At 37.0% G+C, this 72089-nt stretch overlaps 2 protein-coding genes and 1 long non-coding RNA gene across 3 annotated transcripts in view; all 3 read left to right on the forward strand.

The window, feature by feature from the left end:
* Window positions 1–29878: 29878 nt before the first annotated feature.
* Window positions 29879–32036, forward strand: LOC311077859. Its single transcript, XR_014605011.1, has 4 exons — window positions 29879–30004; window positions 30472–30549; window positions 31055–31164; window positions 31920–32036. It is a non-coding gene; the product is annotated as an uncharacterized lncRNA (long non-coding RNA).
* Window positions 32037–44540: 12504 nt separating this feature from the next.
* LOC311077843 (GTPase IMAP family member 9-like) lies at window positions 44541–52830 on the forward strand. The gene is made up of 2 exons (XM_084106485.1): window positions 44541–44588; window positions 51466–52830. The coding sequence occupies exons 1-2, from the start codon at window positions 44572–44574 to the stop codon at window positions 52451–52453; spliced, it is 1005 nt and encodes a 334-aa protein (XP_083962611.1). The 5' UTR covers window positions 44541–44571; the 3' UTR covers window positions 52454–52830.
* An 18290-nt stretch (window positions 52831–71120) lies between these two features.
* The window catches only part of LOC311077964 (uncharacterized protein), a gene marked incomplete at both ends in the record, with an annotated part of 4539 nt that continues 3570 nt past the window's right edge, over window positions 71121–72089 (forward strand). Inside the window, 5 exons of the mRNA XM_084106611.1 lie at window positions 71121–71143; window positions 71300–71356; window positions 71440–71514; window positions 71879–71947; window positions 72034–72089. The exon at window positions 72034–72089 is cut by the window's right edge and continues 293 nt beyond it. Of these exons, the coding sequence (XP_083962737.1) occupies window positions 71121–71143; window positions 71300–71356; window positions 71440–71514; window positions 71879–71947; window positions 72034–72089 (280 nt within the window). The remainder of the gene's footprint in view (window positions 71144–71299; window positions 71357–71439; window positions 71515–71878; window positions 71948–72033) is intronic.

A 72089-nucleotide genomic window follows, 5' to 3' on the forward strand; every position in this document is an offset into this window, starting at 1 on the left:
TCTTATTGGCACATATTTAGAATGTGTTTTATGGCCTTATTTCAGAAACTTTAGTTTTTAGTTTTTTCAATAACCATGCATAAACATTATTCTCTCAAAAATGCAGACATGTACATTCTTGTTGCTCACATTTCATGGTAGCCCAGGTTTGTGCTAAATAATGTGTATTTTTTTTTTGCCATTAACATGTTTATAAGCAACTGAAAAAAGCAAAAATGTCAGGGCATGTCAGAACATCTCAAGGACCCCAAAAACACCTTAGACCCCAGAGGGTTAAATCACCTTTCTTTCCCATTCTGACATTCAGTTTGGAGTTCAGGAGATTGTCTTGACCAGGACCACACCCCTAAATGCATTGAAGCAACTGCCATGTGATTGGTTGATTAGATAATTGCATTAATGAGAAATTGAACAGGTGTTCCTGATAATCCTTTAGGTGAGTGTATATAAGCTGTGTAAAAGGCAGCAGGTTTAATTCATTTAATTAACAAAATATGTTTCCTCGTAATATAGAGAGGAGGGAAAAAATCTACTCCACTGATAGACAAGATGCAGAGGAACATCATGGAAGGATCTCCTGTTATGAATATTATGCTGTTGGGCTCGACTGGATCAGGAAAGAGCGCTTCAGGAAACACCATCATAGGAATTAGAGAAACATTTAAGGAAGATCGACACTGTAGGACTCTCTGATACATCAGTGAAGATTAAAGATGCTCAAACTCAAATAGAGCAGATGCTTACTCTTCTTCATAGTGTTGATGTGTTTCTGCTGGTGACCAGACTGGGTGAGATATCCACAGCGGAGTACCCTAAAGTTGTAAAATGGATCAAGGATAATTTTGGAGCAACATTCTTAAATCACACAATAGTGCTCGTAACTCACGGAGATCAGATAGACGGTCAAATGGAAGATTATCGTTTTCATGCTTTTAACAACAAAAATGAAGATCGATCTCAGGTCACTGAGCTCCTGAAAAAGATTGAGTCACTGAGAAGAAAGAATGCATACAGGAGATACACAGAACAGGATTACGAGCAGACTCAGAAAGCTCTTCCACTCAAGAAACGTACAGCAGGAGTAGTATTTGCATTAGCAATAGCAGTGGGAGCAGTGGGAGGATATGCAGTAGGTGAAGAAGTAACAGCACTAGCAGCAGCAGCAGGAGTATCTATGGGGGAAACTGAATTCAGTGAAATACAAGTATCAATAATAGGAGCAGCAGGAAGTACAGCAGCAAGAGTAACGGCATCTATGATGGGAACTGAATTCACTGCAGTACAAGGAGCAGTAATAGGAGCAGCAATAGGAGTAGCAGCAACAGGAGTAGCAGCAGCAGTGGTAGTTCTGGCATTAGTAGCAGTGGGATCTGGAGTCTATTTTTTGGCAAGAAATTATAGCTCTTAAAGGGGCATTCCACCCATAAGAACATTGTTTTTATTGAAAGTGGGTCATATATGTAGTCGAAATGTCAAATAAATTTTTAATTTGGTGCCTTCGTGACCGAGGAAAGACAAAAAATAACTTCAGGACGCATTTGTATGAAAGACAACAACTCCCACAATGCACCACATTGCACAGCTCCGCAAGCCATTCCCACTAATCCAGAACAGCACACATCTGCCTATAAGAGAAATCACTCTTCCGTCTACAAGGCTTGCTACCACCAGAGCTTGAAATTCATTTCACACAAAATGTCTAGTTAGTTGGCGAACTCATTAGTGCATTACTCCTCGTTTGCATTTCTTTCGAAAAGGTGAATTATTGCATGGTACCTGGATGTTCAGTCAGAACATATGCGGTGCGAAACTAGGATAGTTCTCAACACAAACGTCCGTGTCCTCGTCTGATTCAGAGATTTCGTCCAGGAGAAATTGTCATTGTTGAAATTCTTTGCCGCAGACGGACTCTATCTCTGTGTTCGTAGCGGTTCGTAGTTGCATAGTGAGATCACCGGCGCCACCAGTCCGCCATAACTCGAGCCAGTCCGGGCTCCTCGTCCGCGGCAGGCAGGTCTTCTGCCTCGGCTGCTCTTCGCTATAATGCGGCTTGTAAAGGTAACCACAAACACCTGATTCAAGCATCAGACTTCCAAAATCCTCTTCTTCTATATCATATTGAGCACTCTCCTCCGCTATTGTCATAACTTTACATCTGTCTCCACAGCGCCTGTTAGCTTCAAACAAGATGGAGGATATTGCTTTCAGTTTCAGAGAGTAAAGTCCCACCCACTGATCTGTAATAGGTCTGTAGCGTGAGCGGGTCCCGCCCCCTGGGAAAGATGAGATGAGGAACTAGTGCTTGTAGTCTTAACAGAAATCCCCTCCTCTTACACTTTCTACGACAATGACGCAAAATTACGATTTTTGCGTCATTGTAGGAGGAAGTGTAAGAGGTAAATAACGGATTTCTCCCGTCTCAGGGGAAAATAAGAGAGTGTTGCACAACCATTCAATAGTATGACTGGGTTTCTAACAATGCAAAGCTTAGTGCAAATGGGTGGAGTGTCCCTTTAAGAAAAACATAACTAAAAGACTGTATCATTACAAAACATGTAGCCTATATAATGAATAGAACAAACTCATTTGAAACAAACACATTTACTTCCACATATAGGCAGTCAATGCTTCAAAATAAGTAATTATAATAATACTAATTTTTTCTTGTACTACTAGACTGTAATAGTCTTTTTTTAACATTGTAATATGTATTTACATTTGCTGGTTTACATTTACATGCTGGTGATTCTGTGTTTTTGAGTAATAAATAATTTTTTATTATTTTAAGGTTGTAAACCTGACATCTGTTTCCTTTTGTTGTCCTTATTTTATGTTTTAAATTTTGCTTTTCACATTATTTGCCTTTTGTTATAATAAATGAAAAATAATACTGTTAATCACAAATTTAAATACATTTTTAAATATTTATGTATTTTTTATTAAATTAACAGTAGCACTGTTTGCTAGTTACAGACAGGACTGACGCTGGTTATAATCAGGCTATCAGCGTGTGAATGTGAGGCACAATTTAACATGGACAAACATAAAACATAATAATACTCACCGTTTCACACCAAAATAAACAAACCCATTTTTAACAGCTCGATTAATCTGATAATCTCAAAAAAAAAAAAAAAATCTGATTTGGTTTGCAAATGTACATCGCTGAACTTACAACACATGACAGTTGTACACATTTATACATAGTGAATGTCACACAGTTTGTTATATATTTGAGGAAATTATTCTAATAAAGAATAACCTAGATGATAAAAAAAATGAAAATTATGTCATCATTACTCAAACCTGTATGACTTTATTTTTTCTTCTGTGAAACAATAGGCATTTTCTGAATGTTCAATCTGCTTTTATATAATGCAATTTAACACAGGGGAAATCTTCTTAAATTGTGACAAGATGAGACTGGATATTCTCAGGGTGGTTTGAGAAATAAACTGTAAAACATTGTTAAATTGTTAAATAAAGCAACATGTATGGAATTACTTTTGTGCCAATAATAATGAACGTAACTTTTCAAGAAACTAATGAAAATATAATTTTTTTATTAAATGAAAAAATTGATGACAACTTGATTGCCAAGTTTCCTGAATAACACTTCAGATGTATTTGAGCAGGTTTAACATGTGCTGGAGGGTGGAGCACAGAAACAAACTGAAGAAGAATCCAGTGAGGTCTGATATTCAGCATTTTTGTGTTGCAGCAAAACAATATGTTTGTGAAGTGAATGACATGAGATATGTCACGTGTTTGGCATAAAAATAAATAATAATAAAAAAACAGCAGGAGAAAAGCTAATTATAAAAAGCCAATTCAAACTGCCTAACAAAAGCAAACACTAATCACAATACTGGTGACATCAAACTAGACTTATTTTCAATAAAATATCAAACATCTAAACCTAATTAATTAAAAAAAAAAAAAAAAAAAAAAGTAAAAATACAGTCAAATACTATAATTCTCAATAAAACCTTCTGTAGACGTCTGACAGAAATAAAGTCAGTTTGGTTAGTAATAAGTGAAGCTGGTAATGCTGTTTGTGGAGTTGTTTAATCCTCCTCTGCTGAGATCTTCACAGATTTAATGTCTTCTTTTCTCTTCAGTTGATTTCATCTAAGACTGTGGCTGAAATCAGTTGTAGTTCTTGTGTTTCTCGTTTTTTTCTTTTCTTGTTTAAATGATTCTACTTGTTATCATCAGGTGTCTCCAATAATGGTCAATTCTCACCTAATGTATCACTTAATTATCTCATTAACTTCAACACTGCTTCAGTGTTACTTTTAACACTCTGTAGTGTGGACACATAAGTAGTACTTATGGGACGGCATGTGTCAAAATGATTTACGACTTTGACCTTTGACCTTTTGGCAGGTTGAACTTCCGGTGACCTTTATGATTGACGGGTTGAACTTCCGGAATGCGGTCATGGGATTAACCTATTGACCCTGCTAGCCTATCGATCATGTTGTTTGACAGTTAGTTTTGAACTATGACCTATCTAGGACTAAATCATAATTTTGACGGGTAGTTTTGTCCTATATTAACAGAACAGATGTTTTTTGCCGTTTGTTTGAACTTTGTCCCAGTTATATGTGTGTGTGTGTGTGTGGTTATATGGCTTGTGTCAGAGACCTGCGCCCCCACCGCAGTGAAAGTGAGAAGCGTATGTCACACAAAATAATCTCATCCTTTAAAATAAAAAGCTACTAAAACCAATTATTTTAGAGAGTTGAAAAGTATGTCCATACCATTGACGTCCACAAAAATAATTAACCTAAAGTTGAAAAACATACCTTTAAAAAGCGTTTAAAAAGCTTACTAAAACCAATTATTTTAGATAAAAATTACATAAACAATGTACTCTTTAAAAGTGTATAATCTAAAGCAATTTAACTAAGGTTGAAAATATTCTGTTCTTTTAAAAGCTTACTAAAACCAATAGTTTTAGCTGAATAAAAGTGTATAAAACATTCTATCCTTTATATTCTATCCTTTATATAATTTATATAATATAAATTATATAATCTAAGGTTGAAAAAAAACATTCTATCCTTTAAAAGTATATAATGGAATGCTTACACAGTATATCTTACAAAAAAGAATAAAAATAAAAATCTTCTTACATGTTTGTAAGTCGGACGGTCTCTGACTTCAGTGATCAAGATATCAGGGGGTGAAATTATAATCCTAAAAGTTTAAAAATGTTTTAAAGTTGTAATAATGCTTTTAAAATCAATGAATTATTAAAAGTGGTAAAACAAAAACACTCCTTTCCTGTATGAGCTCACCAGCGTCTATGCACGCCCCCTCTCCGTCTGAGCTCTGACCCCCTCCTTTGCATACTCCTTTGCATCGTGAAATCTCACACTAACAAAAGTTGAAAACATACCTTTAAAAGTGTATAATATAAAATAAAATATCTTGCTAAAGTTGAAAAACATACCGTTCCTTAAAAGTATAATATAAATATCTTATTGATCCAATTATTTTAGTTTTAGATGAATAAAAAATGACTGAGTTAAAATTAACACATCAATGTCCATACCACTGATGCCCACAAAAATAATTAAACTAAAGTTGAAAAACATACCTTTAAAAGTGTATAATATAAAATAAAATAATTTTACTAAGGTTGAAAAATATTCTGTTCTTTTTAAAAGAATATAAAATAAAAAGCTTACTAAAACCAAGTCATTCAGCTGAATAAAATCATCTTACCTTATTTTAGAAAGTTGAAGTATACCATTGATGTCCACAAAAAATGCAATGTATGAATGGATTCAAAATTGTTTTACACAACTGAATTCACATAGTCATTCCTGAATGACCTCACACTGTTTCAAAACATAAGGAGCGCGTGTCTGTGTGTGTGTGTGTGTGTGTGTGTGTCTGTGTGTCTATGCGCGCGTCCTCTTCCTGCGAGCTCTGACCCCCCTCCTTACAGTGTAACTGTCAAGTGAATCTCACACTAACAAAAGCTGAAAAAACATTCTATTCTTTATAATCTACTAAAACCAATTCTTTCAGTTTTATAAAAAATCATCTTACATGTTTATAGAGAGTTGAAGAAGCTCTTAACACATCAATTCCATACGAATGGGTCACAAAAATAATTTAACTAAAGTTGAAAAAAATATTCTGTTCTTTTTAAAAGTATATAATGAAATACTTATAAAATCTACCGAACCAAGTATTTCAGTTTTAGATAAACAAAACTGTCTCAAAACATAGCGCGTCTAATGTATGTGTGTCAAAAAGTAAAGGAGCCGTGCGCGTTTCTGTGTGTGCATGTGTGTGTGTGTGTGTGTGTGTGTGTGTGTGTGTCTGTGCGCGCCCCTTCACATGTGAGCTCTGACCCCTCTCCTTCGCATACCAGAGCACGGTGAAAGTGAGGAAGGGGTTTCCTAATATCACACTAACAAAAGTTGAAAAACATACTGTTCCTTAAAAGTGTATAAATAAAATGGTTATAAAAATATACTGAAACCAATTATTTTAGATGAATAAATAAAATTCATCTTACATGTTTAGAGTTACAACTCTTGAACTTACAAGTTCAAGAAGCTCTTAAAGACATAAATCACAGAGTGGTTCTCTCTCACACCAGCGTCTCTGACTCAGAGGGTTGTATTCAGTGATGGGATGAGACATTTTGAATGCTGTGTTGGGGGTAAATTAATTTCAAAGTTTAAATGATATCTTTTTAAAAAAATATTTGTTTCATAACATATAGATGTCCATACATCCTATGAATGAGACTGCAGTTGTAATAGAAAAGACTTTTTTTTTCCTGACTCTGCTCCTTCGCATTCCTGAGCACAGTGAAAGTGATAATAATGTTTTAAATTTCACAAAAATAATATAAAATAAATACCTTGCTAGAAATCTACTGAAATGCTTGTAAAAAGAATAAAATTCATCTCACATGTTTAGAGAGTTACGATTCTTGAACTTATGTGTTCAAGGAGCTGTTGAGAGCCATAAATCACAGAGTGGTTCTCTCTCACACCAGCGTCTCTGACTCCTAGGGTTTATTCAGCGATCAGAATGAGACATTGTGTTAGGGCTAAATTTATTTCAAAGTTTAAATGTAAATGTAATGTAATGTATAAAAAATGTATAAAAAAGTCTCTCAAACAGAGGCCCTCGCTCGTGTCTATGCTGCATTCTGACATCCCCTCCTTTCATTTCCAGAGGTAACAGTGACACTGTGAAGTGTATCTCACACTAACTAAAGTTAAAAAACATTCTGTTCTTTATAAGTATATAAAAAATATTCTCTCTCTCATCTAAAAGCATAACCTTAAAAAGTTTGCATTAGATATTTTAAAAGATTGATTAAATTAAATCTTTAAAGTTTCAATACATGCTCATCTTCTATTTATCTGTACTTATGTATGATATAAATTATTATTTTTTGCTTAACGGTGACCTAAAGTATAATTGTTATTAAACAATGTCTGTTCAAAAACTGTACTTGGTCGTCTTAAATCTCATTTTTACGAAAAAGATTCAACCAGCATTTTTTGTCCATGTGGGGGTTTCAACTTTTATGGTGGGGCTTTCCATAGCTATCCCGTACATCTAAACAGAACCATCACAGAAAACTACATTTTCAAAATGTAAACAAAAGTTTTAGCTAAATAAAAACACCTTATTTCCAGAGAGGCAAAGTAGTTCTTTATGCAATGATAAAAACGATCCAAAAAAGCAAATAGTTTAAGTTGTCCTATAACAGCCCCAGGCCCTTCAGTGATAAACTACAGTGTGAACTGAAGCTTCAGGATATAGGGCGACAGACCAGATGAGTCTCGGGGGGGGGGGGGGGGGGTCTCTCTGCATTCCAGACTACATCCAAAGTTTACACTAATTTCATTTAAAAGTTTAAATCAAATCTTTAAAATCATATCTTCTTAGAAGATTTATGTATTATTGTTACTAAGCAGCGTCTGTCCAAAAACTTGAGATCTTAGATCTTTTGTCCATACAACATGAAACATGTTGTCAAAGTTTGTCACAATGTTTTTAAGAAATCCTAGGACTTTACATTGCTCTTATTTAGACAAAGTTGTATCATTTGGAAAATCATCACACAATTTGAGAGATGCAATGTGTGATAAGTAAAAATCACCCATCGTATAAGATCATTTTTACTTGTATCTCCCGAACTAGGGTGAAACCCTTTACTGAGAATATACCACCGGCCATCTACTCAAAATATATGTAGAAGTTTCAAATGTTAGCATTTGTTGATGGTGGTCGCATGAACAGACTTTGGGGAGAGCTATATCAGGAAGCTATGCCCTTTGACCTCCTCGATTTTGCAGGCCTTTTTGTTAAAGATTTTAGAAGATTCCCATCTAGCGGTGAAATTCTATTTTGCATTTAAACGAATAGTGCTTTCTAGCAGTTCTCCCATCTACTCGCTTTTTCAACTTTGGTAAATGTGCCAAGAATCTATGACAACGTGTCTTCCGATAGCGCTTCATCGAGTTTAATTGTACATGTTCTACCGTTATGATGTACTTGTTACATGTTCTACCGTACATGTTCTACCGTTCTATATAATGATTTACACAACCGAGCAATAGACCGTACCTTTGACTTACCCGTCGAGAAGAAAGTAGATTCCTAGATAAAAGCTATCCCGATATTTATTTACATACCGATAAATTAAATTTGAAATTAATTAAAACTTCTCCTGTGGCTCGGCTTAACTATGATCCAGCATTATATTGTACCGTGCAGTGCAGCCTTTCAAATGTGGCGGGGGCAGTATCAACGCCTCCCATATGGTCTAGCGGTTAGGATTCCTGGTTTTCATCCAGGCTGTCCAGGCTGCTACTCAATAGTCGAATAATCATCAATAATAATTTTTAGTAATTCATAGTCTTAGAGGCCTACACGAACTGCAGAAACAAGCAGAATGTGTGAAAACTCAGTTTCAGTACCAAATCATTTTCACAAATACAATTATATTGAATTCAGAAAATTTCACTATGGAATACTTTATCTATCATAATTTCAATTTAGTACGTCATCATTTCAACTTTTCATCTCATAATTATGACGCATAGTCATAATTTCAACTTTTTAAGTCATCATTTCGACTTTTTGTCAATTACGCCTTTTTAATGTTTTAAAGTCATAATTTGGTTGTTGACTATAGTAGTGTTGCACCTGCATGCCCACTAACTCGCTTGTGAGAGTCAGAGTGTGTAAAGTAAACTCTCATTAGTGTTAGTAGAGTATTAGTGGACTGGTAGGGTTAGAATAAGTAATATTAGAATAAAATATCTGTTGGTGGGCATCGCGATAAAGAGTTAGCAGATATTAAGCACATATTAAAATTAACATTTTTCAACCGAGCGAGTCTGCGCATGAGAGGCCTTCTTCAACTTTTTAATTCAGAATTACAATGACGCCTTTTTAATGTAATGCTTAAAATGTTTTTTAGTCATAATTTGGTTGTTGACTATAGTAGTGTTGATGATGAAACGTGCTAGTGCTTTTTGTACCTCTCTGGTATTATAGTGTTTTCAAGATGGCGGAACGACACGGAAGCCTCCTTGGACTTACCCGCCCCATGTAAATAACAGATAAGAAATGATCTGATTTTAAGAAAGATCATTTTACACCCATGAGGACATATTTATGAATAAAGATGATGATTTTAGCTAATAAAATACCATTTTTCAATCTACACATGAGAGACCTTCAGAAGTCTGAACTTCAGGGGTAGGCCCGTTGGCGAAAACACTGCATGTGTAAGGTAGTTTTCCAGATTTTCACCCAAAATCAAATACTGTATGACACTTTTCAAAGTTAGAATAACCTGTTGTGTTCTGACACAAGGCCATTAACCGGTTCTTTTTGTTTTATAAATGTACTTTGCTTATTTCTAAATATCAACCTGATAAATATGAATTCACGATTAAACAAGATCATTTTTAAGAAAAAACATTTTTAAGAAAAATACAACTAAACCATGATAATGTTTAGTTTAGATGTGGATGATTAAGTTTCAGGCGTAGTGCAACCAGATTTCTCTAACATCTCACTCACAACGCAAAACGTTGTAAATAAACATTTTCAAACTGTAATTTTATTTTATTGATTATGGTGATTTAAAGTTTTTGTTATTAACTAATACCTTTATCTTTTAACTAACATCTAACCCCAAATAAACAGATAATGGAATGTTCACAATCTACATTGTTAGATATTCTCCTATGTATCTAAGTAGTTGTGCTTAAATCTTTGGCTGTATTTTGTCACACTCTTGTAAAGACTATGGACTAACTTATCAGACACTCACCACACTGATGTTAACATCACCATATATTGTCTTTTCTACCATGATTGGAGCAACTATTGTCCCACCATTCTTCTGGTCAATTGTGAAGGTAAGCTGATTAGGGATCTGAATGAATAGCCGTCCGAATGATGTAGAATTATTATTATTATTATTATTAGTATTATTATGCTGTCGTTGTAGATGGTTGTTAGGCTGTTGGTTTGTCATGTTTCCAGAATGTGTTTGAATGCTCAGCGTCTGAACGTCACCATCTGTTAAAAAAAAAAAAAAATTTAAGAAGATTGAAGATTGAGAAACATATTCACTACTAACAAAGTAAAATTATAAATCTTTTCCTACGTTTGATATTCTTTTTTCTGATTTTTTCACTATGGACTTGATCCTTTTTAATGCTGTTTTCTCTCCATATTTATTCTGTAGTTCCTCTACTGTATCTTCCAACCTCCCTGTTGTTCTTCTCCAGCTGTATTAACCAAAGACAAGCAGTTAGAAGAATCAAATGTATGTACAGCAAAAATAAAGTTAACATAAAATAAACACATTCATACACCAGTTCAAAGTCAATGAACCGGCTGATGCTGCAGGTGTTAGAGCACATGATGGCCGGTGAACAGCAGGTTAAACCAGAGTTAAAACAATAGTCTATGTTAGGACAATAGTATCTGATAATAGCTGATAACGGTCAAAGTGCGAGATAAGGTGCAAGTAGCTAAACTAAACATTTCATATTTGACAAATGTTTTGAGAAATGTTAAACAACTACAAAAATAATCAATTTGTTTCTAATTTCTTTTTTTCTAAATTGTGATTTAATGTGAAAGGAGAAGAAACACATAACATGTGTACATGAATGAATGTGTACAATTTAATAAACGTATTTACCTAACATCCATAGCCTTCGTTAAATTAAGACTAAGTTCCTTTTTTTTTGTGGACAAAGTGAACTTTGGAGCACTTAGCGGGTCAAAAACTCTTTTGGAACTCTTTTTATCAAAAAAATATATGTTGATAATGATTAGTTATGCCAAATGATAGTTTGGCATGCATGGGATTGGTTGTCCATAGTGAGAGAAATACTTTTATTATAGAAATGGCTATTCTTTATTCTATTCTTTAATCCACAAATAAAATAGGTTTTTATGCCTGCTCAAGTACTTCTTGATGAGTTTCTTCTGTATTAAACAGCGAATCTTCTCAGTCAGATCGTCGCAAGATCTCAGGAATCCTCTCACACTGCTCGTGTTCACGCGCTCCATCGCTGCACTTGTGTGTATGACTCGAACGATTCAAACTTCTCTCTGGCGACATGTAGGACTTGTTGGTTATGCAGGAACTAGTTATTTATGGCTTTCCTGAGGCCAACCTCCATACATTCTACACAACAGGGTGGGTGGACCCCAGCCTGATAAATATTTCACGACATTACACGCTCTACTCTAGCTCTACTAGCCTCGGACTGCTGCGCCACTGCAACAAAAGTTGAAAGTCCTGAACCTGACGCAAACTTCTGACCCACAAACTTCTGCGCATTAACGCACAAGGCACGATTGTACCGCAAGGGAGATTCCAGGAACATTGCAGGAGATTCATTAGACTCTTCGAAAAGCTGAAAAAATGGCGACGCAAAACCTAAAGGAGAGCGACTCCCCGTTGAGTTCTGGCGATACGGGGTACAATTATCCTCCGGTGTGTGAGTGTGCCACGGGCAAAGAGTGTCGTTTAAGAGATATGCTGGACTCTATGTTTAAAGATTATTTTAGAGGCCAAATGGTTGGCTTGATGCACAGGATCATCGACGCTGCGCGTGATATGAAAAAAGATTGTGCGCAGGATACCAAACGTGTGACAAATCTCAAAAATGAAATGGATGACGTAAGAGGCTTGATAAAGTCATGGCCTGATGTAACACCCATGTTTTTTAACGGCAAAGAGCCGATCGGCGTAATCCTCAGAAAAGTTCTGGATGTGTTGCGTGAATGTAGTGACGAATTCCAAATCATCGAAATACTCGCTATATGGACTTTTGTAACGGATCTCTGTGTGTCACTGGTGTCAAAAAATGCAAAAACTGACGTTGGTGAATTAGTTGAAAGTCTGGTCAACTATAGCCTGGAGCAAGACATGATAGCCTGCGGATATTTTTTATTCTGGTTAGACCATCTGTAAATGTCTTTCACTCAAATTTCTTCACTACTTCAATGTATGAAAGTATAATGTTGAAATAAATAATTCTGGTTAAAAAATGTCTGAGCTCATAATATTTAGAATATTTCAATATTTGTTTTCTGCATTTTAATTACCATATTCCCGAGGCGGCAATACAGTTGTATCAAATGATACAACTGTTTTGCCCGCCGTGTACAGAAGAAAGGACATTTTGTGGTGTTGTTCTTGTTCTCATTACATTTTTTAATAAGATGATGCGTTCTGCCATGGATGACTAGACACTAGTCCGGCAGAGAGAAGGGCTTGAGTGGACACGCCCTGTGGTCCCATTTTTATGTCTTCACCCTTTTCCCCGCTTCGCAACTGAGAGCTTTCCACCCCTGCGACATCCGTTTCAGGCCAAACGGAGGAGTTTACTTAACCCTCTGAGGTCGGCAAACGCGCCCACGCGTTTTGCTGGATTTTTTTCAGTTCAGTTCAAAAGAAATTAATTTTGCTCTGTTGACTTTGATATTACAAGCAAGTTTCATACATCAATCGATTCTGTTAAATGTGTATTATTTTTGTGTATACTCACAATAAAAACAAACTGTTGTGCTTTTTGCCAAATAAAGAAAAATAAATGTGATGCTAGTTCTGCCTTCTCTCTGTCAGTGAAGACCATTCTGAAACGCGTCCGAAAATGAACAATAACTCAGCGAATACTGAGTCAAACAGGCATACAGACATACAGGCATGAAGCTTGAATTCTCTTCTTTAAAATGAGGTAATTTATATAAAAAACAAATATTCTCATCTTGTGAAATCTGTATTAAAAGAGAGCGATTCCAGTCGAGCTAATTAGACCTCATTCAAATGTAATGTGACTCCGCCCACGGAGAGCGCGTGCTATTCAAACGCAAATTACTGAGGCAAACCTGTGAACGCCCCCCATATCAGCTCGAGAAAACATACGTTTATTCAGATCATTGTAGCCTACATGTTTACACCATCTGGCAGCGCTGTGAGGAATAATAATAACGGAAAATCTACCTCAGAGTGCGGGTATTGCAGGAGAGAGGATCCGAATACTGTAGTAAGTTTTTTTTTTCCTTCTCAAGTTAATCGCGTTTCTGTGAATGAATGAACGGCAGCCGCAGAGATGCGCGCTGTTTATCACAGCTCGCAAAAAGACAGTTTAAATTTAAATTGCATCTCTGTGTGAATGAATGATGATGTTTTAGCAAACTGTATTGCTATACTGAGCTGAGTAAAAATCGACAGAAATATGTTGAAATAAAATGTAGGCTATTTGTATAAGCAACGTATTAAACTGAAAATTAACATTTATATGCCCTAATATTTCATAAAAACAACGTTACAGTCAGGCGTTTCTGTTTGTGAATGAATGTTTTGGTTTTAGCAAACTGTATTGCTATACTGAGTAAAAATCGACTGAAATATGTTGAAATAAAATGTATTTGTATAAGCAACGTATTAAACTGCAAATTAACATTTATATTTCTTATAATAAAAATGAAAGACCTATGTTACAGACATATAAGACATAAAATATCTGCCAACTCAAATAAGCTTTTGTTTGCCAATATTTGCTCATGTTAAATATAGCATGTTTTGTCAAAAATAAAGTAATCAAATAATCAATCAAATCCTTAACTTTGAAATATGTATGATAAAATGTATACTTTAGTTTTTACAAAGAAAGATTACACTTGAATTGTTGTTGTAATTGTAACCTTTTTAATAAAAAAATATATTTACAAGGTAGATGTAAACAAACTATTAAAAGGTAAATATAAGCCTTTTCTTTAAATAATTTTTATTGTGTTTTATTAGTGACAAATTTGGGGAGAGGATAAATATTCCAAAACTGAAAATACAGTATGAGAATTAACTGCACAATTACTAGACATGTTTTCCTTGGATATTATAGGCCAAATTGCAAGCACAATATGTGGAAAAATAAAAAAGAATTGAGATACTTCCAACTGTTGCTCTTGCATTCTTGTGGCTCAGTGACTCACCTGAATGAATGGCTAATTAAGTATGCAGGCCCCATTGTCTCCTAAGGTGTGAACCACTAAATATGCATGATCTGTGACGCCCACTCCGCATATTGCCTTTCCAAACAGAAAGTGCTTTGCAAAATTCAAATCAATGTATTGTGTTATGTGAATGATTAGGCAGGGTGATTTTCACATAATTTTGAAGAAAAAACACTAGGCAATGACATCTATTAGACAAAAGTCTTATTGGCACATATTTAGTATGTGTTTTATGGCCTTATTTCAGAAACTTTAGTTTTTAGTTTTTTCAATAACCACGCATAAACATTATTCTCTCAAAAATGCAGACATGTACATTCTTGTTGCTCACATATTATGGTAGCCCTGTTTGTGCTAAATAGTGTGTAATTTTTTTTTTGCCATTAATATGTTTATAAGCAACTGAAAAAAGCACAAATGTCAGGGCATGTCAGAACATCTCAAGGACCCCAAAAACACCTCAGACCCCAGAGGGTTAAACATGGATATGTCTCACCAGCAACCTCCGGCTTGTCACAATCCTGGCATGCGTCGGGAACAGGAACGCCTTGACACCTTTCAGAATTGGACTCTTGCACCAGTAAGTCCGGCCGAGCTTGCCAAAAGTGGTTTCTACTACCTTGGTCAGGGCGACAGAGTGGCTTGCTTCAGTTGTGGAGGCCAGCTTAGCAACTGGGAACCGGGAGATCGTGCAGTATCAGAGCACCAGAGACATTACCCCAACTGCCCCTTCATTCGAGGTGACCGTGCAGATAATGTACCTTTATCTAGCCTTTTCAATGCATCGGCAATGCAACGGTGTGAAGAAAGGTCGCTCACATTTGTCTACTGGCCCTCAAGAATAACTGTTCGACCAGACCAATTGGCTAAGGCTGGTTTTTACTATGTTGGTCGTAATGATGACGTGAAGTGCTTTTCATGCGATGGTGGACTCAGATGTTGGGAGTCTGGTGATGATCCATGGGTAGAACATGCCAAGTGGTTTCCAAGATGTCAATACCTGCTGCAAGAAAAGGGCCAAGAGTTTGTTCATCAGATTCAAGCAAGATTTCCAAGACTATTTGAGCGGCTATTGACTCATGGAGACAGTGACTCGAGAGAATTTGTGAGAGAACAAGAGAACAATCCTGCTTTGGAGATGGAATTTGAGTGTGGCCTGACGGCCCAGACAAATGAAGCTGCATCCCCGAGTCAAGATCTTTCAGACTTGCCTATGGAGGAACAGTTAAGAAGACTTCAAGAGGAGCGCACATGCAAAGTTTGCATGGATAAGGAAGTAAACATTGTCTTCATCCCCTGTGGTCACCTAGTTGTGTGCAAAGAATGTGCGCCTTCTCTGCGCAAGTGCCCCATATGTAGAGGATTGGTCAAAGACGCCGTCCGTACTTTCCTATCATAAAGTTTTCCTATCATTTGGATTTGCAAATTTACATTTAACTTGATGCATAAAAACAATCCAGTGACAACAGTTTTTGGATTTACAAACATTTAGAAAGTAGTTAGGATGTGCATGCTTTAAGTTAATGTTTTTTAAGAATAATTTTGCGCAGGCTTTAAGTTAATTTGACCAACAAGATGTTATTTGAAAAGTAAGTTAGTTGAAATTAAAATGTGATAACATTACCGAATTCAGGGGTGTTTAATAGATTCAATAGTGATCAAGCACCCGCTGAGTTTTTCTTCAAACAAAAGTAATTTTGTTGTATGCACAGATTTTGAGGGTCGCTTATAGAAAGAGGCGTCCTTGTCTTTAAAAACATAGAACCAGAGATTAAAATATTAAAATATACATTCTAGCGCTATTTATGGTATAATAATATAATATAATAAATGTCTCTCGTATCAAATCAAGATACAATTCAAGCCAATTCATGCGAATACCGTCGTATATGAACAAAGAGAAGACCTAGAGTTCACTAACATTACAGCTAACTGTAGGAAAAGTGTAAAGAAAACGCCATACAATCACAACCGGCAGTACGGTAAGTGTTACGCTAGCGATGTTAAACAATTTCAAAACAGGGTGTTTCAGAAGAAATGCAAACAAAATCTTTTAAACAAAGTCTTGTTCAAAAACGGTACGCTCCTGTGAAAACTATGTGAACTTTGATGAGGCCGAGAACAATAGCGCTTTTATTTAACATTTATTTTCAATAATATTGAAAAACGGTTCAATAACAATGTTCAAAATAAACAAGAATCTGACTCTAATGCGACTGTGCTTGTTTCACATATAACTGTTGATTGTAAGATATAATAGTTAGATGATTTATCTAACCATTGAAATTGACGATAGATTAAATCATTTCGGCATTCTGCCGAATAAAACAATGGTGTCAAAGTGTGGTCGGAATAAAAAAATGAATCAATTCACGTAAAAATACCACGTATCAACCGTAATTCATTAGCTTAACCGTTGTTTAGCGACACACACACACAAAATAAGTGTAATAGTTAGACGAGTTATAGCGTAATAGGTAACAGAAAAACAGCCATACTCATCTTTTACGTCGATGTTTCGTAGGCATAGCAGAAAGATTTAGTCATTTTTTTTAGTCATATTTTTTGTTTTCTTTTTTTTATAAAACAAAAAAGAACCGGTTAAAGGCCTATCGTGTAGAAGGACCTCTAATGTATAGGATACATTCCTAACATGTTTGACCACAGTCTATGTACTTTTTGCAAACTGTACAAAAAGAAACAAGATGTCAATGACAGACATTCAAAAGCTAAAACGGATCACTATAGTGGCTTTCCTGTATTTGTTTTAAATGGCTCATGATGATGAAGAATTAGAATTTACTTTTGTGGAATTTTACCTGCAGGTTTTACCAAAGTCTGGAACTTTGCATCACTACGGTGTGACAAAATACAGCCAAAGATTTAAGCACAACTACTTAGATACATAGGAGAATATCTAACAATGTAGATTGTGAACATTCCATTATCTGTTTATTTGGGGTTAGATGTTAGTTAAAAGATAAAGGTATTAGTTAATAACAAAAACTTTAAATCACCATAATCAATAAAATAAAATTACAGTTTGAAAATGTTTATTTACAACGTTTTGCGTTGTGAGTGAGATGTTAGAGAAATCTGGTTGCACTACGCCTGAAACTTAATCATCCACATCTAAACTAAACATTATCATGGTTTAGTTGTATTTTTCTTAAAAATGTTTTTTCTTAAAAATGATCTTGTTTAATCGTGAATTCATATTTATCAGGTTGATATTTAGAAATAAGCAAAGTACATTTATAAAACAAAAAGAACCGGTTAATGGCCTTGTGTCAGAACACAACAGGTTATTCTAACTTTGAAAAGTGTCATACAGTATTTGATTTTGGGTGAAAATCTGGAAAACTACCTTACACATGCAGTGTTTTCGCCAACGGGCCTACCCCTGAAGTTCAGACTTCTGAAGGTCTCTCATGTGTAGATTGAAAAATGGTATTTTATTAGCTAAAATCATCATCTTTATTCATAAATATGTCCTCATGGGTGTAAAATGATCTTTCTTAAAATCAGATCATTTCTTATCTGTTATTTACATGGGGCGGGTAAGTCCAAGGAGGCTTCCGTGTCGTTCCGCCATCTTGAAAACACTATAATACCAGAGAGGTACAAAAAGCACTAGCACGTTTCATCATCAACACTACTATAGTCAACAACCAAATTATGACTAAAAAACATTTTAAGCATTACATTAAAAAGGCGTCATTGTAATTCTGAATTAAAAAGTTGAAGAAGGCCTCTCATGCGCAGACTCGCTCGGTTGAAAAATGTTAATTTTAATATGTGCTTAATATCTGCTAACTCTTTATCGCGATGCCCACCAACAGATATTTTATTCTAATATTACTTATTCTAACCCTACCAGTCCACTAATACTCTACTAACACTAATGAGAGTTTACTTTACACACTCTGACTCTCACAAGCGAGTTAGTGGGCATGCAGGTGCAACACTACTATAGTCAACAACCAAATTATGACTTTAAAACATTAAAAAGGCGTAATTGACAAAAAGTCGAAATGATGACTTAAAAAGTTGAAATTATGACTATGCGTCATAATTATGAGATGAAAAGTTGAAATGATGACGTACTAAATTGAAATTATGATAGATAAAGTATTCCATAGTGAAATTTTCTGAATTCAATATAATTGTATTTGTGAAAATGATTTGGTACTGAAACTGAGTTTTCACACATTCTGCTTGTTTCTGCAGTTCGTGTAGGCCTCTAAGACTATGAATTACTAAAAATTATTATTGATGATTATTCGACTATTGAGTAGCAGCCTGGACAGCCTGGATGAAAACCAGGAATCCTAACCGCTAGACCATATGGGAGGCGTTGATACTGCCCCCGCCACATTTGAAAGGCTGCACTGCACGGTACAATATAATGCTGGATCATAGTTAAGCCGAGCCACAGGAGAAGTTTTAATTAATTTCAAATTTAATTTATCGGTATGTAAATAAATATCGGGATAGCTTTTATCTAGGAATCTACTTTCTTCTCGACGGGTAAGTCAAAGGTACGGTCTATTGCTCGGTTGTGTAAATCATTATATAGAACGGTAGAACATGTACGGTAGAACATGTAACAAGTACATCATAACGGTAGAACATGTACAATTAAACTCGATGAAGCGCTATCGGAAGACACGTTGTCATAGATTCTTGGCACATTTACCAAAGTTGAAAAAGCGAGTAGATGGGAGAACTGCTAGAAAGCACTATTCGTTTAAATGCAAAATAGAATTTCACCGCTAGATGGGAATCTTCTAAAATCTTTAACAAAAAGGCCTGCAAAATCGAGGAGGTCAAAGGGCATAGCTTCCTGATATAGCTCTCCCCAAAGTCTGTTCATGCGACCACCATCAACAAATGCTAACATTTGAAACTTCTACATATATTTTGAGTAGATGGCCGGTGGTATATTCTCAGTAAAGGGTTTCACCCTAGTTCGGGAGATACAAGTAAAAATGATCTTATACGATGGGTGATTTTTACTTATCACACATTGCATCTCTCAAATTGTGTGATGATTTTCCAAATGATACAACTTTGTCTAAATAAGAGCAATGTAAAGTCCTAGGATTTCTTAAAAACATTGTGACAAACTTTGACAACATGTTTCATGTTGTATGGACAAAAGATCTAAGATCTCAAGTTTTTGGACAGACGCTGCTTAGTAACAATAATACATAAATCTTCTAAGAAGATATGATTTTAAAGATTTGATTTAAACTTTTAAATGAAATTAGTGTAAACTTTGGATGTAGTCTGGAATGCAGAGAGACCCCCCCCCCCCCCCCCCGAGACTCATCTGGTCTGTCGCCCTATATCCTGAAGCTTCAGTTCACACTGTAGTTTATCACTGAAGGGCCTGGGGCTGTTATAGGACAACTTAAACTATTTGCTTTTTTGGATCGTTTTTATCATTGCATAAAGAACTACTTTGCCTCTCTGGAAATAAGGTGTTTTTATTTAGCTAAAACTTTTGTTTACATTTTGAAAATGTAGTTTTCTGTGATGGTTCTGTTTAGATGTACGGGATAGCTATGGAAAGCCCCACCATAAAAGTTGAAACCCCCACATGGACAAAAAATGCTGGTTGAATCTTTTTCGTAAAAATGAGATTTAAGACGACCAAGTACAGTTTTTGAACAGACATTGTTTAATAACAATTATACTTTAGGTCACCGTTAAGCAAAAAATAATAATTTATATCATACATAAGTACAGATAAATAGAAGATGAGCATGTATTGAAACTTTAAAGATTTAATTTAATCAATCTTTTAAAATATCTAATGCAAACTTTTTAAGGTTATGCTTTTAGATGAGAGAGAGAATATTTTTTATATACTTATAAAGAACAGAATGTTTTTTAACTTTAGTTAGTGTGAGATACACTTCACAGTGTCACTGTTACCTCTGGAAATGAAAGGAGGGGATGTCAGAATGCAGCATAGACACGAGCGAGGGCCTCTGTTTGAGAGACTTTTTTATACATTTTTTATACATTACATTACATTTACATTTAAACTTTGAAATAAATTTAGCCCTAACACAATGTCTCATTCTGATCGCTGAATAAACCCTAGGAGTCAGAGACGCTGGTGTGAGAGAGAACCACTCTGTGATTTATGGCTCTCAACAGCTCCTTGAACACATAAGTTCAAGAATCGTAACTCTCTAAACATGTGAGATGAATTTTATTCTTTTTACAAGCATTTCAGTAGATTTCTAGCAAGGTATTTATTTTATATTATTTTTGTGAAATTTAAAACATTATTATCACTTTCACTGTGCTCAGGAATGCGAAGGAGCAGAGTCAGGAAAAAAAAAGTCTTTTCTATTACAACTGCAGTCTCATTCATAGGATGTATGGACATCTATATGTTATGAAACAAATATTTTTTTAAAAAGATATCATTTAAACTTTGAAATTAATTTACCCCCAACACAGCATTCAAAATGTCTCATCCCATCACTGAATACAACCCTCTGAGTCAGAGACGCTGGTGTGAGAGAGAACCACTCTGTGATTTATGTCTTTAAGAGCTTCTTGAACTTGTAAGTTCAAGAGTTGTAACTCTAAACATGTAAGATGAATTTTATTTATTCATCTAAAATAATTGGTTTCAGTATATTTTTATAACCATTTTATTTATACACTTTTAAGGAACAGTATGTTTTTCAACTTTTGTTAGTGTGATATTAGGAAACCCCTTCCTCACTTTCACCGTGCTCTGGTATGCGAAGGAGAGGGGTCAGAGCTCACATGTGAAGGGGCGCGCACAGACACACACACACACACACACACACACACACACACACACACACACACACACACACATGCACACACAGAAACGCGCACGGCTCCTTTACTTTTTGACACACATACATTAGACGCGCTATGTTTTGAGACAGTTTTGTTTATCTAAAACTGAAATACTTGGTTCGGTAGATTTTATAAGTATTTCATTATATACTTTTAAAAAGAACAGAATATTTTTTTCAACTTTAGTTAAATTATTTTTGTGACCCATTCGTATGGAATTGATGTGTTAAGAGCTTCTTCAACTCTCTATAAACATGTAAGATGATTTTTTATAAAACTGAAAGAATTGGTTTTAGTAGATTATAAAGAATAGAATGTTTTTTCAGCTTTTGTTAGTGTGAGATTCACTTGACAGTTACACTGTAAGGAGGGGGGTCAGAGCTCGCAGGAAGAGGACGCGCGCATAGACACACAGACACACACACACACACACACACACACAGACACGCGCTCCTTATGTTTTGAAACAGTGTGAGGTCATTCAGGAATGACTATGTGAATTCAGTTGTGTAAAACAATTTTGAATCCATTCATACATTGCATTTTTTGTGGACATCAATGGTATACTTCAACTTTCTAAAATAAGGTAAGATGATTTTATTCAGCTGAATGACTTGGTTTTAGTAAGCTTTTTATTTTATATTCTTTTAAAAAGAACAGAATATTTTTCAACCTTAGTAAAATTATTTTATTTTATATTATACACTTTTAAAGGTATGTTTTTCAACTTTAGTTTAATTATTTTTGTGGGCATCAGTGGTATGGACATTGATGTGTTAATTTTAACTCAGTCATTTTTTATTCATCTAAAACTAAAATAATTGGATCAATAAGATATTTATATTATACTTTTAAGGAACGGTATGTTTTTCAACTTTAGCAAGATATTTTATTTTATATTATACACTTTTAAAGGTATGTTTTCAACTTTTGTTAGTGTGAGATTTCACGATGCAAAGGAGTATGCAAAGGAGGGGGTCAGAGCTCAGACGGAGAGGGGGCGTGCATAGACGCTGGTGAGCTCATACAGGAAAGGAGTGTTTTTGTTTTACCACTTTTAATAATTCATTGATTTTAAAAGCATTATTACAACTTTAAAACATTTTTAAACTTTTAGGATTATAATTTCACCCCCTGATATCTTGATCACTGAAGTCAGAGACCGTCCGACTTACAAACATGTAAGAAGATTTTTATTTTTATTCTTTTTTGTAAGATATACTGTGTAAGCATTCCATTATATACTTTTAAAGGATAGAATGTTTTTTTTCAACCTTAGATTATATAATTTATATTATATAAATTATATAAAGGATAGAATATAAAGGATAGAATGTTTTATACACTTTTATTCAGCTAAAACTATTGGTTTTAGTAAGCTTTTAAAAGAACAGAATATTTTCAACCTTAGTTAAATTGCTTTAGATTATACACTTTTAAAGAGTACATTGTTTATGTAATTTTTATCTAAAATAATTGGTTTTAGTAAGCTTTTTAAACGCTTTTTAAAGGTATGTTTTTCAACTTTAGGTTAATTATTTTTGTGGACGTCAATGGTATGGACATACTTTTCAACTCTCTAAAATAATTGGTTTTAGTAGCTTTTTATTTTAAAGGATGAGATTATTTTGTGTGACATACGCTTCTCACTTTCACTGCGGTGGGGGCGCAGGTCTCTGACACAAGCCATATAACCACACACACACACACACATATAACTGGGACAAAGTTCAAACAAACGGCAAAAAACATCTGTTCTGTTAATATAGGACAAAACTACCCGTCAAAATTATGATTTAGTCCTAGATAGGTCATAGTTCAAAACTAACTGTCAAACAACATGATCGATAGGCTAGCAGGGTCAATAGGTTAATCCCATGACCGCATTCCGGAAGTTCAACCCGTCAATCATAAAGGTCACCGGAAGTTCAACCTGCCAAAAGGTCAAAGGTCAAAGTCGTAAATCATTTTGACACATGCCGTCCCATAAGTACTACTCACATATGAGGAGTGTTCATTTAACACTGGGGATTTTGCTGTGCAAGCATTTATATGTTGATAGTGTTAAAATGGCCAAAGATTATCCAAATGATCAGATATACACTTAACAAACATTCATTGCAATTTGACAAGTGTGTGTCGGTAGATTCTGGAACACACAAACTTATTTACAATGACCAAATATTGTCTGACAATAAACATTCTGTAAAATTTGACAATGTGCGGTAAAGTAGGTTTTATGTTGGACATTCGTTAGACATTCGATCTTTTCTTCAGCATTAATTGATATGTGATGGCTTAATAGCATGGATGATGCTGTATCTCGTTACAAGGGTTGGTGAATAAATTACAGGTGGTGTGACATCATCAGGTCACATGACCAGGAAGTTATATAGATTTGTATTTTTCAAAAATGCATTAAAAATCATAGACAGTGAAAGAAATGGACACAGCAACCCCATTGGATTCAACGGAGAAAAGTGAAGTCAATTAGAAGCTCTCACTTCCTGATGGCTGAGCGTACTGCGCAGACTCAAACTGAGCTTGACGACGTAGATGTGACGTGAGCAGCCCGTCTGTCTTCTAGTAGCTGTGCCAAGAGAAATCTGAATCATTCCCTTCTGAAACTTGCAGAGACGGAGAGCTTGAGTAGGAGGTGTTCATGATCTAGGAGCAGGAGAAACTTTTGCTAAGTTTTCTGATTAATTATTTTGTCATTTTGCCTCCACGTCCCCCCGATTGCCCGCGAGCTTCTCCTCCTGTCCATGCGGTAATCTCTCTACTGTGCGACAGAGAGTCGCGTGGTTATGACGCAATCGTTAGCCTATTTTTACAAAAACTGCTTCTATGGGGCCATAACATAAGATACAAGGTAATGGAGCCTTTTATACATTTTCGTGTTTCTTTAGAAATAAATAATGGAATAATAAATTCTTTAAACGCCTCAGATGTAAAGTTATTCGCTGTGACGCCAAAATGAATGGGAGTCAATGGGATGCTAACAGCAGGTGGGGGTCTGCTAATCAATGGCGGTGCCCGGGGAAGCTTCAGCTTTTTCTGAAAAATTAGCCCCTTGTTAAAAATAGACGAAATAACATTTTCAAAATCCAAGTTGTGTATGTGTTACAAGGGTTAGTGAATAAATTACAGGTGGTGTGACATCATCAGGTCACATGACCAGGAAGTTATATAGATTGGTATTTTCACTGGTGAATCAACGTTGAAATGCCGGCTGGGCTGCTTAACATCAGGAAGTGAAGTGAACCTTGGTGGAGCTCATATGGATTCTTCACACACGTGAGTAGATGTTAAATCTATAGGGTCTCCAGTCATGTATTAGTGTTCATAATGGTCATAGTTTTATATGACACTTTTATAATTTGTTCAGTTGTGTTTAGTATGTTGACATTGGTGTTGTGTTGGTGATCGGATCGATTAAATGCCCATACACACGTCATACCAAGTGTGCCTAAACACACACACTGTCAAAACTAGCACTGGAAGTTATTTAAATGAGATTAACATCACATCATGAAAAATTGCTACAGTAAAATAATCTTATGAAATGCAAGTGACTGTATTGTGATCTGCCTGTATTGTTGAGAAGTGGGTTAGTGAAGGCGTTAGGAGCTCAAAAATGACAATGCTAGTAAAAAAACATTTGCTTATTTATTTTATTTTTAATAAACTGTGTGTAACAAATGTGTACATGTGTTCAAATATATATATATATATATATATATATATATATATATATATATATATATATATATTTTTTTTTTTTTAAACTATAGGGAGTCCTTAATTAAAGGAACTGTATGTAAGATTGTGGCCAAAACTGGTACTGCAATCACTTTCAAATAGAGTGGTGTATCCCCTCCCCCTCGAGGTTGCCAGATATGCTGCAGCATCCAGCACAAACGTTTGTAGCTGCAGCTGTGGTAACTAGAGCAGAGCTGGCAACCTGGATGCCAAAACACTACTGACTTTGTGATTGGTAGATAGGTGGAGGGTGGAGCATCAGGCCAAAACACAAGATGACAACATCAACATCAGTTGAGGGCTGCAACTTCACTTTTTAAATGAAAATATCCTGGCCGTACTACTCTTGTCAGTGATATAAGTATTTGAAATGAACATGATTTCTTAATGTCTAGTGACATATCAGGGCCATTTTATGATTAATTGAAATACATTTCTTACATACAGCTCCTTTAAACATTACAATAATATTAACAACAGCGCTTGAATTATTGAATTCAGCTGCTATTTATTTTTAGATATAATAATCAACACTAAAAAAAACATGTAAATTGCACATAAGGCATTTTTTATATCTGGTACTAAAAGTTGTTCTGGTATAGCCCTTCATGACAACTGTGAGGGGGGTGAATTTGTTTATCTCATCCGTTTAAATTATATTAAGCCTTAAAGTTCTGCATAATTAGGGGCGTGGCCACTTGAGTGACAGGTGGATTGCCGCTGATGTCACTACTAGCCGTTTGTCTGCTGTCTGTTAGCCGTTACGTCACCTCAGCTAATCCGCCTCTGCCCATTTCCGGTTATCTGGGAGTGATGGCGACGACCGGCTCCGCCCACTTTGGGCTTCAAAAATGCTTTTCAGAAACCTACAGGTGACGTCACGGACACTATGTCCATATTTCTTTACAGTCTATGAATCTGTATGAAAGGTGCATTTCTTTTTGGCAAGCTTTATCTGTGCGCTTGAGCGCGGACTACACACACATTCCTCCATGCCCCCAGTATATATTTAAGCAGCCTAATTAAAGTAATATTAACATGCGATTAGTCGGCTAACTGCTTAAATGAATGACTACTAGTCGACTAGAAAAATTTTCAGTCTTGGCAGCCTTAATCAATACATTTACTTAGTTGACATTATTTAATAAGTAATTAGTTTTTTCCAGCTCTTATACATTAAATTAGTTGAGTTAAAATAATTAGTTGATAAACTAATAAAATGCAGATTAAATTGCTTGTTCCTGTCACCACCACACAAAGCACAGTTTTTATGGTGACAGTCCGTTATAAATATGAAGATTGTTTTGTATCTTCTACTATAAAGATGGGGATTGACATTTTGTTAATTAAAAAATAAGCACTTTAATGTTATAAAAAATGATTTATGTTCTGTTAGATGTGTTTTGAGTACTTTTTGTATAATTATGTCTAGGTAACAAAGATATATTAACAAAAAATATTTTAGAAGGGCCTTATTAATTAATTGTGCCTGGGGCTCGACCTTAATGTTCACCTCTGCATGTACTGTTACACCACTATATATATATATATATATATATATATATATATATATATATATATATATATATATATATATATATATATTATATAAGCTGTGTAAAAGGCAGCAGGTTTAGTTCATTTAATTAACAAAATATGTTTCCTTGTAATATATAGAGAGAGGGAAAAATCTACTCCACTGAAAGACAAGATGCAGAGGAACATCATGGAAGAACCTTCTATTGTGAATATTATGCTGTTGGGCTTGACTGGATCAGGAAAGAGCGCTTCAGGAAACACCATCATAGGTGTTAGAGAAACATTTAAAGAAGATTTGTCTCCTGAGGCTGTGACCAGAATCTGTAAATCAGCACAAACAGACCCAGCCAACACGTTTATGTGGGGCCCATATGGGTTACAAATGGGCAACAGGGGTACAGAGTGGGCATGGGCTCAAAATGGGCTTCTTATCTGGGGCCCATATGGGTTACAAATGGGCTACAGGGGTACAGAGTGGACATGGGCTCAAAATGGGCTTCTTATCTGGGGCCCATATGGCTTACAAATGGGCTACAGGGGTACAGAGTGGACATGGGCTCAAAATGGGCTTCTTATCTGGGGCCCATATGGGTTACAAATGGGCTACAGGGGGACAGAGTGGATATGGGCTCAAAATGGGCATATGGGCTCAATATCTGGGGCCCACTTGGGTCAACTAAGTAGGTCCAACATGGGCAAACCCAGATGGGCTCCCTATGTGAGACCTAGTCAGTTCACTAATGGGAAATGAGTAGGCTACATACCCAGCCAGCACATGACCGACCTTCAACGTTGAAATATGGTTGAAATAATGTCAGTTTGTTGTTGAAAAAGATTAACAAAAACCATTCTAAATCAACGTTGACATTTTTACAAGATCCCCAGCCAACACATGTGGGGCCCAAACGGGCTTCAAATGGGCTGATATCCGGGGCTCACCTGGGCTACCCAACTGGGAACCCAGCTAATTTTGGTTTTGTTGGCCACGGATTCACGCGCAAACATTTACATCACGTTTCCCAATTCACGTTTCCCAGGTCAACGTGGATTCATCCGCAGACACCAGAAGACAATCTGGACAGAGCTTGCACCAGCTAACACACCCATGTGGGGCCCAAACGGGCTGCAAACGGGCTGATATCTGGGGCCCACATGGGCTACCCAACTGGGAACCCAGCTAATTTTGGCCGCGGTTTCCGTGGTAGCCCCACATGTGTTAGCCCAGATGGGTTGATGATGGGCTCTTGATGGGCTCCATATCGGGCCCATGTGGGTAACCTAGGTAGCACCCATTTAGGGCCTACAGGAATCTGCCCAGATGGGTTGATGATGGGCTCTTGATGGGCTCCATATCGGGCCCATGTGGGTAACCTAGGTAGCACCCATTTAGGTTCTACAGGAGTCTGCCCAGATGGGTTGATGATGGGCTCTTGATGGGCTCCATATCGGGCCCATGTGGGTAACCTAGGTAGCACCCATTTAGGGCCTACAGGAGTCTGCCCAGATGGGTTGATGATGGGCTCTTGATGGGCTCCATATCGGGCCCATGTGGGTAACCTAGGTAGCACCCATTTAGGGCCTACAGGAGTCTGCCCAGATGGGTTGATGATGGGCTCTTGATGGGCTCCATATCGGGCCCATGTGGGTAACCTAGGTAGCACCCATTTAGGGCCTACAGGAGTCTGCCCAGATGGGTTGATGATGGGCTCTTGATGGGCTCCATATCGGGCCCATGTGGGTAAACTAGGTAGCACCCATTTAGGGCCTACAGGAATCTGCCCACATGGGTTGATGATGGGACCCAGATAGGTCTTATCTAGGGCTCTTATGGGCCACAACGGGTATATATATGGGCTACCATATTTGTCTGTTTGGGTTACCTTATTTTACAGTAAACCCCTAAATACAATCATTACATGTAATCCACTAAAATATAAAATGTTAAAGGTATTCAATGAACAGAAACCAGTAGTTCACTTTTAAAGTTACTTTATTAAGCAAGTACAAGTATCACAAAACAAGAAAAGAAAAAAGTAAAAGATTTAAAATACTTCTAAATCAGCGTTGACATTTTTACAAGATCTGTACGTTGAAACAACATACAGCAGAAATATCTGCCTTTCAACATTATTGTGACAATTAATTAGCATTTCATAATTTTTTTTGATATAACAGCTCTTCAGTATATGTTAAAATATAATTATCATTATTAACAATAATAGTTGTTATTGGTTGTTTCGCCGTTTTACTTTGAGCATGATTGGTTAATCTGTCTGTCTTCCAGGAAACTGTCCAATGAGAATGTGAGCGGCTCTGCGCGGCTCAGTCACCGACCGAGAGTAATGGACGCATTTTTTTCAAATTTAAAATAGGCGCGCACTGAGCAGCTGAGCTGCTCAGCTGCTGCTTGCATTGATCACTCGGTCAGACCTGGATTATTTTATATCTGCCTGTTGAATTCTTAAATTTTGAGCGAATTTAAGTTGATATCAATGAAGAACAAAAGCTGGAATGTGAACAGAGGAAGGGTTCGTACGTGGTCTGTAAAAACACTGGCGATATCAGGTAAGAAAACATTTTTCAGTCCTTATAGCAGTCAGTTAAATTAACGTTAACGTTTATGGACACGAGAAACGTTAACAGTCATAGGCTTAATGCAACCTTATACGTTCAATAAGTTTTCTCTGTGTGTGTTTTTGTACTGCTGTAGCAATATAAGCACGTATTTCAATGTAATTTAGTACCATCTGACATTGCTGTGTTTTGTTGTTGGTAGCGTTGTGTGTTTAATGTCAGCTAACGTTAGTTTAAAAACGCATGAGAGGTAAAAAAGCGTTGGAATGAGTAAAGTGATAAAACAGTCATTTATTCGTTAGAAGTATGTTTACATAACCTCTTCAAACACTGATAACAGTATTGGAAATGTATTTGTTTACTTTTTTTTTTTTTTTTTTTTTTTTTTTTTTTAGATCAAGCATTGGAATAATTTTTATCTGGGGAGAACACCCAACAGAAAGACCCATTCACCAACTAACAGTAAGTTAATTTTACCCACTGTTCAAAAACCTACACTGGGTTTAATATATAGTATTAAGTATGATTTTCACCTTTAAAGTAAGACATTTAATGTTAACGTTACTAATAGCAAGTCTGAGTAACTTTTTTGTCCTTTTGTCTTTTTTCTGCTGTAGTGGCGCACAGAAAGTGGATTCATGTCACCTTCATCAGTCCTTTCTTTAATCACTGGACACCGTAAAGGGAAAGACCCTCAGACGTGTCATAATAGGATAAATGGGTGCAGGTAAAATTATTTGATGGTTTGATTTTGGTACCAATTGTTTTTTTTTGTGTGCTTCCCTTGCTATGATACACATTTCTGATGGGATTGCCATGCTTAAAGTTTATGTTTACATTTTTAATCATCATGTAACAACTAACAGTCTCAAAGATGACATTACTAGGGCTGGATTTATTGGATGGGATGCACGCTACAATGTTCCATTCATTCATCAACTGAAAACAGGTTGACTAATCGATTCTTGGGATTTAAGAATTGATATTGTTTCGTAAAAATGAGAATCAAATAAAATCGAGAAATCAATATTTTTTTACCCAGCCCTTGACATTACTCAGTTCATGTAGTGTGAATGTTATAATGGCAAACGTTTTTTTTTTTTTTAAATTTAAGATTGTTTGAAGGAATGATATAAGAAAATACTGCTTTTTAAGGACTTTTCATTGAATAATTTCTTCTTTCCCCCTCTTCAGATTCGCCAAGGACCAGCTGATTACTGGCAATTTGGTGGAGGATTATTCTTTAGCTGCTACATTGCACTATCACTTCTGGTACAGATTCATTGGCCTTTTGTGTTATTTTTTATTTTACTTGATTTAATAAATTACTTTCAATTAGTAGCCTACAATGTATGGTTAGGATTCTGAATTAAAACAGTGTAATGTTTCTCCACAAATATTATCAGAAATATACAGAGCCCCCAGGGGTCAGGCAAATTGTTGAAACAATATAAACCTGCATTGAAAGATATAATTCAAAGAGCAACAGACCACAACCCTCTCAGCTCAACACCACAATTTGTTGATTTCTTCATCTGTTTTAAAGATGAAATCATGACCTTATCATTATAGTAATCGTAACTGACACATGGGAGTAATATTAATTTTTTTACAATTCCATGTTGGGGCTCTGAAGAATTGCTTGTGTGAATACATCAAATGTGTTTTAGAATGGATAGTGTTGTATACTTTTTCTACCCGACTAATTGAACTGTAAAGTGAAAATCTTGTACATGACTTATTTTGTATTAAATTTTTCTTGCTTTTATTTATACAGGATAGTACAGACAGCAGGCAAGAAGTGAAGAGGAAGTGATGGCATCAGGAGCAGCACAACCAAAAGCTTGTGACCCCATGGAAGTTGTCCGAGTGCGTGGAAGAACAAGTGTAAGTGCAGAAGCCGATCTTAGGATGTAGTGGAGGAAGTGTATATGAAGAAGATATAAAGGAGCCAACTTGTTTAGTTTTTAAAATTGAACTAAGAGCCAGTGCAAATGTTGTAAAACAGGAGAAATATGTTCTGTAACATAACATTAGAGCGAGTAGACTTTGTAAAGTTGCTACTACTTACATGTCAAGTGATAAGCAATATTTGAGTTGGATGAATGATGGGCAAATGTTTGGTTTTCTAACTTGTCCTGGGAACCCTCAGTACTGCACACCCACTTCAGATCTGGCAGTTTCTATAAATGAGCTAATGTGATGAATCCGGTATATTAGATGAGGGAAACGTACAAAGTCTGCATCTGAAAACTTAGGCAGCTGACTCATTGCCTCGCTGCCCTATCAGGCAACGACTTAGCAGGCAGCGTTTACACACTAAGGTGCCTCACAAAACCGATTTAGTTTAGTTTTTATTTATTTGAGCAGTAACCATTCTGATTTCAGACAGACTTATGAGGCAGCATAACGGTTTAATGATCTTCAACACTAATTATTTTTTAGAAATAAAAGTTGGCCAAAATGTACATTTTGTGCTTCCAATATGTGCAGTGCTGGGGGTGTTCCAGGACAGGTTTGCAAACCCCTAGATACACTTGATGTGGGGCACCAAAAGGCTAACCTGACACATCTGATTGAACTGTGAAAAGGAATTAAAAAAGTGGCATAATGGTTGACTGATTTATTTTCTCTTTTCAAAGGGCCGTTGGGAGAGCGACAACAGAGGAGTGAGAAGCTGCACGGTTATTGTTTTGTTTGTGAAATGGTTAATTTTTCAGATATGCATATATAACGTGTGCATATATTACTTTTTTCTTTTCTTGTTTTGTGATACTTGCACTTGCTTAATAAAGTAACTTTAAAAGTGAACTACTGGTTTCTGTTCATTGAATACCTTGTAGCGTTTATACGCCCACGTATAAATATTATTAATTATTATTCATAACGAATTATGATCAATAATTAATAATTTAATTATTTTCAATTATTTACTGTAACAGAATCAATAATATGATAATTTATCAGTTCATCCAATGAACAGAAAGCATAAACAATTATTAACTCTAGGAAATATAATATCTTCCTGGCCAAGAAAGAATAACCCCCTAACAGTAAATTAAGAAATAGGGTAACAGCATAGGTAACTTTTGATCGAAGTTCAAGACAATAAAATTTGATAAGCACATACACAAGCAATCTCTTTTCAAATACAAACAATACTTTATTGATTATATACTAACACGTACAGCTAATGTCTAACACAAACACACACACACGCACACACACACACACACATTCATACGAGTTGCAGAAAGGAAGAGAGTGAGGAAAGAGTGGGTTTAAGAGTGAAAGGATGAAATCTCACGATTCCATAATGCACTTAGACATGACCTGAACGAACCATCAAACATTAATTTAACCCTTCTATCGTTTTAGGCAGGTTATTAAAGTTATATAAATACACCAGTTTAGCTTTCAGTCTGGAGGTTACTTGCTTGTCTTCTCGTTCCTTTTTGGGAATTCCCTTCGTTGCGTAACAGAGGGTTCCCCCGGGTTCGTTCGTCGGCTGTGGTCTCCTTGTGCATGGATAGATGGGGCGAGAACCAGTCACGTGTGGCTGGCGGTTGCTGATGGTTGAATGAGTCTTTGAAGTTGAAAGCGTGCGTTGCAGCCGCGAATCGTGGAACGAAACTTTGCAGCAAAACTTAACTTAAAACCGAGACTTTCAATCGGAAAATAAAGGAAGACTTAGAAAAGAAAAGAAGACTTAGACGAGAGTAGTAAGACGGCTTGAATGAAACTCTTTAACCCATGTTCTACAGATCTTGATTTGGGTTATTTCTGCTCGTTTGTTACATGGTACTAGTCTGCCGGAACTTAGAGAGCTTAGAGCTTTTAGAGCAGCGAGAGAGAGCTTCGAGAGCAGCGAGAGAGAGAGAGATTAGTTTTGGGTCTAAGGTTTTAACTAAAAGTTTGTCCCCCCTCCTGAAGAGAGCGGACCAATTAGACACTGGCTTTGTCTCATCGTAAATCTGGAGTGTTGGTGTGTTCTCTAACTTTTAAGCAGAGAGGACAGAGGCCACAGTTTAGACATGATTTCTAATTAAAAGAAGATCAAAACATATTACACCGATATCATTCAAGCCATCTTGCTAGTTGTGTTCGTAAGATAGCATTGATATGAAACAGTACACACTGTCATTCACACACCTAATAATTATAACAATTACATGAATTATATGGGATTAAAGCATATCTTATTAGAATATGCATATAAGTGGTGGAAACACACAGGATTATGTAGTTGCGTGATTGTTTGATTGTAAGTCCATTGAGAATTGTTCTTAAATGATTTTATGTAGTTTATTGGTAAGAATCAGTTCTCTGGTTTGAAGAGACAGAACACTGTTTGTTCTGTTCAGAGGTCTTAAGGAGGAGGGGTCAGGAATGCTGTGGTGTCATTTCTGAACCAATTTGTCTTTTAAAAACCCCCTCATATTGACAAGTTCTTCCTTTAGCTGGGCTCATAAAAGTTCTTAGTTGGGGGTTTTCGTTGGTTTGGTCATTAGAAGGGTCTTTTGCAGACTCTGTGGCGCCAGGATGGGTGACTTATGGCTCTGGACTGTGAGGACACTGTCTTTATCTTAACCAGTCCGTAGTTGGCCACAAAGCTAGCCATTGACCAGTTATTTAGTTAGTGTTGGGGGAGGCTCTTTTAAATAGCCAGAGTGATGAGGATCATTTGACGTTCTGAACCAATCTTCTGTTTTGTTCGGCAGGAAGTAGAGAGTTTGAATTAATTTTCTGGAAGAAAATTAGTCTGTGGTTGATTTCTTCTCATTGTCGTTACATATCCCCCCTTCGGTCGACGATGTGTTGAGTAGAAGACATCGGTGAACGCTGGAGAAATGGGTAGAGGAAGCAAACACAAACAGCAAACAACAAGACAACACCTCCATGACTGGTCACTTTACTGGTGCAGGGCATTAGATTACCTAGGCATAAACAGGTTCACTCTCTCAATATAGTTAATCACGTTGACTAAAGTTTAGTTCAATTTTAGGACGTTATCCTAATTTGTTTTGGGACGGTGATTAATTAATTTTGTGACTAAATTTGATTTGTTTGTTTTATTCTCTTCTAAATTGTTCTAGGTTTAGACCAATTTACCTTTCAATTTGTGATTCGAATGATGCAGGGAGTTCTCTGGCTCACATTCGTTTTGAGGTGACTTACAAATATTAGGCGTGGTGTGTCAATCCTATTATTGTGACCTTGACCCTTATGGGGCGGACAGGCATTTTACCTAATAAAAGAAGAAAAGGAAGGAAGGAAGAGGTAAAACAAAACAAAGCAGTTGAGTGTTCCTCCTGATATGAATTGTAACTACTGTTGCACAGCTAAGGTGTCAGGGATCATGATGTAATGATAGGTGTTCTCAGGTGTACTTGTTGGATGAGTAGTTAGTTGCCATGTTTCCTATGGTAAGTGTAGCTAAGTTGTTAAGCTAGTTTCTGAAGTTAGTTTCTACCTGTGGGGGAAAACATGTTTGTTGAATGTTTTGCACAGTAGAGGCGGTTAACTTCTGTATGTTAGTGAGTATGTTAGGGATGTTGTGTAGTGTATGTATGTATGTATTAGGGATGTATGCATGTATGTATGTATGGTCAGATCTGTTTCAGTCTGTTTTGCTCCCCCCTTTGCTTGATGGCTTAGCTTTGATGAGCTTGTTGCCTCTTTGCCTTGGAAAAGGGATCTTCTGTGATCTGCTGGGAGTCAAACCAGTAAGGCAGGAAGTTCTCTGGCAGACATTAGGAGGCAGTTTGGCATGGCTGGATGAAGCTGTGGTGCAAAACTTGGTCTCCGTTGTTGCATTCCTCCGATGATACCTTTTGGTTGTGACAGACTTTCTGACGTTCTGGGCTTACTGTTGTTTCTGTAGCACACATATGGTTCTTGAGTTTGGAGCTCGTTTGGTGGTTTCTTTATGAGTGATGGGTAGCCAGGATGGTGTTTTCTGGTACCTCTGGGTGTTTGTCAGTGGTTGACTGTGAGAGACCACTCTGTTCTGTGTTGTTGTAGAACAAGTGGTTGTCATCTTCATTATGAAGGTGCATCAGATGAATCAGTGGTCTTCCGTGTTCAGCCTGTTTTCTAAGAACACTTCCAGTCGCCTCATTAGTTGCTCCATATCTTCTGAGGGTAAACTGTCTTGTTCTTGGGCATACTCAGTGCTGTGCTTAACTGAGTTGTGCCGAGGTGGGTTTCCTGAGAAGCGTGGCTGGTCCCATGGCTTTTCCATGTGGTTGGTGTGGTATCTGTCATCAGCATGGGAATCACGTTCTCTGTGCTTCTTACGAAGAACTGTGGTGTTGTCATGCCACTGGTTGTCTTCCAGTGCAAGGCTTGTGTCTTGGCTGAAGGAGTTTGAAACTGTGGATGTTTTCAAACCTTTCTTTGAGGACATCTTCTGTTTGATGTGGGCCTTGTGCGTCAGGTCACGTAACTGTTGAATTGTCATTGTGTCTGCGCAGGCCTCGAGACCAAGATGATGACTTAATCCGGGGTGCAGGTTTCTCAGAAAGAGGTTTTTGAAGTTCACATCCTCTTCTTGTTCAGGTGAGTTATGTGCACCAAAGAAGGCTTGTCGAAAACGGTGGTAGTATGCTTGGGGAGTCTCGTGTCGACCTTGTTTGGTTTCCAAGGCGATTAACACACCGTGTTCTGACTCTGGGCCTATGAATTCTTTTATCAGTGTCTTACATAGCAGTTGGTAGTTTGACTTGACATGAGCAGGTTGTCGGTCTAGGAAGCTTCGTACCTCTGAACTGGATGTCGATCTGAGGAGGTAGAACCTGTCTCTGTCAGTCACATGAGGTCTCACCTCTAGGTGGAAGTTGATATCTCGGATGTAGGACTGGATGTCCGGGCATTCCGTGGAGTTCGGGTTGAACGGAGTGATATTCTTAACCAGCTTGTTGAGATCTTTAAAGGTCATCGCCGGTGCAGCTCTGGAGTCTGCCTGGATGAGCTCTCGTTGCTTGTTGGCAGTGAACGGTTCTGTGGTGAAGGCCTGTGACGTTTTGGGTTGTGGCCATTCACTTCTTTCACTGTATGGCAGTTCTTGGATGGAGGACTCTGTCCTGCTCGGCAGTGGTGATGCTGAGGGAGGTCTCTCCCTTCTTGGCTCTGGTTTCTGTTGGAAAATGTGCTGGAGTTCATCTCTGACCGCGTAGAGCTCGTCGTTGACGTCATCTCGCTGTTGGGTCAGATGGTTGATTTCAGCATTGCACCTTTCCAGGTGGTCTTTCAGAGCATTAATTTCAGAGTTCTTATCTTCAATGTCAGCTTTAGCTTTCTCTAGCTGATGTTCAGCAGACTGGAGTTGGTTTACCAGGTGTTTCTGGACAGTCTTTAATTCTTGTTTGTCACTTTCAGTGGCTGCAAGGGCTTCTTGGAGCTTGTCAACTTGGTTCTTTGTCTCTTGCTCCACTTTGTCAGGCACTTGAGCTTTCGCTTTGAGCTGGTCTGTGCAGCGTTGAGTGTGCATCAGCTCTCTCAGGAACTCAGTGGTCTGACGCTTGAAGTCGTCCTGGACTTTCACTTCCAGCTTGTCCATGCGGCTCTGGGCACGTGTCAGCTCCTCCCGAAGGTGGGTGATGTGCTTGTCGCTTAGTGTCAGCTGGGCTGTGAAGGCATTGCTTAGGGAACAGATAATCTTGGTTAGTTCCACGTGGTGGTGGTTTTGATTCTGGCTTGAATCATGTGTCAGGAATCTTCTCAGAATTATGATTATTATTAAAAATAATAACAGTTCAATTGTCTTTGGTGTGAGGCAGTCCGTAATGCCTCTGAGCCAGGCGTCCACGTCAGTGGGGTTTGTCGTCCACGGCATGTTGGCACGCTGGGGTGAAGAGACTGACACAGATCTGTGTGGGGTGTAAGCCTATGTGGTTGAACAGCTAAGTGTCGTTTCAGTGACTGTACAACAATAGTGAAGTGTTGTAATGTCTAAGTGTTGGTCTCAGTGTAGACAGGTAGGTTAGTGATGTGGAAACTTCGTCACTCAACTAAGTGAGGAAAAGAGAGAAAAAGGTTAAAACAAATCTCAATTGAAAGAATTTTTTTTTTTCAATGGGAGAAATATTTTTTTAATATTTTCTATCAATGAAAAACTGGTTTAAACTCGTGATGTGTCACTCAACTGAGTAAGGGGGAAAGAGAGAGAGGTTAAAACCAATTTCAATAAAACAAGAAAGAAAATTCTTAAGTAGGAGAAATATTATTTTTCTCATAAATGCTGCCTATCGGTGAGAATCTGTTTCCAGAAAGGTAAACAATATTATTGTTTATGTTTACAAGGAAAAATAATACAATAATAATGCTGATACCTTTTTCCGAGTTTTACAGGATTGACACCACACACCGTCAGTTGGACTGCTTACAGCTGGGATGCTATGAAGGCGACAGTTGCTCAACACTTGTCTCTGTTAATTTATCTTGGATAAGATGTTAAATTGTAAATTGTGTTTACAAAACAGAGAGAGTATGGAGAACAAGAGAGGGTTTGATTACAAATCAAATACCTATTAATTGTTTTCTTTGGAAAAATTATCTTTCTCTTTCTTTAGACTCGATTGATGGTTCTTCCAGGTTTGTTTCCTACAAATGTGAAGAAAGGGGATGGAATAAAGCAGGACAGAACAGGAAAGACGTGTAAAGAAGGAAGAGGAAGGAGTGAAAGGAGATTGGGTCCACAAATGGCTCTGAAGCCTTTGTGTCGAACTACGAGTGTAGAATTGATAGTTGCCAACAACTAAACATTCAAAAATAAAACTTTGTAAGAGAGGGTTATCTCTGATTTATTTGACACTTGTAGTGAGATACCAATGTCTCCTATTGAGGCTCAGGTGTGTTACTCCCAAGCTTTCAAAGTTCAAAAATGTATTCACCTGAAGTGATTAAATCTAAAAGAGAATTTTAGAATTAGGAAAAATTATGAAATTAGATTTATTAAAAATAAATCGAGAAATCATTAGAAATTACCTGTTTAGGAAAATAGAATTTAAACCCTTTTTAAATCAAATTAAAATTTGACAATTAATAATCATAAACCAGTATTTTCTTTTCAAGTAAAATGCAGGTAAATGAAATTAATAATTGTGAACCGAAATTTCCTTTTCGCAGAAAAATATGGGTAAAGTATAATATGAGACAGGTCAAATAGGAAAGAAGAAAAGACCAACAGGTGTAAACATCAAGGTGTTTAAATGGTTAAATCCCTTTAACGTTGTTCAAACAGACACTGTATTTAACCACTGTCACTGACAACCGTAAATAATGCTTAAGGCTTTAGTATAGGTTAGGCCTCAATGTAAACAACTACCTAGCTTAGCTTTAGCTTAGCTTAGCTTAGCCACAAATGGGTTTGTTTCAGTTTGTTTACACTGTGGCCAGACGGGCTTTGCTGTGGGGTCCGAGTTCCCCCGGAAGCGTTGGTTAAGACTTCCGTGTCACGATTGTAACTATGGCGACAAAACAAACTCTAGTGGGCGAACTTGTGAATTGCAGCTCGTAAACAGTAATGCATGTTAAGTTACATGAAATTTCGGCACATTTCAAACAATGTTCAAAGAATATGCACGTCGATCATATTATATGAAATGTCGGCGCATTTCAAAAATACAAATAAAGGACACCACTCGTAGCTGTTTTTACGACGTGGGGCTTCACTCGGTTGTTTAAGAGTGATTAACTTTAAAGGACAGCTTTGTGCTGTAATAGATGGAACAAACGATCTCGGCGGATCGTCTCTGTGCAATGTTATCTGAGCACGCAAAAACAACAGGGTTTTTAACTGTTGGTTGAGTTTCAACGTCAAGCTTTACTTGAACACAACTTTAAATAATTCCTATTCAACTACACTCGGACATACGCAGTGTTTACACGAGAATTAATTGAACAGACACAGATAAGCTTATAGTTTATCACGGGGATTGCCGTGGGACACGCACAGACAACCTGATAAATAAAGACTAATCTGTGAGGAGAATATTCGTCCCAGTGGAACACGCACTGAGTCAAAGGACTTTTATGAGGAACACGCTCATTCGTCCTTTACAGGGTTATTTTAATTACTGCAGTTTTAATTTCATTCAGCTCTCTGACTGATACAAACACACATAACGTTATAGCTATTTGAAAGACTCTGGAACACGCAGATGTCTTAAGCTATAATTAAAGTATTTCAGAATCGAGGGACACGCTCAATTGTTACCTTGTCGTTGTGTGAGATCTTATATCTTGGGTTATTTTACTGCAGTTTAAAATAAAATAAAAATAGGCAGGCAGCCTAGACTAGAGTAACAGCTCTCTGTGTATTCACTCAGCAGACAGTCATTCAAACAGAGCGCGCGGCGCGCGCTGCATACGTCACACACAGACTCAGAGGTCCGGATCTCTCTCGAAAAGATAATTACTTCGTATATGCTTACAATTTTAGGTTAAACTTCCCGCATTCGTCTCCACCATAAATGTAGCGTTTATACGCCCACGTATAAATATTATTAATTATTATTCATAACGAATTATGATCAATAATTAATAATTTAATTATTTTCAATTATTTACTGTAACAGAATCAATAATATGATAATTTATCAGTTCATCCAATGAACAGAAAGCATAAACAATTATTAACTCTAGGAAATATAATATCTTCCTGGCCAAGAAAGAATAACCCCCTAACAGTAAATTAAGAAATAGGGTAACAGCATAGGTAACTTTTGATCGAAGTTCAAGACAATAAAATTTGATAAGCACATACACAAGCAATCTCTTTTCAAATACAAACAATACTTTATTGATTATATACTAACACGTACAGCTAATGTCTAACACAAACACACACACACGCACACACACACACACACATTCATACGAGTTGCAGAAAGGAAGAGAGTGAGGAAAGAGTGGGTTTAAGAGTGAAAGGATGAAATCTCACGATTCCATAATGCACTTAGACATGACCTGAACGAACCATCAAACATTAATTTAACCCTTCTATCGTTTTAGGCAGGTTATTAAAGTTATATAAATACACCAGTTTAGCTTTCAGTCTGGAGGTTACTTGCTTGTCTTCTCGTTCCTTTTTGGGAATTCCCTTCGTTGCGTAACAGAGGGTTCCCCCGGGTTCGTTCGTCGGCTGTGGTCTCCTTGTGCATGGATAGATGGGGCGAGAACCAGTCACGTGTGGCTGGCGGTTGCTGATGGTTGAATGAGTCTTTGAAGTTGAAAGCGTGCGTTGCAGCCGCGAATCGTGGAACGAAACTTTGCAGCAAAACTTAACTTAAAACCGAGACTTTCAATCGGAAAATAAAGGAAGACTTAGAAAAGAAAAGAAGACTTAGACGAGAGTAGTAAGACGGCTTGAATGAAACTGTTTAACCCATGTTCTACAGATCTTGATTTGGGTTATTTCTGCTCGTTTGTTACATGGTACTAGTCTGCCGGAACTTAGAGAGCTTAGAGCTTTTAGAGCAGCGAGAGAGAGCTTCGAGAGCAGCGAGAGAGAGAGAGATTAGTTTTGGGTCTAAGGTTTTAACTAAAAGTTTGTCCCCCCTCCTGAAGAGAGCGGACCAATTAGACACTGGCTTTGTCTCATCGTAAATCTGGAGTGTTGGTGTGTTCTCTAACTTTTAAGCAGAGAGGACAGAGGCCACAGTTTAGACATGATTTCTAATTAAAAGAAGATCAAAACATATTACACCGATATCATTCAAGCCATCTTGCTAGTTGTGTTCGTAAGATAGCATTGATATGAAACAGTACACACTGTCATTCACACACCTAATAATTATAACAATTACATGAATTATATGGGATTAAAGCATATCTTATTAGAATATGCATATAAGTGGTGGAAACACACAGGATTATGTAGTTGCGTGATTGTTTGATTGTAAGTCCATTGAGAATTGTTCTTAAATGATTTTATGTAGTTTATTGGTAAGAATCAGTTCTCTGGTTTGAAGAGACAGAACACTGTTTGTTCTGTTCAGAGGTCTTAAGGAGGAGGGGTCAGGAATGCTGTGGTGTCATTTCTGAACCAATTTGTCTTTTAAAAACCCCCTCATATTGACAAGTTCTTCCTTTAGCTGGGCTCATAAAAGTTCTTAGTTGGGGGTTTTCGTTGGTTTGGTCATTAGAAGGGTCTTTTGCAGACTCTGTGGCGCCAGGATGGGTGACTTATGGCTCTGGACTGTGAGGACACTGTCTTTATCTTAACCAGTCCGTAGTTGGCCACAAAGCTAGCCATTGACCAGTTATTTAGTTAGTGTTGGGGGAGGCTCTTTTAAATAGCCAGAGTGATGAGGATCATTTGACGTTCTGAACCAATCTTCTGTTTTGTTCGGCAGGAAGTAGAGAGTTTGAATTAATTTTCTGGAAGAAAATTAGTCTGTGGTTGATTTCTTCTCATTGTCGTTACAACCTTTAACATTTTAATATAGTTTAGTGGATTACATGTAATGATTGTATTTAGGGGTTTACTGTAAAATAAGGTAACCCAAACAGACAAATATGGTAGCCCATATATATACCCGTTGTGGCCCATAAGAGCCCTAGATAAGACCTATCTGGGTCCCATCATCAACCCATCTGGGCAGACTCCTGTAGGCCCTAAATGGGTGCTACCTAGGTTACCCACATGGGCCCGATATGGAGCCCATCAAGAGCCCATCATCAACCCATCTGGGCAGACTCCTGTAGGCCCTAAATGGGTGCTACCTAGGTTACCCATATGGGCCCGATATGGAGCCCATCAAGAGCCCATCATCAACCCATCTGGGCAGACTCCTGTAGGCCCTAAATGGGTGCTACCTAGGTTACCCATATGGGCCCGATATGGAGCCCAGCAAGAGCCCATCATCAACCCATCTGGGCAGACTCCTGTAGGCCCTAAATGGGTGCTACCTAGGTTACCCATATGGGCCCGATATGGAGCCCATCAAGAGCCCATCATCAACCCATCTGGGCAGACTCCTGTAGGCCCTAAATGGGTGCTACCTAGGTTACCCACATGGGCCCGATATGGAGCCCATCAAGAGCCCATCATCAACCCATCTGGGCAGATTCCTGTAGGCCCTAAATGGGTGCTACCTAGGTTACCCACATGGGCCCGATATGGAGCCCATCAAGAGCCCATCATCAACCCATCTGGGCTAACACATGTGGGGCCACCACGGAAACCGCGGCCAAAATTAGCTGGGTTCCCAGTTGGGTAGCCCAGGTGGGCCCCGGATATCAGCCCATTTGCAGCCCGTTTGGGCCCCACATGGGTGTGTTGGCTGGGGAGCAGGATGGACAAACAATCAGAGTGATCGACACTGTAGGACTCTCTGATACATCAGTGAAGATCACAGACGCTCAGACTCAAATAGAGAAGATGCTTGCTCTTCATAGTGTTGATGTGTTTCTGCTGGTGATCAAACTGAGTGAGCCTTGCACAGTGGAGAACAGAAAAGTTATGCAGTGGATCAAGAAGAATTTTGGAGCAACGTTCTCAAATCACGAAATAGTGCTCTTTACTCACGGAGATCTGTTACATGAGCCAATAGGAAATTATGGTTTTTAACAACAAAGATGAAGATCGATTTCAGGTCACTGATCTCCTGAAAACTATTGAGTCAGTGAGGAGAATGAATGCATACAAGAGATACACAGAACAGGATTACAAGCAGACTCAGAGAGCTCTTCTACTCAAGAAATATGCAGGAGGAGTATTATTTGCAGTAGCAGCAGCAGTGGGAGCAGTGGGAGGATATGTAGTAGGTGAAGAGGTAACAGCAGTAGCAGCAGCAGCAGCAGCAGGAGTATCTATGGGGGAACTGCATTCACTGCAGTACAAGGAGCAGTAACAGGAGCAGCAGCAGGAGTAGCGACAGCACTGGTAGTTCTGGCAGCAGTAGCAGTGGGATCTGGAGTCTATTTTTTGACAAGAAATTATAGCTCTTAAGAAAAACATAACTAAAACACTGTATCATTACAAAACATGTAGCCTATATAACATGAGTAGAACAAACTCATTTGAAACAAACGCATTTACTTCCACATATAGGCAGTCAATGCTTCAAAATAAGTAATTATAATAATACTATTCTTTTTCTTGTACTACTAGACTGTAATAGTCAGATTTTTAGCGTTGTAATATGTATTTACATTTGCTGGTTTACATTTACATGCTGGTGATTCTGTGTTTTTGAGAATTTTGTTTTTATTATTTTAAGGTTGTAAAACTGACACCTGTTTCCTTTTGTTGTCCTTATTTTATTTTTAAAATTGTGTTTTTCACATTATTTGCCTTTTGTTAAAATAAATTAAAAATAATACTGTTCATCACAAAGTTATTATTTTTTTTTAATATTTATGCATTTTTTATTTATGTTCCTTTTACACTTAATTATAGAAATTTGTCATACTGTCACACAGAAACTCCCAGTGTTAAATGAACAGTAGCACTGTTTGAGTTACAGACAGGACTGACGCCGGTTATAATCAGGCTATCAGCTTGTGAATGTGAGGCACAATTTAACATGGACAAACATAAAACATAATAATACTCACCGTTTCACACCAAATAAACAAACCCATTTTTAATAGCTCGATTAATCTGTTAATCTCTAAAAAAAAATTAAATAATCAGATTTGGTTTGCAAATGTACATCGCTGAACTTACAAGGCACGTGGCAGTTTTATACATTTATACACAGTGAATGTCACATAGTTTGCTATATATGGGAGGAAATTATTATAATAAGGAATAGTATGTCATCATTTACTCCCACATGTTGTTCAAAACCTGTATGACTTTATTTTTTCTTCTGTGAAACAATAGGCATTTTCTGAATGTTCAATCTGCTTTTATATAATGTAATTTAACACAGGGGAAATCTTCTTAAACTGTGACAAGATATAAGATGATATATGTGGATATTCTCTGGGTGGTTTGAGGTATACACTGTAAAACATTAAAGCAACATGTATGGAATTACTTTTGTGCCAATGGGATGCTAACAGCAGGTGGGGGTCTGCTAATCAATAGCGGTGCCCGGGGAAGCTTCAGTTTTTTCTGAAAGATTACCCCCTTGTTAAAAATAGACGAAATAACATTTTCAAAATTCCAAGTTGTGTATGTGTTACAAGGGTTAGTGAATAAATTACAGGTGGTGTGACATCATCAGGTCACATGACCAGGAAGTTATATAGATTGGTATTTTCACTGGTGAATCAATGTTGAAATGCCGGCTGGGCTGCTTAACATCAGGAAGTGAAGTGAACCTTGGTGGAGCTCATATGGATTCTTCACACACGTGAGTAGATGTTAAATCTATAGGGTCTCCAGTCATGTATTAGTGTTCATAATGGTCATAGTTTTATATGACACTTTTATAATTTGTTCAGTTGTGTTTAGTATGTTGGCATTGGTGATGTGTTGGTGATCGGATCGATTAAATGCCTATACACACGTCATACCAAGTGTGCCTAAACACACACACTGTCAAAACAAGGACTGGAAGTTATTTAAATGAGATTAACATCACATCACGAAAAATTGCTACGGTATAATAATCTTATGAAATGCAAGTGACTGTATTTTGATCTGCCTGTATTGTTGAGAAGTGGGTTAGTGAAGACATTAGGAGCTCAAAAATGACATAATGCTATTAAAAAAACATTTATTTTATTTATATAAAATAAAATAAATTTATTTTTAATTTATTTTATTTTTAATAAACTGTGTGTAACAAATGTCTACATGTGTTAAAATAATTTTATTTATTTATTTATTTATTTAACTATAGGTAGCTCTTAATTAAACATTAGTATAATATTAACAACAGAGCTTGAATTATTGAATCCAGCTGCTATTTATTTTTAGATATAATAATCAACACTAAAAAAAAAACATGTAAATTGCACATAAGGCATTTTTTATATCTGGTACTAAAAGTTGTTCTGGTATTGCCCTTCATGACAACTGTGAGGGGGGGGGAATTTTTTTATCTCATATTAATTTTATCTCATATCTTATATTAATAAGCTTAAAGTTCTGCATAATTAAGGGCGTGGCCACTTGAGTGACAGGTGGATTGCTGCTGATATCACTACTAGTCGTTTGTCTGCTGTCTGTTAGCCGTTACGTCACCTCAGCTAATCCGCCTCTGCCCATTTCCGGTTATCTGGGAGTGATGGCGACGGCCGGCTCCGCCCACTTTGGGCTTCAAAAATGCTTTTCAGAAACTTACAGGTGACGTCACGGACACTATGTCCATATTTCTTTACAGTCTATGAATCCGTATGAAAGGTGCATTTCTTAATCAATACATTTACTTAGTTGACATTATTTAATTAGTAATTCGTTTTTTCCAGCTCTTATACATTAAATTAGTTGAGTTAACATAATTAGTTGATAAATTAATAAAATAAAGATTAAAATGCTTGTTCCTGTCACCAGCACACAAAGCACAGTTTTTATGGTGACAGTCCGTTATAAATATGAAGATTGTATTGTATCTTCTACTATAAAGATGGAGATTGACATTTTGTTAATTAAAAAATAAGCTTTTTTTTTTTTAATTAGCATAAAAAATTATTTATGTTCTGTTAGATGTGTTTTGAGTACTTTTTGTATAATTATGTGTAGGTAAAAAAGATATATTAACAAAATATTTTAGAAGGGCCTTATTAATTAATTGTGCCTGGGGCTCGACCTTAATGTTCGCCTCTGCATGTACTGTTACACCACTATATATATATACACACTGTAAAACCCAAAAAGTTGAGCTAACTCATTTCATTTGAGGAAACTGATTGCCTCAATTCAATTACGTTTATAAAAACAATAGTTATGAGTACTCTGAACTTATTTCAGTTGAGTTTACTAAAAGTAGATATACATTGCAGTCAAGAAATTAAGTGATTAATTAAGTGATTATTGAGCAGTAGTGATTAACACCTGCTGTTAACGAGCAGAATCAATGAAGGAAAGAGAAACAAAAGAACTACAACTGACTTCCAGCCACAGCCTTAGATGAAATCAACTCAAGATAAAAGACGTTTAAATCTCTAAAGATCTCAGCAGAGGAGGATTAAACCACTACACAAACAGCATTACCAGCTTCACTTATTACTAAACAGTCTGACTTTTGTCATGCGTCTACAGAAGTTGTTATTGAGAATGAACAGAGGGTTAGATGATAATGATTTATTGAGTTTCATTTAAAGACACCATGATAGTGATCAGTGTTTGCTTTAGTTGGGCTCTTGACCCTTGAATTTATTACATCAGGTTTTCCTCTGGCTGCTGTAACTGAGTGTTTAAAAAAAATATTTGTTATGGCACATATGCCGAAAGAAAATATGTGCATGTGGTTGTGTTCAGATGATAAAAATCATAATTTAGTGACTTTATTCTCTGATGTTTTCCAGAGCCTAATCTCTGATTAGACAGGTGATGAATTACTTGTATTATTCATTATAATAGAACTGATTCTGCTGTAAGGACCATTGTTGTGACAATCAGATTTAAAAAAACTCTAAGGTATCATGCTGACTTACACAGTAATCAAGAATCAGCATATGAATCTCAACAATGGTGACCCAATGGGACTCAACAATGGGAACCATGGATAAGTTTTGTATTGTACTAGTACCCAACATGCATTACAGCATGAATCATTTTTTTAATGGTCACCACTGTTGAGATTCATATGCTGATTCTTGATGTCTGTGTGAGTCTTAGTAATGCAATACCTTTTCTGTGAAACTTTTTGTGCACAACTATTTGTAAAATCCTTCATATTATCTGATGGTCACACCATGGCTAGCTCTTATACTGTAGAATCACAGTTTTGAGTGAAACTAATATGTTGCCTTTTTAATCAGAGTTCAGACTCTAAATGAAATCAGTGAATCAAGTCACTAAATGATGATTGTCATCATCAGTCCTTCACCATCAACACCCGATCAGACTTTTCGTTGCCTTTTGTGCCATAAAAAATATGTTTTATAAACTCTCAATTATAGCAGCCAAAGAAAATCTTAAGTGCAAAAGTCAAGGGTCAAGAGCCCAACTAAAGCAAATGCTGATCTCCATCATGGTGACCTTAAGTGAAACAATTCATCAACTTCTAAACCTTTGTTAATTCTAATAAGAACTTCTGTAGACGTCTGACAGTAATAAAGTCAAACTGTTTAGTAATAAGTGAAGCTGGTAATGCTGTTTGTGAAGTTGTTTAATCCTCCTCTGCTGAGATCTTGAGATATTTAATGTCTTCTTTTATCTCCAGTTGATTTTGCTGTGGCTGGAAGTCAGTTGTAGTTCTTGTGTTTCTCTTTCCTTCAGTGATTCTGCTTGTTAACAGCAGGTGCTCATCACTAATGCTCAATCATCACTTAAAGGCAGGGTAGGTAGGACTTTATAAAAAAAAAAAAAAATCCAAATTTGTTTAAACTTTCTATATATATCAATACATAATTAAAATGTAAGTACTCTGAAAAAAAGAGTATAAAAATCAAGTGACTCTAGACCGTTTAATCTGCATTAAACACAGCTCATTATTTCCATTCGGGACGAAACAAAGGATTGGCTTAGGCGACTGTCACTCTCTCGCAACCATGGCACTTTTCCAGTCACAACACAGCAATCAGAGGAGGACACGCTGAAAACTGTAATGCTGTTCTCTTCCTTCATAACTCGTACTGAGAAGGTTTGAGTTGCAGAGGAATTTGTGACTGTTTCAGCTGTTCAACCACATCAAAGTTTCGTAATTAGTAAGTCCGTGTGTCACGGGTGACAAAATGCTGGGAAAAGCGGAACCTTTTTTTTCTTTCCATGTTCCCCGAGGGGAATTGTTTTGGTGTTACGCCTCACTCCGGTTCCGGGTGTAGCGGAGATATTGTCCAAACTAATTACCGCCGATGCACGGCAGGTGTGAGGGAGAGAGGAGCGGTGTTTGCACAGGCTTTCCGCTTCACAAGAGGAGGATAAAAGAGCCATTCAGAGTCGAGTTGAGGTCGAGGTTGGAACTGGTAAAAGTCAATCGGTGTTCAGTTGATCAGTTGTTTGGCTGGGTCTCTGTTGTTGTGTTTTGGGGTAGAAGATCTCCGGTTTGAGCGCTTACATTGGACGCTGTAATCCTGGAAATTCGTGCAAGTGAGGAACTGCCATTTGAGTCTGTCGTTTGGAGCTGCTTGTGAAATATTACAGGATTGAACTGCTGCTTGGATCTGCGCTGGAAGAGGAAAAGAGAAAGATAAGTGAATTAATTACATCGTTGAATCAAATGTAAAGCTTGAAGAAAAGACTGTGAATGTGAGACTTACTATTGAGGAGGACATCTGTTTCAGATGCGCTGGAGAGAATGGAGAGTTGAATATTCCCATTGAAATGCATGGATGAAGCGAGGTTTCTGATCAGCCCTACTGTGTGTGAGTGATTTGCAGTTGTTTGCCTTACCCGATGCACGCTGAATTAATGCTGTGGATTTGTAGTGGACACGAGTGCTGTGTGCTATGCCGAGAAGAGTCTCCCAATGCCTGCTTTCATTCTTGTGAAATGATCTACTTGTCCCCATCCAAATTTCAGAACGATGCAACTGAACTGGTGAAGTAATGCTTTGTATCATCCTCTCTTCCACTGAGTATTGTTGTGAAGTAATCCCTTATTGAAGGCTCCTGTTAACCCTCTCTCTCTCTGCAATTACAAGTCTCGTGAAGAACCGTATGGCTGTGGAAAATTCTGAACCGTTATACTTATTGATGGAGCTCTGAAGGTGTACAACATCGCTGGTAAAGCTGCCTATTGAGTCTCTTGCTAATGTCTGATGTAAGTGTTTGATGCTGAGGGAAGAATCCTGAAGACTGCAGCAACGCTGTGAAGTGAGTTTTAAAGTCACAATTTCCCTCTCACGTCCTGTTAAGAGAATCTGCTGTTAAGAGAAGAAACCTCACCTGTTACCTACCGTCTGAGTCCTGCAGATGTGCAGTAACGCTGTGAAGTGAGTTTTAAAGTCACAATTTCCCTCTCACGTCTTGTTAAGAGAATCTGCTGTTAAGAGAAGAAACCTTACCTGTTACCTATCGTCTGAGTTTTGCAGATGTGCAGCAACGCTGTGAAGTGAGTTTTAAAGTCACAATTCCCCTCTCACGTCCTGATAAGAGAATCTGCTGTTGAGGAGGTGAACATTACCTGTTACTTACCGTTTGAGTCCTGCAGATGTGCAGCAACGCCGTGGAGTAAGCCTTCCTAGTCACTATCGCTCCATTGTGTCCCGAAGACAGTGGAGAATCGTTCCAGCGGCTACTCCGGTCCAATAGCCCGAGAAGACAGGAGTTGCTCATTCTTTCCTCAAGTTGATTATTACTCAATAAAGATTGTTACCTTTGAACTAAATTACTTGCCTCCTCCTCTGTCCATCTGTTGCGTGCCTGTGGTGTTGGCTCCTCACGGTGGTGTCTGGAGTCAGGGGCGGCTGGTCATCCGAGTCCGCCCCGGCCTGCACCGGTGACACGTGCTTTTTCTCTTTTTGTTCTTATGTGCTGAAGGGCTGCTGTGCCTTGGTGAAACGGTGTTTGTAGCCACGTGAAGAGCTCTTTTCCAAACGCCATAAACCTAAAAAGCTGCCTCAAAGAACCAGCAAAAGTAATGATTATGAATGTGTAAAATATTGCAATAAGACATTTTAATTGTTTATTAATTTCTGTGTCGGCTGCAAAGATGAAGTTGACGATATATTGACTCGCGATCTTCGCAGTAGGCTAGTGAAACGCACCGGAGAAATGCACATTTATTAGACATAGTTTTATTTTGTTTTGGATGGTTTTGTTTAGAACCAGATTTCTGTAAATATATTTCACATTTTTTAGGCCTGTGAGGCAAGGCTACGGTTCGGTTCACGATGATATAATCTCCAGTTCAAGCACCTTATGTTGTGATTAGCCTTTATTTACTTTATGTATTTAATCCAGGAATGAAAATATTAATTAATTAATGAAAAAAAAATTTAAAATTAAGATACAATTAATACAAAACGAAATTCGTTTTTAAAGAAAGGCTTTGTGGATGGATTTATACCGTTTTGAAAATGTTTTTTTTTTTTTTTTTTATCACTGTTGCAAGAAGTGCCTAGTTAAGTTTTGTAAGTGGAAAAAGTAGGGGCTGCCACAGATTCTGTTTAGTTAGCTCCTTTATTGTTTTTTTCTATAGCCTACAATAATATAGGTCAAATGCAGCAAGTCAAAAGACCAACTGGACCTTCTTTGCCAGTTTGCACACATTTCTTTGAAGGATGGCAAAAATATCGCCTGAATATCGATATCTAGATATTGGAAAAAAATATCAAGATATTCATTTTTGTCAATATCTCCCACCCCTACATGCAGAACACCATATATGTTATGAATCTTACACGAAATTCATCTTCATCACAATGTAACTGATGGTAATGTAAAAAAGTGTATCAATGCAACCTGTTTTTAGCTTATATAACTAGCTCGTTAGCGAATCAAAAAAATATATATTTTAAATTTACCAATATCAATATGCTAGCTTGATAGTGAGTACTAAAATACATCTTATTTGTTTATATTCATAAGCAATTAGCATTAGATTTTTTTTATTACATGTGATTCTGACATGATGTCACTACATGCACTGTGCTCCTTCCTCTCTGCTTCTCTCAGGTAAATAATGCGTCTTCAGCTCAGCGGTCAGAGTTGCGCGTTCATGTGTGTTGGGGGCGTGGCTTTGGAAGGAGCCCAGAAGGGAGGGGGTGGAGTGAATGGAAATAATGAGCTGTCTTTAAAACAGTCGTGAGAGGTCTACAGACACTCGATTTTTATACTTTCTTTTTCAGAGTACTTACATTTTAATTATGTATTGATGTATAAATAAAGTTTAAACAAATTTGGAAAATAAGTTTTTTAGACAAATCCTACCTACCCTACCTTTAATTAATCACTTAATTATACAATTATCATTCTGGGATCTAGAAATGTTCTATAACTCATTCAGTTTGAGTTCTGTTTCAGTCATTCAAGTTTCGGTAATATTTGAGTGCTGTGAACTCAATTGTATTTAGTACATACTACTGTTAGGTTTTACAGTGATATATATATATATATATATATATATAGGCAGCAGGTTTAATTCATTTAATTAACAAAATATGTTTCCTCGTAATATAGAGAGAGAGGAAAAAAATCTACTCCACTGACAGACAAGATGCGGAGGAACATCATGAACATCATGGAAGAACTTTCTGTTGTGAATATTATGCTGTTGGGCTTGACTGGATCAGGAAAGAGCGCTTCAGGAAACACCATCATAGGTGTTAGAGAAACATTTAAGGAAGATTTGTCTCCTGAGGCAGTGACCAGAACCTGTGAGTCAGCACAAACAGAGCTGGATGGACAAACAATCAGAGTGATCGACACTGTAGGACTCTCTGATACATCAGTGAAGATCACAGACGCTCAAACTCAAATAGAGAAGATGCTTGCTCTTCATAGTGTTGATGTGTTTCTGCTGGTGTTCAAACTGGGTGAGGCTATGACAGTTGAGTACAGGAAAGCTGTGCAGTGGATCAAGAATAATTTTGGAGCAACGTTCTCAAATCACACAATAGTGCTCTTTACCCACGGAGATCAGTTACATGAGCCAATAGGAAATTATGGTTTTCATGTTTTTAACAACAAAAATGAAGATCGATCGCAGGTCACTGAGCTCCTGAAAACTATTGAGTCACTGAGGATGATGAATGCATTCAAGAGATACACAGAACAGGATTACAAGCAGACTCAGAGAGCTCTTCTACTCAAGAAACGTACAGCAGGAGTAGAATATGCATTATATGCATTAGCAACAGCAGTGGGAGCAGTGGGAGGATGTGTAGTAGGTGAAGTAGTAACAGGAGTAGTAGCAGCAGCAGCAGGAGTATCTATGATGGGAACTGCATTAACTGAAGTACAAGCAGCAGTAACAGGAGCAGCAGGAGGAGCAGTAGCAGGATTAGTGACAGGTATGATGGGAACTGAATTTCCTGCAGTAGAAGCAGCATTAATGGGAGCAGCAATAGGAGCAGCAACAGGAGGATTAGCAGCAGCAGTGGCAATTCTGGCAGCAGTAGCAGTGGGATATGGAGTCAATTTTTTGGCAAGAAAATATAGCTCTTAAGAAAAACTTAACTAAAAGACTGTATCATTACAAAACATGTAGCCAATATAACATGAGTAGAACAAACTCATTTGAAACAAACACATTTACTTCCACATATAGGCAGTCAATGCTTCAGAATAAGTAATTATAATAATACTATTCTTTTTCTTGTACTACTAGACTGTAATAGTCAGATTTTTAGCATTGTAATATGTATTTACATTTGCTAGTTTACATTTACATGCTGGTGATTCTGTGTTTTTGAGGATTCTTTTTTATTATTTTAAGGTTGTAAAACTGACACCTGTTTCCTTTTGTTGTCCTTCTTTTATTTTTAAAATTGTGTTTTTCACATTATTTGCCTTTTGTTATAATAAATGAAAAATAATACTGTTAATCACAAAGTTAAATGATTTTTTAAATATTTATGCATTTTTTATTTATGTTCCTTTTACACTTAATTATAGAAATTTGTCATACAGGCACACAGAAACTCCCACACAGTAAAAACCCCAGTGTTAAATCAACACTGCTCAGAGCACATATGGTCCCACTCTACAGAGTGTTAAAATTAACACTGAAGCAGTGTTGAAGTTAATGAGATAATTCAGTTAACACTGAAGCAGTGTTGAAGTTAATGAGATAATTAAGTGATTAATTAAGTGATTGGCCATTAGTGGTGACACCTGATGTTAATAAGCAGACTCACTGAAGGAAAGAGAAAAAACAATAACAGAAAAAAAGAGAAACACAAGAACTACAGCTGACTTCGAGTCATTACACATTGTTGCACTTATTATTACCAGTTTGACTTTATTTCTGTCATACATCGACAAAAGTTCTTGAGATTCAACAAAAGTTTAGACGGTAATATTCTATGGAAGTTTTCTTTTCAAGTTACCATTATGGTGGTCAGTGTTTTCTTTAGTTGGGCTCTTGACTCTTTTCATTTTGTTATTATTAGTTTTTCTCTGACTGTTCTATCATTGTGTTTATAAAGCACATTTATTACTGCAAGAGAAAACATGACTTGCTCACAATATGTTTTGATGATGACATTATCATCATGTAGTGACCTGATTCACTGATGTCATTCAGAGTCTAAATCTTTGACTATATGCTTGATGTCTCGTTTTAGTATTGGTGATTGTAGCTCTGAGATTCTAGAGTTTGAGATCCAACAGCAATATGAACAATTTTGAAAATACTTTGTGCAAAGAAGTTATTGTGTTTAAACACACAGACATCAAGAATCAGCATATGAATCTCAACAATGGTGACAATAAACAAACTAGTGACAAACAGATCAACTCTGAACATCACAAAACAAGCTACTAAAGTCAGAACAAAACAATAGCAAAATAAAAGCAAACAGAAAAAACAATTAAAATTACAGGACAATTCAGCTGCATAATTTATTCATGCTGCAATGCATGATGTCAGCCATTGATGCGTTCTGATTGGTGGCTCCCATCATGCACTGCAACACTAAGCATTTGTTTGATTGTCACCATTGTTGAGATTCATATGCTGATTCTTGATGTCTGTTTGTTTTAATACAATAACTTCTTGATGTCTGTGTGTGATTTTAAAACTTTCAGAACATTAAAACATTGCTGGAAGTAACTATTGTAGTGAAAAACTAATAAAACATGTGGATAATTAGTTTATAATGCTGGGTGCCATCATAGAATCAGGTCACTAGTAATTTCGTCATCAAAACATAACCAGGGCTGCATTTCCAAAAGCATCTTAAGCCTTACTTGATTGCAGACCAACTGCAACAAACGGTCTGTACGATCAAATTAGGCTTGCAATGCTTTCAGGAAACACAGCCAAAGACATAGTTTCTCTTGCCATAACACATATGCTCTATAAGCACAGAGTTGGAGCAGCCATAGAAATACTAATGTTCAAAAGGAAAGGGTCAAGAGCCCAACTAAAGCAACCACTGACCACCATAATGGTGACATGAAACGAAACATTCCATAAAACATTACCATCTAAACTTCTGTTAAATCTAAATAAGACTGTGTGTAGATGTATGACAGAAATAAAGTCAAACTGGTAAAATAATAAGTGCAATAATGGCTCGAAGTCAGTAGTTCTTGTGTTTCTCTTTTTTCTGTTCTTGTTTCTCTTTCCTTCAGTGAGTCTGCTTGTTATCATCAGGTGTCACCACTAATGGCCAATCATCACTTAATTAATCACTTAATTATCTCATTAACTTCAACACTGCTTCAGTGTTAATTTAATTACCTCATTAACTTCAACACTGCTTCAGTGTTAATTTTAACACTCTGTAGAGTGGGACCATATGTGCTCTGAGCAGTGTTGATTTAACACTGGGGTTTTTACTGTGTATCTCTCTTGCATATGAGGTTGTGGGCCAGCCTTCACCTTTGACCACCAGAGCCCATTCTACTAGGGGTATGGTGGCCTCCAAGGCCCTAATTTCTGGGCTGTCCCTTCAAGAAGTTTGTTATGCAGCGGGCTGGTCTTCGCCGCTCTTGTTTGTCAGATTTGGATACCCCTGGGTCTAGAATTCTCAAGTCGTGACAGTTTTAACATTACAGGTTATTGGCCGTACGTCATTCGGGCATTCTTGTTCCCAAAACAGCATTGTCGCAGCGCAAGGTTCTCTCGGAAGGGTTCCATGAGTAGCAGCAGCAGCGACAAAAGGTCATATGGGCCATATCTGGGCCACACACAGTAAGCCACAACTCACACTAAAACCGATTTGCTGTGTGTTGCCCTGATACGGCCCATATGGCCTTTGCCGCTGACAGAGCTGAGCCCTTTGTGCCATAGTTTTATGGATTTTGTCTGTCTCAGTTTTATCCGTTTCTTTTTTCGCAGATAAAGTAATAGAGAGAGAGAGACAAAAAAACAATTATATCACAGAAAGATGCAGAGGAACAGCATGGAAGAACCTTCTATTGTGAATATTATGCTTTTGGGCTCGACTGGATCTGGAAAGAGCGCTTCAGGAAACACCATCATAGGAATTAGAAAAACATTTAAAGAAGATTTGTCTCCTGAGTCTGTGACCAGAACCTGTAAATCAGCTCAAACAGAGCTGGATGGACAAACAATCACAGTGATCGACACTGTAGGACTCTCTGATACATCAGTGAAGATTAAAGATGCTGAATCTCAAATAGAGAAGATGCTTACTCTTCATAGTGTTGATGTGTTTCTGCTGGTGATCAGACTGGATGAGACTTTCACAAAGGAGAGAAGGAATGTTATGCAACTGAGCCAGCTTTTTTTTGGATCAAAGCTCTTAACTCACACAATAGTGCTCTTTACTCACTAGGGATCTGTTACATGAGCCAATAGAGAAATATCTGAATAAATGTGAAACACTGCGGTCAGTAGTTGATCAGTGTTTGGGAGGTTTTCATGTTTTTAACAACAAAGATGAAGATCGATCTCAGGTCACTGAGCTTCTGGAAAAGATAAAGAGTCTGCGAGAGAAGAATGGAAACAGCAGATACACCGAGCAGGATAAGAAGACTCTTCTACTCAAGCAGCGTGATGCTGCAGCATCATTATTAGCAGGAGCAGTGGCAGCAGCAGCAGCAGGAGCAGCAATAGTAATAGGAACAGTAGCAGGAGCAACAGTTGGAGCAGCAGTGGGAGCAACAGAAGCAGTGGCAGGAGCAAAAGCAGCAGTAGGAGCAGGACTAGCAGCTTCAGTGGGAGCAGCTGCATTAACTGTTGGGAAAGCAACAATAATGGGAGCAGCAGGAGGAGCAGCTCTGGCAGCAGCAACAGCAGTTAGTGCTGGAGTATATCTGTGGTATGCTAAATAATTCTTGTTATAATTATTGACAGTTTCTTATTACTTAGATTCCCCTTAGATTGCTTATCCCCCACCCCCACCCCCCATTAACAGATTAAAGGGATAGTTCGCCCAAAAATGATATTTAACCCTTTCACACGTAAGTTTAAAATATTCTGGCTGACCCCCCAGCGTGAGTTTTTCAAGGCGACCGTTATTTAGATTGTGTCACTTTATGGTGTCCATGGTGACGCGTCATTGCTTGTCACGTGACACACCGCAGCAACAACAGAGCTGAATGAATGATGATCTGCTTTTATGTCATTTTTCCTTTTTTATTCAAAATATTCACAAATTTGTTAGATATGGCATGAAATATCTGATATTCCGATTGTCAAATATATGCAAGTGGAAGTGTTTTGTTGTTTAAACACCTTTATAACGATCGCGTTAGTTGAGCTGTATGCGCGATGGGCGCCGCCATCTTAGTTTGTGCCGCAGACGCAGTTCAGAGAATCGGATCAGTTGGATTGTTTACAACACGTGAATTCATCCACTTCTCCCGAAATACATAAAAGTAAGTGGCTGGTGAACTGGGAGAAGAATAGAGTAAACTTTAAAGTTACTTACACAATGTGTATCTGATATGAATAAAAATTATAATGGAAAGGATTATTATTGCCTCTTCCTTTGACATCAGTGTGTATTTTACAAACTCTAAATGTATTGTTTTTTTAGTACTTATATGTCTGAAACCTAAAATAAACATTATGTGGTTGAAAACACTGAAAAGTTGTGATATATGACAGCTCTGAGTGCGTCTGTCTCTGGCTCAGCGCCAGCCAACGCGCGAAAGCACATTTGAATTTAGCAGTTGATCACGTGATGCGCTGACCGTTCTAATCACACCGGTGTGATCGTACGCTCCAGGGACCAGCCTAGACTGATCACACCGGTGTGATCGTACGTGTGAAAGGGTTAAGCCATGATTTACTCACGCTCAAGCCGTTCGAGATGAATATGTCAATCTTTTTTCAGACGAACACATTTTCAGTTATTTTAGAAAATGTCTTAGATCTTTCAGTGGTTATAATGTCAAGTTATGGGGTCCAGCTGCTTCAAGACCGAAAATGTGCATGCATCCTTCACAAAAGTAATCCATTCGGCTCCAGGGGGATAAACGAAGGCCTTCTGAGGGTAATCCGTGCGGTTTTGTCGTAAAAATATACATATTTAAAACTTTATAAACGAAAATAACTGGCGGTCGGCGCGCGTTCATGGAGATGGATGCTGGCGTATGACGTAGGACGTAGCGTAGGAAGCGTCGTGACGTAGAACGAACGTGACAGCGCAGCCAGAGAGCAGAGCAAAACAAAACTCTACGTTCGTTCTACGTCACGACGCTTCCATCTCCATGAACGCGCGCCGACCGCCACCGGAAGCCAGTTATTTTCGTTTATAAAGTTTTAAATATGTATATTTTTACGACAAAACCGCACGGATTACCCTCAGAAGGCCTTTGTTTATCCCCCTGGAGCCGGATGGATTACTTTTGTGAAGGATGCATGCACATTTTCGGTCTTGAAGCAGCTGGACCCCATTGCTTCACATTATAACCACTGAAAGATCTAAGACATTTTCTAAAATAACTGAAAATGTGTTCGTCTGAGAAAAGATTGACATATGCATCTCGAACGGCTTGAGGGTGAGTAAATCATGGCTTAAATATCATTTTTGGGCGAACTATCCCTTTAATTGTGATAATAACATGTTTTAAGTTAATCTTTTTGACGCAATTTATTTCATTCATGTATTTGAACCAATAAATAATGCATTTAACACTTGTTGAGACTGTTATAATAATGCATTGAATTTATATGTGCGTTACACAAGCGAGAACTAGTTCTTGTGGTCATTGTGTCTGTCTTAACAATCTGACAAATGGCAGTTTTAAAGGGGTCATATAATGCCATTTTTGTACAAGCTAATATGATTCTTTAGGGTCTAAATTAAAAGTTTGTAATATACTTTAATTAAAAATTCTCATTAGTATTGTAAGAAAACACTAATTTTACCTGGTCAAAAACAGCTCTGTTTTCAGCACGCCGTTTCAGTGCATGTGTCTTTAAATGTTAATGAGCTTTGCTCACCCCGCCCCTCTGTTCTGTGGGTACACCGTATCTAACACAATAACCACGTGTTATTCGTTATAAACGTGGGATTATGAATTATATTGAGAACGTCGTACATAGAAAACATGCCGTAATGTACCCTGAGTGTAAACCTTAGACGCATTCATTGTGAAGCCTGCAGCAAGGTTTGCAAATTTCGCAAAGATTAATATAAATACTAATATAAAGGTTAATAAAACATTACACTCACATCTTCTGGAGGTTCAGCAGTAACACGTTGGTACCGATCCGTTTTTTCTCGTTTGTAAAGCTGTCTGGTGTGAAATGATTCGCGTAAACATGAAAGCACATGGAGATCGTGGGGAATCCCCGTGAGGGAATCCCCTCGTCAATCCTTTGGGCATATCGCTTCAAAAACAAAACTCAGCCACTGCATCTATAACGGCTCAGATTTAGGAACATCCAAATGACTGCTGTGTTCCTTATTACATCTAAGAACAGAACACCACAATCGCGTAGACGCCATTCTCCTCCAGCATATCAACAATGGCGGACTACTATGACGACGGCTGTCACAGCTTGCTCAGGGCGGGTCTTGTGTTGAAACACGGCTGTCAATCACAATCGCGGGAGGGGCGTACGATCTTATGACGTCACAATATCGAACGGCTTGATTTCATAGATGGTCAAACATATAAGGAGATTAAAACAAAACCACTGGATGGATTTTAATCATGATAGGATGGTTGTGTACAGGCACTGCCAACAGACATTTCAGTGCAATCAACTTGTAAAAGTGCATGTACCATTATATGACCCCTTTAAGAGTTGAGTGAACACATGTAATTTATATTTTTCTTGTCTTTTATGAATGTCTGCTGTAGTTTCTCTTCTGCTTACATGATTTGTTCTTATTTTTCTATCTAAATGGCATGTTGCTTTCGTGTTTATTCTGTTATAAATAATGGTATTTAGCAATTTATGATGTTTTCCCGCTATCTTCTACAATTTATTGTCATGTCGTACACTGGTATTAATTACAGGTAGGCCTATATTGTTACGGTTTTCACATTGTATACTGTTACCATGTGTTTTATACCAGTTTGGCTGTATGGCAGCAGATTCGAGTGTCGCTGCTGTGGTCTTTTATGAATGTCTGCAGTGGTTTCTCTTCAGCCAACGTGATTGTTCTATCTAAAATGATAAAACAGAGTTGAAAGAATCAACGTGTGAGTGTGTCATTCCACATCTGTAACACAGTCATGATTTTCTTATTCTGTGATTTTCATGATTTTCTTTGTTTTCATGAAAAATGCAGCATGTTTGTTACAAATATTTTGGGTTCTTTAATTAAGCGTTACTGTTTCAAATTAATGTTATATTATTGTTGCTGTAGATGGATGTGTGTGATTGGTTATACGTGCATGTACACTTCTTTTTTGTGTTATTGCGTACATTTGTAGAGGGAGTTCTCGAGATACGCTTCATTCTCTAGCCAATAAAGTGAAGAAGCATCACTTGAAAGTGTGTTCATTTAATAACATCTTTACAGGTAAAAAAATTTACAAATGCACACCATCATTGTTCTGCTCGAGTTGAAAGAAAGACTGTTCACTACATTGTTTTCCGATGTTTATGTGAGTCTTATGTCTGTAAACTTTGTTTTTAGCGTTAATGATCGGTGCTGTGCACATACATGGTTAGCATAAATGTGTCGCAATTAGCATGCGCCGGAGATGATTGAAGTACAGACCCAGATAGCACACCAACACTGAATCAACATTGAATCAATGTTAACGCATCAACCACATTATTGAATAATTGTTGAAACTTAACTAATTTTTCATCAGGTCTGCACCCTGAAATAATGTAATTTCAAAGATGAAAAATAGATTAAGATAAAATCAATATTTATTCAACTTAAATTAAATCACATATTTAACATTGAATAGAAACAAAATCAAAACCGGATCACATCTGTGTGTGTTTAAGTCCTTTTTTAGCAGGCATTTTAGGCCTAAATGGGTTAAATGTATCTTATTACATTTTTATATATTTCTCTGAAGTCGTATAATTGATTTTTTTTTTTTTTTTTGTAAATATATTTATATCCTGAAAAATAATTATAGTACAATTTGGTAAAACTTTACAATAAGGTGTCAGTGTAGGATGTGTAAGTTGGGGAATGGAGGGCGGTTAGGTAAAGCTGTTGGTATACTGTAAAAAGTGCAGTTGACTTAACTTTAAAAAAAAGTGAAACCGCTCTCTCTCTCAGAGCACTTTGTTCTTCGTTCAGTTCATTTTTGTCATTTTTGCAGATTCATGTGAACGGGGATAACATTCAAGCATGACCCAAGTGACAGCCCATCAAAAACCCACATGGACAAGTTGGTTGTGATGAGAGCAAAACTGATGTTGTTGTTTTTGGCCCTCAGCTCTTCGCCTCTTATCTCTATTACATACATGTTGATTGAATGTTGAATTCATGTAGGTTCCCACAAGTGAGAGAATATATTAACTTTCAAGAAATGAGAAAAATGCAGCTGTTTTTAAGAAGAGCAAAACTTCTTTAGATAAGATCGAACAGGTTGAACCGCACGTTGAACACATCACTTCACAGGAGGTGTTTTTGTTTTCTTCTGACAAAGACATTTTCTTCACAGAAACATTAAAGGGGGGGTGAAATGCTATTTCATGCATACTGAGTTTTTTACACTGTTAAAGAGTTGGATTCCCATGCTAAACATGGACAAAGTTTCAAAAATTAAATTGTACGTTTGAAGGAGTATTTCTGTGCCAAAAATTGTCCTTCCGGTTTGTCACAAGTTTCGGAAAGTTTTTTTCGAGTATGGGTCTGCATGACGTCAGCTGGGGCGGAATTTCCTTATATGGGTCCTAAGGGCACTTCTCCATGAATAGCGCGGGCGCGCGCGCACTCGTAGGCCAGAGCGAGAGAGCGAAAGCAGTACCTCATCAAAGCGCTCTGCTCGGCTTTAGGAAAGTCAATGTCACCAAAGAAGTGGGTTTTTGGTTGCCAGGGCAAGACAACCCTGCACAGATTCCCAAAGAACCCAGCGTTAAGGGACCAGTGGATGGAGTTTGTTTTTTCAGAGCATCAAGGGAGTTGTGTAAGACTGTTTGTTCCCTGCATTTCGACGATGATTGTTTTATAAACAAAGCCCAGATCGATGGATTTGCAGATCGTCTAATGCTTAAGGATCGAGCAGTCACAATGATAAAGGTTCGCGGTCGTGCGTTGGACCCGGGCGGTGAGTAAAACTGCTTCAGATGTCTCTGAGTGTTGTTAGCTCGGCGCGTTAGCACAGCTTTAGCTCCGCCCACACGGCCCGCCTCCAGCCACTCTTTTTTTTCCGGAAAGACTCGGTACATCTTTCTTTTATAAATATAATAAAACTAAAGACTTTTTGGAGATATGAAGGATGCAATACTACTCTATAGGTACTCAAGATTAACAGGAGATTGAGTGAAAATGAGCATTTCACCCACCCCCCCTTTAAGATACTTTTGACATGAAATCTTTGTAGAACTTGATGAGTCATGAAGCTGATAGATTGCAATAAGAAGTATATACCTTAAAGTTTTAAATCCTAATTTTATGGAAAATAGCTGATTTTTTCAGTATATATATATATATATATATATATATATATATATAATTTTAAATTGTACTCAAAACTGTAAAATTGTAAATTAACAACACAGCTGCTATTTTAAGTATAATATTATGACATTATTGACAAATTACAGTAATTCACATTTTTATACAGAAAAAATGCTGTATTATTATACAGTATGTATCTGTTTTCTTAAATTGTATACAAAGAATTAAAAAAAAGTAATTAAACATTAACAAAACGGTCAAACAATTGGCAAAAACCCAGTAAAATCATGAATATATATATTTTAAAATATATATATATATATTTTACAACAGATTAGACAGTCTGAATTTAGATTTTTAAACACATAGTTAGAAAAAATAATTCTATACAAACAGACATCAAGAATCAGCAATGATGAATTTCAACAATGATGAGGCTGGGACTGGAAGACATGAGTATTATACAGTGGTTGAATCTGAAATTGCCCCCTATACCCTCAAATAGGGCATTATTTAAGGGGATGGTCATTTGTAGTGGTGTCTGAAACCATAGTGGATGTTACTGAGTGCACTTCTTCAATCAGACATTGCACTGCAATAACGAGCGCACAACCGATGTACGCTCAAAGGAATTCGCACCCTCCTTTCAAGTGTACCGTATTATTAACCTAACGTAGGCAATAGTGAATGAGGGTCTAGGAGGCGATTTCGGATTCAGCCTATGACGTCTTGAGTTGGCTCCCAGAATACATTGCGGCATGAAGCATGTCACCATCGTTGAGATTAAAATGATGATTCTTGATGTCTTTGTGTCTAAAGTTATAGTAATAAGTGAAGCTGGTAATGCTGTTTGTGGAGTTGTTTAATCCTCCTCTGCTGAGATCTTCACAGATTTAATGTCTTCTTTTCTCTTCAGTTGATTTCATCTGAGGCTGTGGCTGAAATGACTCCATATTTAATATACACAGATTATTTTGGCTACGATAAGGTCCAGTTCTGGTTTATTTCTTTGCTCTTGGCTGACATGTGGCATTGCTATGCAGAGGTGTAAAGTCCAGGTTCAGAAAGTAAAAGTCCTCCTCAGTATTTTGTTCCAATCACCTGGATTTGCTAATTCAGACAGGAGAGAGAACTAATTAGTGAAACCAGATGACTGAGTTTATGGGTGGAATAAACATATGGCAGGACTTTTACTCTTTGGCCCCTGGATTACCCACCTCTGCTAATATGTACCTTTGAGGGACTAATACTCTTTAGATACAAAAGTGTACCTTTTGAAAAGGTACCGCCACAGCGACAGCTTTTGTACCTTTTTTTCTGAGAGTGTATTGGCTACTGTTTTACAGAATGCTAATTCAATGTTTGTGTGGTAGGTTATAGACATATATCGTCAATATTATAATATCAAGCTACCATAGATGAATCTGCAAAGTTGAAAAATCGATTTGCATTATAGCCTGAGGCAAGACACTTTCACCAGAAAAATAAATAAACAAACATTACCATCAGCCTGCAGTCATTAGGCTACTTAGCGCTGGTTGGCCTCTCACGTCCAAATTTGAAGAAGTGGTGGGGGAAGAGACATATGCCGTAAAGCAGTCGAATTTTGTAGTTCTTTTTGTGCTCGGGTTATTACCCGAACCCCGAAGTTACGTAGTGCCAGTAAAAGCGATACAGACCCCGTCAGGCTATGGCAGATGTGTCATTCAACCTATTGTAAGTCGATGTACCATTACAAGTGTCTTGGAAATATATTATGAAGGTTGAAAAGCTACATAGTGTTGCTTTAAAAGAACATTTCTGCTGATGTGTATAAAAGTTGTAATTCAGAATGTCTGATCTCTGGCAAGAAATATGAAAATCATTTTTAGACATTATTTTTTTACAGAGAAGTTGTTTAGTAACTGTTAGCTTGTAATAATGGTTTTTAACTCCAGTGGTACTGGTGGATTTCCACTGGAAATTCAAGCATATCTTTGCATCATTGGGTGGTTCTTCAACTACGGGCACTTTTGGCCTTGTGAACTTGATGTAAAAAAAAGTGTTCAAATCAAAATTGTCACAGTCTAACAGTTAAATATAACTAGTCTAGTTTAATGATCCATAAGAGAACGTACTTACATTATAAGACAAATTGGTGTTTTTTGACATATTTTCCAATCCGCACTGAACAAATGTCATTTCCATCACATGCAAATATTTGATTATTATTTAAAATTCTTATGATATACATAATTTCTTAACAGTGTAAAACCACTTCCACACATAGTTTTACCAATTTATACCTATATTGCAATTACCATAGATTTGTGGATTAAGTAAATTAATTGTCATGAGGCCCAAACACAAAGCTTACATCCACCACAACCTGAATATAATATTGCATTGGTTAGATACATTTCAGAAAAAATAACTACTTGTGTTATTACATTAAATGGAACATTATCCCATAAAATATGCAGAATTTTTTAATGAGTGATTAGAATTTTGTACATATTTTTTAAAAAGTTATGAGGTGGTGGAAATGACTGGGTGTTGTGGAAATGACAATGAATGGACGTCCATGTAGAAAAACAAAAAACATTTAGTTGAAACCCATTTAACAAATCATTAGTCATTAGTCTGTTTGGTTCCATAACCAGATCAACAGTTACAGTCTTACTGTAAACAACTTTAACCACAAATAGTGAGACCTTTATCCAGTTGACCTCCGCAGCATCTTAAAAATAGATGAAAAGACATTTAAACAAACATATATTTGAATAAATACATTAGTGTTGTACATTACAATAAATAAAATATTCATATGTAGCCACTCAATCTAAGAATTCCACCTTGAAAGCATAAATGTCATTTCCACCTCACCTATGTCATTTCCACCCAAGAAGGTAATGTGGTGGAAATGACGGTAATGTGGTGGAAATGACGGTGGTGGAAATGATAATCCTACAGTATTTTGTAAAAAAATCCAAGCTAGTATTACATATTAGCTATGAATTGGTAGTTAGCATTGCATGCATGCAAAATACATCTATTTGTGTTAAAAAATCTATTTATTTACAAACTCATTTATTGTTACGCCATGTTTGGAAATGACATACAATAAAAATATTTTCATTTTAAGCAACATTTACCTTGAGTTTTCTTCTCCAAGTTGCTGAAGAAATTTAAAATCTCCTCCATGTCAGACATGTGCTGTGATGTTATTGTTCATCTCCATAGAAACTACCCAAACAATCTTTCAAAAAAACTTTTTAAAGGGACATTACAGCGTTGTGGTGGAAATGATGGCAATACTGTGGGACAACTACATTTTGTATATAAAATCACATTAATAGTTGTCTGACCTTAAATACCTCAGTTATGTTTTGATTCTTTTACTGAAACTTTATTCAGTCAAATAAAAAAAAAAGGAAAAATAATTTTTTACACTTCTTTTTCATTATTGAAGATCAAAAGTCTGGGTGTGGGACAAGCACAAAACAGCAATATTTGCATGTATAATGATGTTTAAAAAGATGAAAAAATCATCGTAGACTACCGGTAAAAAGTTCCTAAAGTACTTTCATTGTAAATTTAACTATGAAAGTGTTAATTTTTCAAAATTAAATGTTTTTTATAAAATATGATCAAAGGACATGAAAGTGCCCGTATAGTCTAAGAATTGCCCCATTACGTCACATCTGAACACATAAAGAAGGAGTTTCGGCTAGTAGGCTATGAGTGTGAGGATGTTGAAGGTGGAGATTTATAGCCTTTTCTCACAGCACTTGATATAATTAAACATTAATTTGATGGCGGATCCAGAAAGGTTCAAACGACAATCACCAGTGACAACTGGATATTCACCCGTTGTAAAACGCAAAAGACTTCGGACTTCGGAGTGGCCACAGAAAAAAAGAGACTGAAACCGGCCCGTGCGAAAACAAGGACAAATATCGGAAGGACATTAAATGTACACTGTAAAATCCAATAGCTTTCCTGACTCACATATACTTAGTAAACTTTACTCAGTAATATAAAATACATACTTCTTACTAGGTTTTGTTGAGTTACAGTCAATTGCAGGGTGAAAATAACAAGTTACTCAATCGTTTGAGTGACGCTTACTTGAAATAAGCAAGTAACAACAAAGGATGCAATGACGTTACTAAACCAGTGAGAGGCAGCAGTGAATTAAAGCATGCCTAATGTGCAGAAAAAACAAAGAAGAAGAAGTGGCACTTGTGAGAGCATGCGCAATAGATTCTGTGCGTATTTCATTTTCGGCGCCAATTTTGCAGATGTGGAAAGACTTTGACAGACTACCTACATTTTTATCTGGTGCTTCGCTACGTTTTTGGAATAATAATAAGGTGAGTAATCAAGCATGCGACTTTTGTGTGAATGTTTTTTTTTTTTTTGTCTGTCGCTAATTTTTACTGATTTCCTTAATGTCTAACGTTACCAAATAATTGAGATAATTAGAGCTTGAAGAATATGGTTTGGCCTGTTTTTTTTTGTTTTTTTTTGCGCATAAAACTATCTACAGTTAAATGTAATCTGCAGCTTATGCAGAGATGAAGTATGTGATGCTTTTTGACAGTATGTGATTTCACAACAGCATTAAACTATTATTATTTTAAATTGAGTTAATTCAGATTGTAATGAAAGCACTGTAAAAGTGATTTTTTTTTTTTTACTCAACTACTTTATCACTGCATCAAAGATGGACCAGACCTTCTCAATGCGAAGACGTGAAGTTGTGGATGCAGATGGAGCAGTGGCCAGCTCTTTTTACAGAGAGACAAGTAGGTACTTATTCATACCCTTTTCCACCATTATAAACCACATTTTGTTTAGGTTTGGCTTTAGAATTGGCCTGTTGGCCTGACCATGCATTGAAAGATATTTTTTATAAAGATCAGAAAAATCTATTATTAATTATGTATAATTGTTCATTAAAAGATTTCCACGCTGTCCCATGCCTTTTTTTTTTTTTGCCTGTGTTGTAGGTGTTTGCAGAGTTTAACAGGATAGTCCCCACAGATCTGCAGACTGCAGAGTAACTTTTATGGTGCTGTGGATCGCTACACACCACGCTTTGTCACAATCTTCAAGTCTTCAAGAAGCATTGGAGAGAAATTAGATGAGCTTATGCAGAAAATGAAAACAGGGGTGAGTTTACTGCAGCCTCAATTTTGTATTAATATTCTGAGTTTATCATGGTTTTGCTTACAATTTAGCCTATCTAGCTGTTGTCTAAAGTGTGGGGTTTTGTTGATAAACTCTTTAACTGTGGACTGTAATCTTAAAGGATTAGTTCACTTTCAAATAAAAATTTCCTGATAATTTACTCACACCCATGTCATCCAAGATGTCCATATCTTTCTTTCTTCAGTCAAAAAGAAATTAAGGTTTTTGAGGAAAATTAAATTTATAATTTATAATTTATAGATCATGCCTTTTCACTTTTCTCTGTTGTAATATTTTTATTGTTTGGTTTCATTCAGGTATGTGATGTTGATGAAGCCTGGGCACAACTATCTTTTGGGGTGCTGACTGTCATTGATGAAGAACAACTTCCCTCTCTAAACTCTACCTTTGCCCAGTGTCTACTGCCATCATTGTTGAGAAAGGTATTGTAATGGATAATCTGCAGAACCTGCCTCAGGCAATTTGCATCTATTTTGGTCTGTTTTATGCTTTAAATTTGGATTACCCAAAAGACATGAAAAATACTTTTAACTTCATTCAGAAATTGATGCTTGCTTTGAGACAGAACAAACTCTCACCAAAACTGCAATCTCTGAACAATCTCTTGTTGAGTAATCAAATGTGCAAGATTGATGATGTTTGGCATTAGATTACATTTGTTTATGACAGTGGAATTAGATTAGTTGATAGAAAAATAAAAGGGAAACTAAGCCACTTGTTTAAAATTGTCAGCCCATTAGTTCATGAGCAAGTTAAAGGGTTAGTTCACCCAAAAATGAAAATTCTGTCAGTAATAACTCACCTCCATGTCGTTCAAAACCTGTAAGACCTTCGTTCATCTTCAAAACACAAAGATATTTTTGATGAAATCTGAGAGCTTTCTACCCCCCAATGACCGCAACGTCATTGCAACTCTCAAGGCCCAGAAAAAAAACATTGTTACAATAGTCCATGTGACTACAGTACTTCAACCTTAATATTATGAAGCGACGAGAATACTTTTTGTGCGCAAAAAAACCCCGCCATTACGACATTATTCAACAATCTCTTCTCTTCCACGCCATTCTCCTACGCTGTTGACGTAGTGTAAACATCCCAGTGCTTCTGGGTTCTATGTCAGAACGTAGGCTTATTATTGGCCAGCATCACACATGACCAGCATCAGACAATAATAAGCCTCAATCTGACGTAGAACCCAGAAGCGCTGGATGTTTACACTACGTCAACAGTGTTGGAGAATGACGTGGAAGAGAAGAGATTGTTGAATAATGTCGTAATTGCGGGGGTTTTACACACAAAAAGTATTCTTGATGCTTCATAACATTAAGGTTGAAGTACTGTAGTCACGTGGACTATTTTAACTATGTCTTTACTACCTTTCTGGGCCTTGGAAGTTGCAATGACATTGCAGTCTATGGAGGAACAGAAACCTCTCAGATTTCATCAAAAATATCTTCATTTGTGTTCCTAAGATGAACAAAAGTCTTACGGGGTTGGAACAACATGAGGGTGAGTAATTACTGACAGAATTAAAAAAAATTAAGAATCTGTCATTAAGAATCTGTCATTTCTAATGTATGTGTTTGAGAGACATTGCCTTTGATTTGTTGTAATTTTTTTCATCGTTTAGGCTTAAACGATGAAATACTATTCCATCGTTAATGAATGTAGCCACTTTTTTTGCACTTCTATATACCAAGTTTGGTCTCCGAAGTGTTATTGATTAAAGTGAGTCATTGTTATGTATTGAATTGTTAAAGCTGTTTGTTGAGAATCTGTTGGAGTCAGGGTATGGTCTCAAATATATTTATTTTTATATGTATTTCTCATGGTTAGTTCATGTTCGTTAACACACTACCTAATGTTAACTAATAAACCTTATTATAAAGTGTTTCCGTTTTTTTTTTTTTTTTTCAAAAAAATGTAAAAACCTAAAGTGACTATTTACATAAATTGTATACCCCAATGCAAACTTGTGTGGACCACCCCTGTGTCAGTTGTTAAGAAAACAAATACAATAAATTTACCTTTGAACTGTATCATTGCCTTAAATTTATTTGTCCTGTTGTAAATGTTATCTTTGTAAAATTGTGAAAGTATTCTCAATGATATATAATAGATGATTGATAGCACTTAAGTTATTTGAGTAAAGCTTACTTGCTATTTTAAGTGCAATCGGTTTGCATGGTTTTAACAAGTAAACTGGATTGCTTTTGAAGTAAAGTAAACTCAGTAATTCCAAGTTGTATGCAGAAAACATCAGAGTAAACACAACTAGCATAAATGAGTACATCTAAAGTAAATGATCAAGTATACTATACAAATTAGTTTTAAGTTACTGGAACTCTCTTGTAAGTTTACACTACTAGACATGCACTTGTTAGTACTACATACTATTCCTATTTCACGTTACTTAGTTTTTTAAGTGCAATCGGTTTGCATGGTTTTAACAAGTAAACTGGATTGCTTTTGAAGTAAAGTAAACTCAGTAATTCCAAGTTGTATGCAGAAAACATCAGAGTTAACACAACTAGCATAAATGAGTACATCTAAAGTAAATGATCAAGTATACTATACAAATTAGTTTTAAGTTACTGGAACTCTCTTGTAAGTTAACACTACTAGACATGCACTTGTTAGTACTACATACTATTCCTATTTCACGTTACTTAGTTTTTTAAGTGCAATCGGTTTGCATGCTTTTTTTGAGTAAGCTGAACTAATCGGATTTTACGCAATGCTGATTTTGTTAATATTAACAATTTGAGAACAAAGTATAATTTGCACGGTTTGACGTGATAGGATAAGCGATCTTTAGATTTAATCGGAGCGATTTACTGCAATGCTTTTTTCCCCTTAGTTGGTCAGAACAAAAGTGGATGTTTCTTGTTCAGACGACATTTTCCAGTGAAAATTCTTATGTTGGTCATACTTCCAAAAAATAGAATCTGTGATTGCGAATGTGCAATTGAATGCGCACATTCTCCTCAAAACACTGGATTCACCCGCGATGTGTCATGCCGAGGCACAACACACGTAAAGTTGATAATTCCGCGAATAGCTGCAATTGCAGATTTCGAACAGAGATGGCGACAAAGAGGAAAAACTACGGACTGCAGCTTTAAAGGGGCTATATGCAACTTTTTCCCCCAAATAAACGTAACAATAGCCTTTTTATTTTACCATTTATGACTCAAACATCTCCTGATGAGCATATTGACACCTTGTCCGCTCACAGTGGGTGCACCTAAAAGCCTGTATCCTATTTTTCCTATTTTCTGTCGGGTCGGATTTTTCCCGCGCTGTCTGCGGATGTGACGTCAAGCGCGTTCATGTTAAACGTTTCAGATCACTGCCACCACCGCTAGTCAGCAAGTAGCCTACACTCGCAAGCAGTGCAATGGATTGTGCGAATACACAGAAGAGACCCAGGACAACTCAGACACCAACAGTAACTCCACAGAAGACTAAAAAAGTTAAACCCCTGACAAGTGGCCAAAAAAGATCGAAGATTGAGAGCGACCGGCGCCGAGCAAGGACTAGAGTGAACATCGGCTTCGCATTTGAGCCTTGGAGGGAGTTCAGATCTGTGTTGGGAATACGAAGTGACCCAGAAATGGCTTTTTTTCTTCTGAAAAGGTAATACGTGATAAAACTGTTCATTGAAATAGCACTGTGTTGTTTTCAGTTCACTTGTAAATGCTTTTAGATCTCACACCCTCTTTGCAATTGTTATGTACTTGTAGCTATAAGAAAACTGGAGTGGCAAAAGGAAAGGCGCCGTCAACATCAACACCGATTAAATTAGGATTACCACACATACCTACAACAGTCACTACAGGGGGATCAGACAGGTAGGGTTTTGTGTAAAATGTACTAAATGTCAAAAATAGTTCTTTGCAAAGATGTCTGTCACTATTTTGTAAAACATGTTTGAAATAGTTGGTGATGGGACGAGTGAGCCTTTTCAGGTTGAATTCAGATAGTGAATTTCTTGAAGCTCCTTGTTGTGACCTTTGTGTACTTTATAAAGCAACACACACAGATTACTGTTTCATCAAACTCTGTTATGCGTGTTTCAACCATGAAAGGATATTCACGCCATAATGTTGTGTCAACATTGTCAGGTTTGAAATAGATGGAGTACAACCACTTGAAGAGGAGGTGGGACCTTTGGAAGAAAGGTAGATGTGTTGTTGCCATAGATTTGTAATATACAATGTGCTGTTATTATAGCTTATTGTTTTGATATTTTGTTTGTGTATAGCTTCAAATCAATGGAGTTGTTGGATCACACACCACTCATTGATGAAGAAGTAGCCAACAGCCTTGAGAATAGTGTGTAAGTTGCCAATGATCATCATTTTATTTACAGTCCTGTAATGTAATTACGAAAAGAATATGTGCTGCACAATCCCAAGTTTAGTGTAAAAAAAAATTTTGTATTGAGCAATAATGTTTCGGGCCATAGACCTTATTCAGATCACAGAAGGCTTATGGAAAAGTAAAAACCTAAACGTTATCGCTCAATAACTGTAATGTAATATATATATATATATAATTTTTTTTTTTTTTGAAGTTGGAGTGTGTGGCACCTGTTTCTTCCAGATTCTACGCACTAGTAGCAAGCACCTCTCTTTTGGTATGCAGTACTCTCCATCTCATGGGTTTGTTAATTAATCATTTCCTTTGTTTTTCTGTTGCAGGATAGAACTTCAGGATAAAATCACATCCGAACCATCTGATGTTGATTATGTGCCACCCATATATGGGCGGTAAGAACTGTTGTGATGTGAGAATCACTACTTTTTAATACATGAAGGAAAATGTGTATTTATTTACATTTGTTTTATATACACAGTGCTCACAGTAAGTTGCAGGAAAATATCGACAGGCTTCCTCTTATTGGGTCGGAAG

Source organism: Abramis brama, assembly GCF_963993115.1.
Source record: "Abramis brama genome assembly, chromosome: 2".
NCBI classification, from domain to species: Eukaryota; Metazoa; Chordata; class Actinopteri; order Cypriniformes; family Leuciscidae; genus Abramis; species Abramis brama.